Raw genomic sequence first — 72089 nt, 5'->3', positions numbered from 1 at the left:
AAGAGAAGTGGGTTTTAATTCCCATACACAACTTGTAACACAGAAATGGTGACTTATTGCGGCGCACCTGAAGTGACATCACCACGCTTCCGTCCAAGGAGTTAAATCACATGTCACGTGACTTCAAGGATAGCTATCTAATGAGTATACATATCAACCTTCTTTCCTGGGTGAAAGCTTAGCCCTAGCCCTCTACTGCCCTGTTGGCTAGTGATGCACCAATAGAGTACTGAAGGTGGCAGGGGTGCAGGGTCAGATTCTTGAAGTGGTTTTAGTGTCAAAATGTTTTTTACCTTAATGCATTCTCTGCATCAGCATAAAAAACACCCCACTACCTGATCTGCTTACCCCACCTAAAACACTTACCTTGCTACCATCATTGCTCCAGTGCTGTCTCGGCTGCAGCCCTGCTCCCTTCCACTTTCTGGTTTCACAGGAGAGACTGAGAGCAACGGGAGCCAATGGCTCCTGCTGCTGTCAGCCAAACTCCTGTGAAGAGGGAGTGAGGGTGCAGCTTATCAGCACTATGCTGTGTTTATGGATGCACACAGCATCCATAAACTTGGGAGTGTACTTTAACTATGCATGCTGATCTTTATTTAAGTACTACAGCACCTTGGGTTTTGGGGCACCCATCAAGCTTATAAATAAGATGTGCTTTAGGAAGTGGACCTAACATCAGATACATATTTTAGGCTAGTTAATGTGCATACTAAGAAATGTGTGAGCAGGGGCAGACTGACCATTTGGAAACTCGTGCACTGCCCGAGAGCCCGGGGTCAGTAGGGGGCCCCATGAGATGCCCCTGGTACCTTTTTTATAGGCTTTTTTGAGTTTGGGTAAGGACACAGGGGCCCCATGATCCCCTATTGCCTGGCGGCCCCATGAGTTGTCAGTCCGCCCCTGTGTGTAAGTATAACACTTTAGATATTTATTAGCCCTCACAGAGATCCTAGTGCTCTCACATAACTACAGTTGTGTTCAAAATAATAGCAGTGTGTTGAAAAAAGTGAATAAAGCTCAAAATCCTTCTAATAGCTTTTATTTCCATACACACAAATGCATTGGGAACACTACACATTCTATTCCAAATCAAAACATGAAGAAAAATATATCAAATTTTTGTTGTTCCTCTAACAAAATTAAAGAAAAGTGAATATTAGACTGTTCAAAAAAATAGCAGTGTTTGTATTCTTCTTTACAAACTCAAACATTCACTATATAAACTGAAAAATGTTTGAAGATTTTGCTTTCCTTTGAATCACTTAATGAATATTTCGTTGTATAAGCACTGTTTCTGAGAACTGCTGTACATCTGTGTTGCATGGAGTCAACCAACTTCTGGCACCTGTGAACAGGTATTCCAGCCCAGGATGATTGGACTACATTCCACAGTTTTTCTCTATTTCTTGGTTTTGCCTCAGAAACTGCATTTTTGATATCACCCAACAAGTTTTCTATTGGATTAAGATCCGGGGATTGGGCTGGCCACTCCATAACGTCAATCTTGCTGGTCTGGAACCAAGATGTTGCACGTTTACTGGTGTGTTTGGGGTCGTTGTCTTGTTGGAACACCCATTTCAAGGGCATTTCCTCTTCAGCATAAGGCAGCATGACTTCTTCAAGTATTCTGATGTATTCAAACTGATCCATGATCCCTGGTATGCGATAAATAGTCCCAACACTGTAGTATGAGAAACATCCCCATATCATGATGCTTGCGCAACCATACTTCACTGTCTTTACAGTGTACTGTGGCTTGAATTCAGTGTTTGGGGGTCGTCTGACAAACTGTCTCTGGCCAGTAGATCCAAAAAAAACAATCTTACTTTCATCAGTCCACACAATATTGCGCCATTTGTAGTGCCTTTTGGGGACTATTTATCGAAAACATAATTTCATCCCAACAGCAAACCAGCCTAGCCGTCTGTTAAGGGTTAACTATTCTTGGTTGGAATTCTAAAGACCTTCTAGTGAAATCACATGCACAATGAATAGAAGGGGCTTTTTCCAGAGACAATGGACTATTTGAATATCTACAGGTGGTATAAGACAGACAATCCTGAGAGCTTATGCTGGTGACTATAAGGCTAGCTAAAGTGTATATTGTCAATAAATGCTATTTGTCTATCGGACTTGAGGAGATTGCACCTACAAAAGTTAATTAGACAGTCAAATACAACGTTGGACTTCTAAACAGTGAGTCACCACACCGACCAAGTTAACAATACGTAAGACCATACTTGTAAGTCTGAGAAGTTTAAACAAAACCTTGGGGAGAGTGATAAGCCAACAGACTTTTTCAAATGAAGGCTACAAGGACAACCGGTTGTTTACCCTATTATCTTTGCAATAGATACGTAAACAACAGTTTCCTGTGTCATTCTTAAGACCAAAAAGTTGAAACTCAGAACTTATATTTTTACCCACAAAGACATTAAAAGAAAGACACATTATTAACACTCTTTCTCAAACAAAAATATATTCAGCAGAGTTGGGGATTGTATACCACTAAATTGAGTATGAAATGATGAAAAGTAAGATATATTGTGAATTGGTATCAGTTGTATATTTCTATCAGGAAGCAAATGTTTTCACACAAGTTTGAATCTCAGGGAAATGAAAAACTGAATGCACATATATCTTTCTATGATTCCTATCCGAAACATTATAGGTAGAATTAAATATATTTGGAAGATATATATTTAATACCTAAAATCACCTTGGGTTCCACCCGAGGTATGAGTCATCATAAATACTCAAATTGTTTTGTGATCCCTGACTGCCCCCTAGTGGAAAGGTGAGAGATAGCTTAGGTACATACACTTCTCGACCAGCCAATCAAAAAGCCTGTTGGGAGGGTCTTTTAGAACAATGGTTTAGATGGTATAAAAAGCCATGCACCTCATTTAAAAAAAAAAAAACAAGCTAAAAAAAAAACAAGCTGAAAAAAGACACAAAAAAAGAAACAAGCAACCAAAGGAGAACAGCAAGCTGAAGAAATCTGACGAGGCTGAAATCTATCCCTTCTGAAGAACCACTACTTAATCTTTTCAAACTTTTAAAAACTTTTACTAAACTTCTAAATCTCTGTACCTCTAACTTCCTACATTTTCCAACATCACTACCTATTGCACTATCTCTCACTTGCCCCTGTGGTCATCCCTGAAGGTGTTTCCATTGCCAGCTGAATCCACTGGGGAGGCATCATCATCCAGGTTTTGGGTGTGGTGAGACTGTTTAGATCTAATATTGTATTGCATATTTCCTCTGTTGCTTAGAGTAATAATAGTTACATTAGAGTGATAATAAGTGCCTTGGGTGTTTATATATATAGAGAGAGATCCATGTATTACTGCTAGAAATTGTTTGGTGTCATTTTAAAAAGTTTACACATTGCATAAATAATTAATTTTTATTGGTTAGAGTACAATTTATCAGGGAATATTTTCTCCCATTCCTATGGCCAAGTTTTGGGAGAAAATGACCTCTGAAGTACTCTAAAATTATCATTTATTACTAAATTTAATTTTTAATCATTATTATTAGAATTGTATTGTGTATAATATTGGTATAGTATATCTTTGATCGTGTGTACCAGTATCCATTCATCACCAGTCTTTTGCGTTTTGTGTTAATATATATATAATTTTTGTACATAAATAAATGTTTATATTTATTTATTATAAGACAATTTTTGTGTATATGGTACGAAATCATACTGGCTAAAAGGATTCAAGGTATAATAATAAGTGGTGATCAAATTATTAAGGTGTCCAAACTATTGGTTCATTAAATATTTGCCGTATTTTGACGGCTGGAGGCACTGTAATATTTTATTTAAGGGAAAGGGACACGCCCTTCATAAGTAGAATAAACCACCACACATTTCTCTTTAGGCTAGTCAATGTGAGCATTTGCGATCATTTTAGCTGAGCAACCTATCATTTTCTGGACTTCTTTATATGTTTTCCCCTCTCCAATCAACTTTTTAATCAAGGTACGCTGTTCTTCTGAACAATGTCTGGAACGACCCATTTTCCTCAGAATTTCATAGAGAAATGCACTGTAACCAGCATGTACAACATTTGCTGCCTTCCTTCCTTAAATAAGGGCAATAATTGCCACCTTTTTTTCAAAGAATGAATGACCTCACTAATAGAATTCCACACTGCTATTATTTTGAACATGCCCCTTTCAATTAGTGATTCAATTACACAGAATCAGCAGCTGTTGGGTCTGTTGGATTTCTATTACTCTACTACACCTGCTAGTAAATTATTTGCCATGTAGAAATATCATTTCTACCAAAAACAGTGATTGATCAGATTAGTGATGTCTGACTGCTATTATTTTGAACACAACTGTATATATGTATGAATGTGAGTTAGGGACCTTAGGTAGTACGCCCCTTGAGGGTTAGGGACTGATGTGAATATACTATATATATATATATATATATATATATATATATATATATATATATTGTGGGAACTCGCTTCAAAGTGGTAGAGCTTCTTCAAGCACACAGCAACTTGCTTCTTTTTAAGGGCCTTTTTGCCCAATTTTATTTACAAGAAAGTTCAAATAACAAAAATGCTTCCCACGCAGGGGTATCCACCATCAAGCAAAACAATTCAGCCTTCTGGCTCGTACACAGTTTTAAGTCTGCCTCCTGCAGACTCTTCCCAAAATATGGCACTAGCACACAGCTATTCTCAAACAGCTGCTTGCTGCTTTTGGCTTCCACCTCTCCTTGGTGGAGCCCTCCTGACTCCTATCTGCCGGGGTGGAGCCCTCCTGACTCCTATCTGCCGGGGTGGAGCCCTCCTGACTCCCATCTGTCGGGGTGGAGCCCTCCTGACTCCTATCTGCCGGGGTGGAGCTCAGAATCATGGCTGGCCTCCCCTAAAAGGCCTGCATACACCTGTGCAATCAGCGCACTGGCTGCTCCCAAAATATGGGCCCAGGATTGGAGATTTCATCCCTCCCAAATCTCTTAGAAATCTCCAGGCTACAGGTCCCAAAACAGGCTTTACAAACCAAAGAGAAAACTGATAAACCAGTTTCCTCTGCATTATGAGATCTGCCTGGAGCCCCTCAACCTGTATGGTTGAGAACCCTGGGTCTCCATCATGATTTCCACCGTGGCAGGATACCGTACTGCCACAATATATATACAGTATATAGATATATATATATATATATATATATGTAAAGCGCTGCGTAAATTGATGGAGCTATATAAGTACCTGAAATAAATAAATCAGCTTTTCTTTCCAGGAGAATGGATTTACAGTTCCAAGAAAAAGTATGTGAACCCCTTGGGATTACGTGGAGTTTTGCATGAATTGGGCATAAAATGTGCTCTGAACGTCATCTAAGTCACAACAATAGAAGAACACAGTCTGCTGAACATAATACTGCACAAACATTAGATGTTGCCATGGTTTAATTGCACATAACATGTAAACATTCACAGTGCAGGGAGGAAAAAGTATGTGAGGCCCTAGCTTAATGACTTCTCCCAGAGCTAATTGGAGCCAGGAGTGAGCCAACCTTGACTCCAATCAGTGTGATGATATTGGATGTGTTGTTGACAGCTGTCCTGCCCTTAAAAAACACACACCTGTTTTCGGTTTACTGGTTTCAAGAAGCACTTGACGATGTGAACCATGCCTCACAGAAAAGAGCTCTCAGAAGACCTACGATCAGGAATTGTTGACTTGCATGAAGCTGGAAAGGGTTACCAAAGTATCTCCAAAAGCCTTGATGTTCATGTGTCCACGGTAAGATAGACTGTCTACAAATGGAGAAAGTTTAGCACTGTTGCTACTCTCCCTAGGCGTTGTTGTCCTGTAAAAATTACTGCAAGAGCACAGCGCAGAATGCTGCATGAGGTAAAGAAGAATCCCAGAGTGTCAGCTAAAGACCTACAGAAATCTTTGGCGCATGCTAACATTTTTGTTGACACATCTACAAAAAGGAAAACATGGTTTAATTGCACATAACATGTAAACATTCACAGTGCAGGGAGGAAAAAGTATGTGAGGCCCTAGCTTAATGACTTCTCCCAGAGCTAATTAGAGCCAGGAGTGAGCCAACCTTGACTCCAATCAGTGTGATGATATTGGATGTGTTGCTGACAGCTGTCCTGCCCTTAAAAAACACACACCTGTTTTGGGTTTACTGGTTTCAAGAAGCACTGTCTGATGTAATGACTGCAAGAGCACAGCGCAGAATGCTGCATGAGGTAAAGAAGAATCCCAGAGTGTCAGCTAAAGACCTACAGAAATCTCTGGCACATGCTAACATTTTTGTTGACACCTCTACAAAAAGGAAAACATTAAACAAGAATGGAGTACATGGGAGGACACCACGGAGGAAGCCATTGCTGTCCAAAAAGAATATTGCAGCACCTTTGAAGTTTGCAAAAGAGCACCTGGATGTTCCACAGCACTACTGGAAAAATATACTGTGGATAGATGAAACCAAGATTGAATTGTTTGGGAAGAACACACAACACTATGTGTGGAGAAAAAAAGGGACAGCACACCAACATCAAAAGCTCATCCCCACTGTAAAACATGGCAGAGGGAGCATCATGGTTTGGGGCTGCTTTGCTGCCTCAGGGCCTGGACAGATTGTTGTCATTGATGGGAAAATGAATTCCAGAGTTTATCAAGACATTTTGCAGGAAAACGTACTACCATCTGTCCTCCAACTGAAGCTCCGCAGAGGATGGGTGATGCAACAGGACAATGACCCAAAGCATACAAGTAATTCAACAAAACAATGGCTGCAACAGCACAGAATACGCCTTCTGGAGTGGCCCAGTCCGAGTCCTGACCTCAACCCGATTGAAATGCTGTGGCATGACCTTAAGAGAGCAATTCACACCAGACATCCCAAGAATATTGCTACACCGAAACAGTTTTGTGAAGAGGAGTGGTCCAAAATTACTCCAGAACTTTGTGCAGGTCTGATCTGCAACTACAGGAAACATTTGGTTGAGGTTATTGCTGCCAAAGGAGGGTCAACCAGTTATTAAGTCCAAAGGTTCACATACTTTTTCCTCCCTGCACTGTGAATGTTTACATGTTATGTGCAATTAAACCATGGCAACATCTAATGTTTGTGTAGTATTATGTTCAGCAGACTGTGTTCTTCTATTGTTGTGACTTAGATGACGTTCAGAGCACATTTTATGCCCAATTCATGCAAAACTCCACGTAATCCCAAAGGGTTCACATACTTTTCTTGCAACTGTATCTTTGTTTAGGTATCACGCGGGGTCATCATTTACTCATGTAAATCCAGGTTCCTTAGAAGTTTGCAGCTGTGTTTACAAATGTCTGACACAGATCAACATTGCCTCTCACATTGTGTCTTCCTACAAAGCTATGATTTTGCTGCAGGATCACTCAGAGTAATGCAGGCCATAGATGGGGAGAAAAACGGCAGATTTTCGGCCGATTAACGAACTATCGGTCGGTCTAAAAAACTTACCTGACCACCAATTATTACGAAAATCGGCCGATTAATGAGTAACCTATAACGGGAAATGATGTCATTTTGTGACCTTTGTGATCCTTTTTCGGAAAACGATCGTTCGTTTTTGACCATCAATGAGGATAAAGTCGGGCGTTTTTCGAAAATTTTCCAACATCACCGATAATCTGAAAGTCCAAAATACACGAAAAACGGCCGACAAAATCGTCCACTAACGATAAGATAATCGGCCGGTTTTATTTTCGGACGAAAAATCGGCCGTTTTTCTCCCCATCTATGGCCTGCATTAGGGAACTGAGAAAATGCTTCCTCTCAGACTGATTAAATTATCTTGGTCTAGGAAAAATCACTTGCTAAGAACTCAAGATTTTTTTTTCTTACTGTAATGTTTCTGTATATTGTGACATGTCAATAATTTATATGTGCAGACTAGTAGTAGTACTGAAACATCCATTTCATAGCCCAACTGAACCACTATTTAAATCAGCTAATTGCACTCCAGGTACATCAAAACAAAAGGTGTTCAAATTTAGCAGATAAATTATGTAAAAAGCATCCACTGCCTGGGTAAAAAGGCTTGTCCCCTGTCAATGTGCCATAGAGAAGGAACCTTGATCTCTGTGTGAAAACAGTGGTCTCTCTGCAGAAGTCCTCCAGGCCCCCTGCTTATTTGGAACTAGATCTCTTCAATCAGCAGTGAATGTGAGCTTTGCTGGTTACAGAGCTATAGGTGTGACTCAGCATGAGGGTTGAATAAAAAGCAAAACTGAAGTGTCACATCATTGCAAAGAGGTCCAGATACAACTTTATTCCAATAAAAGTCAGTGGGACAATCCAAAGAGCATCCAATGCATTTTGAGGGTTTGAAAACATCCCCTTAATTGGGGCTTGATTCAAAATAATGTGAATAGAATAAAAGTGAACTAGACATTTAGGGGGTTATTCACTAAAACTGGACAGAGCATAATCTAGTGCAGCTCTACATAGAAACCAATCAACTTTCAGGTTTTATTGCCAAAGCTTATTTGAACAAGCTGAAGTTAGAAGCTGATTGGCTACCATTAGAGATGAGCGAATCGAAGTAGGCGAAGTGGAATTCGAGTCGAATATTGGAAAATTTTCGATTCGCGCCGAATCCGAAAAATAGCCTACTTCGGACGCGCGAATCAAAATTTTTCCTAAAATGGCGGCGGACATGTGCGGCGACGGAGCGGGGATGTCTGGGAAGGCGCGCAGACAAGGCGCGCTGACCCATAATGCATTCCTTAATGACATGTGATCGCATTAGCCAATCAGCAGCCAGCCAGCCAGCACTGTGTAATGGTCGAGCTATAAATAGCGGCCATTTTAGAATTCTTCATTTGCCTCCAGTCATTGAACAGAGGCAGACCGCTCTGTATTAGGGACAGAGTTAGGGCCACAGAAACGTTACTTGGGGACAGAGAAACGTTACTTAGGGACAGAGAAGCATTACTCAGGGACACAGAATTGTTAATGAGGGCCACAGAATCGTTACTTAGGGCCAAAGAAAAGCTAGTTAGGGCCACAGAATTGTTACTCAGGGACAGACAGAATTGTTACTGAGTGCCAGAGAATTGTTACTTAGGGCCACAGAAACGTTAGTTAGGGCCACAGAATTGTTACTCAGGGACAGACACAGAATTGTTACTGAGGGCCACAGAACTGTTACTTAGGGCCACAGAAACGTTAGTTAGGGCCACAGAATTGTTACTCAGGGACAGACACAGAATTGTTACTGAGGGCCACAGAACTGTTACTTAGGGCCACAGAAACGTTAGTTAGGGCCACAGAATTGTTACTCAGGGACACAGAATTGTTACTGAGGGCCACAGAACTGTTACTTAGGGCCACAGAAACGTTAGTTAGGGCCACAGAATTGTTACTCAGGGACAGACACAGAATTGTTACTGAGGGCCACAGAATTGTTACTTAGGGCCACAGAAACGTTACTCAGGGACACAGAATTGTTACTGAGGGCCACAGAACCGTTACTTAGGGCCACAGAATTGTTACTCAGGGACAGACACAGAATTGTTACTGAGGGCCACAGAACTGTTACTTAGGGCCACAGAAACGTTAGTTAGGGCCACAGAATTGTTACTCAGGGACACAGAATTGTTACTGAGGGCCACAGAACTGTTACTTAGGGCCACAGAAACGTTAGTTAGGGCCACAGAATTGTTACTCAGGGACAGACACAGAATTGTTACTGAGGGCCACAGAATTGTTACTTAGGGCCACAGAAACGTTACTCAGGGACACAGAATTGTTACTGAGGGCCACAGAACCGTTACTTAGGGCCACAGAATTGTTACTCAGAGACAGACACAGAATTGTTACTCAGGGACACAGAATTGTTACTGAGGGCCACAGAACCGTTACTTAGGGCCACAGAAACGTTACTCAGGGACACAGAATTGTTACTGAGGGCCACATAACCGTTACTTAGGGCCACAGAATTGTTACTCAGGGACAGACACAGAATTGTTACTGAGGGACACAGAATTGTTACTGAGGGCCACAGAACCGTTACTTAGGGCCACATAATTGTTACTCAGGGACACAGAATTGTTACTGAGGGCCACAGAACCGTTACTTAGGGCCACAGAATTGTTACACAGGGACACAGAATTGTTACTGAGGGCCACAGAACCTTTACTTAGGGCCACAGAATTGTTACTCAGGGACAGACACAGAATTGTTACTGAGGGACACAGAATTGTTACTGAGGGCCACAGAAACGTTAATCAGGGACACAGAATTGTTACTGAGGGCCACAGAACCGTTACTTAGGGCCACAGAATTGTTACTCAGGGACAGACACAGAATTGTTACTGAGGGACACAGAATTGTTACTGAGGGCCACAGAACCGTTACTTAGGGCCACAGAAACGTTAATCAGGGACACAGAATTGTTACTGAGGGCCACAGAACCATTTCTTAGGGCCACATAAACGTTAATCAGGGACACAGAATTGTTACTGAGGGCCACAGAACCGTTACTTAGGGCCACAGAATTGTTACTCACGGACAGACACAGAATTGTTTCTTGAGGGACACAGAATTGTTACTGAGGGCCACAGAACCGTTACTTAGGGCCACAGAACCGTTACTTAGGGCCACGTAAACGTTAATCAGGGACAGACACAGAATTGTTACTGAGGGACACAGAATTGTTACTGAGGGACACAGAATTGTTACTGAGGACCACAGAACCGTTACTTAGGGCCACAGAATTGTTACTTAGGGACACAGAATTGTTACTGAGGGTCACAGAACCGTTACTTAGGGCCACAGAATTGTTACTTAGGGACACAGAATTGTTACTGAGGGCCACAGAACTGTTACTTAGGGCCAGAGAATTGTTACTCGGAGAGACACAGAATTGTTACTCAGGGACACAGAATTGTTACTGAGGGCCACAGAACCGTTACTTAGGGCCACAGAATTGTTACTCAGGGACACAGAATTGTTACTGAGGGCCACAGAACTGTTACTTAGGGCCACAGAATTGTTACTCAGGGACACAGAATTGTTACTGAGGGCCACAGAACTGTTACTTAGGGCCACAGAATTGTTACTCGGACAGACACAGAATTGTTACTCAGGGACACAGAATTGTTACTGAGGGCCACAGAACCGTTACTTAGGGCCACAGAATTGTTACTCAGGGACACAGAATTGTTACTGAGGGCCACAGAACTGTTACTTAGGGCCACAGAATTGTTACTCAGGGACACAGAATTGTTACTGAGGGCCACAGAACTGTTACTTAGGGCCACAGAATTGTTACTTGGACAGACACAGAATTGTTACTCAGGGACACAGAATTGTTACCGAGGACCACAGAACCGTTACTTAGGGCCACAGAATTGTTACTCAGGGACACAGAATTGTTACTGAGGGCCACAGAACTGTTACTTAGGGCCACAGAATTGTTACTCGGACAGAAACAGAATTGTTACTCAGGGACACAGAATTGTTACTGAGGGCCACAGAACCGTTACTTAGGGCCACAGAATTGTTACTCAGGGACACAGAATTGTTACTGAGGGCCACAGAACTGTTACTTAGGGCCACAGAATTGTTACTCAGGGACACAGAATTGTTACTGAGGGCCACAGAACTGTTACTTAGGGCCACAGAATTGTTACTCGGACAGACACAGAATTGTTACTCAGGGACACAGAATTGTTACTGAGGGCCACAGAACCGTTACTTAGGGCCACATAAACGTTAATCAGGGACACAGAATTGTTACTGAGGGCCACAGAACCGTTACTTAGGGCCACATAATTGTTACTCAGGGACAGACACAGAATTGTTACTGAGGGCCACAGAATTGTTACTGAGGGCCACAGAACCGTTACTTAGGGCCACAGAAATTTTACTCAGGGACAGACACAGAATTGTTACTCAGGGACACAGAATTGTTACTCAGGGACACAGAATCGTTGAATTAAAGAGTATGTCAGACAACATGCCGAGGAGTGGCAGAGGAGGCAATGTTTTAGGAGCGAGCAGACGTGGCAGCAGAGGAAGGGGTCAAGGCAGCACTATTCGCAGCCAGAGGCCAGTGCTCCTGGTGTCATCCAGCGGTCGTGTCTCCACCGACAACCCTGCCGTCGTCGATTGGTTGGCTCGGTCGTCTTCCTCTTCCCAGGTCACCTCTGACACCTACAGCCAACGGTCGGTGGGTACGTCAGACACAACCGTTAGTTGGCATGGCCCGGGACCAAGCCCACTGAAATCACGTGTCCTCTACCTGCCCCTGTCCTTTGGTGTTCCCTCACCAAGCGAAGTATCGCATGCTGTGGGCTCAGCCCCACTGTACAGTGAGGAAGAGCTAACAGAGGGCGGTCAGGAACGGGGGGAGACATCCGCCTTTTCAGCAGCCAGGCGAAGAAGTAGTGGCGAGGAGAGTGGCTCGGTAGCCGGTCTAGAGACAGGTCTGTCTCCTGACCCAGACGCAGCCGAGGGGGCTAGTAGTGAGGCGGAGACCCTACTTGATGATGAGGAGGTTGATCGCACTTGGCAGCCTCGTCGTCATCAGGCAATTTCTTCCGCATCATCAGGAGAAGAGGGTGGCAGCTTGGCAGCGAGCGAAACAGTCGGTGGGTTGCCCAGGAGGCAGCAGGGTCGCAGCAGTGTCAGTGGAGCCAAACGGCCACGGAGTAGAGCACCAGCTCCACTGCAGCCTACCACCACGGCCAGTAGTGGTGCCGGTGTGCACGGAGGAAGCAGCAGTCAGCCAGTGAGGAGTATCGGGGGCAAAGTTTCCTACTCGGCGGTGTGGCAATTTTTCGTCAAGCCGCCCGAGGAAGTAAACGTAGCCGTATGTCGACTATGTGGCCAGAAAGTCAAGCGTGGCCAGGGGGCCCATGTTGGGACTACAGCGTTGCGGCAGCATATGCAGCGTCGCCATTTGGTGGCCTGGGAAAACCGTGATAAAGATACGGCGGTTCTGCCCGCCCCAGCCCCCGCTCCATCACCCGCTCCGTTACTTGCTCCGTCACCCGACGTCAATCGCCCTCCATCAGCCAGTCAAGGCTCCAACACCTCTGCTGAGGGGAGTTGTCGCTCGTTGGCATCTTCCGCTCGTTCAGATGCTCCTTCTCCTGCTACTCCTCTTCACGGATTCCGTCAGCAGTCTTTCTTGGAATCCGTTTCCAAGAGACAACAGTTTGCGAGCACGCACCCGACGGTGCAAAAGCTGAATATCCTCCTGTCCAAGTTGCTGGTGCTGCAGTCCCTCCCTTTCCAAGTGGTGGACTCAGCACCTTTCCGAGAAATGATGGCTTGTGCCGCGCCGCGGTGGAGAGTGCCAAGCCGTCATTTCTTCGCCAAAAAGGCAGTGCCAGCCCTGCATTCACATGTAGAAGACATGGTGGGCCAGTCTTTGAGCATGTCGGTCTCTGCCAAAGTGCACGGCAGCGCCGACGTGTGGAGCTGTAACTACGGTCAGGGACAGTACATGTCATTTACGGCCCACTGGGTGAACGTGGTGCCGTCACAGCCGCACCAGCAACTTGGACAGGTCACGCCGCTTTTGCCTCCACGTTTGCACGTCCTTGGTCCACAGAAGATGTCCGCCTCTACCACCTCTTCTTCCGCCGTGTCCTCAGCCGCCACCCCCGTGCCAAGTCCCATTACCCGACCGGCATATCACATGTGCAGGGCGCAACGGTGTCACGCTGTTCTGCACCTGGTATGCCTTGGCGAACGTAGTCACACAGGGGAGGAACTTCTGAGTGTAATGAACAGAGAAATCGACAGATGGCTGTCTCCGCGCAAACTGAAAATCGGAACCATGTTGACCGACAACGGAAAGAACATGGTGTCTGCTCTGCGTCAAGGAAGGTTGTGCCATGCACCATGCATGGCTCACGTGTTCAATCTGGTTGTCAAGCGGTTCCTAAAATCCACCATCCCACTGCAAGACATCCTTAAAATGTCACGTAAACTTTGCATGCATTTCAGCCATTCCTACACCGCAAAGCACACCCTCATTGAGCTGCAGCGGCAGAACGGAATTCCACATCATCGCCTGATCTGCGACATTGCAACAAGGTGGAATTCAACCCTACACATGTTAGACCGCCTTTACGAGCAGCGAAAGGCCATCACCGATTTCCTGATGTTACAAGCGGATAAAGGTACTCCCCTGTGTAACTTCAAGGTCTGCCATTGGCAGCTCATGCATGACACCTGCCGCTTGCTCAGGCCCTTTGAGGAGGCCACGCTATTCGTGAGTCGGCAGGACTATGGGATGAACGACGTCATTCCTCTGTTGCACGTCCTGGAACAAATGCTGTTAACAATGGCTGGTCAGGGTGCGGTAGACGTGGCGCACAGATCTCAACGCCACATGACCCCTGTGGGGGCAGGACAGGAAGAAGAGGAGGAGGTAGAGGAGGACATTTGTGCTCAGGAATTATTGAGTGAAATGGGTGGTTTTTCCACTCAGCGGACAGGAGTGGAGGAGCAGGAGCATCTGGTAGAGGAGGAGGAGGAGGAGACAGAGGACCCAGACGCACCGTGGCAGTATGCTGTGGAGATGGAGGCAGGGAGTCCCTCGCATTCCTTGGCACAAATGGCCCATAGCATGCTCGCTTGCTTGCGTAGCGACAGCCGAATAATAACCATCAGACAGAGGGATGACTTTTGGCTGCCCACCTTGTTGGACCCTCGCTACCGTTCAAAAATGGTGGCCTTTTTCACACCTGCTGAGAGGGAGGCCAAAATAACGTACTATAAAAACCACCTATGTAGTCAGTTGGTCTCTGCCTTTCTGCGCCAACGTCCATCCTCAGACACTGTGGGCCCTGTGCGCTCGCGTTCTGCTGCCATGGCAGCAGGGGAGGGGTGGGGTGGTAGGAGCAGTGGCAGCTCCACCAGCAGCGGCTGCCTCAGTCTGCAGTCGATGATGAGTAGCTTTCTTCACCAGCGCAGTGAGGAAGCTACTAACCAGCCGCAGCAGCAGCAGCAGCAGCATCAGGTGGACCTGGAGCAGGACCTCAAACAACAGGCTTGGGCCTACTTGGACAGCACCCTGCCAACCGAGGTAGACAATCCCCTTGACTACTGGGCAACGAAACTTGACCTTTGGCCCCAACTAGCTGAATTTGCCCTTGAAAGGCTGTCATGCCCGGCCAGTAGCGTGGCATCGGAGCACGTGTTTAGTGCGGCAGGAGGTATTGTAACTCCGCGGAGGACACGACTGTCCACCCAAAGTGTGGAGAGACTCACGTTTGTGAAAATGAATCAGGCGTGGATTAGTCTGGATTTCAAACCACCAGTTCCTGACACAACTGACTAAATCCGCCATGAATCATGCCTCAAACATGTGCCACTTTCAGGTCTCCTCACACACTGCTGGTGTGTTCCATTTTTTGTCATAGGGTGCTGGCAGATTACGGGCCTCCCATAGCTGCTGCCAGGCCCCTAATCTGCCATAGGCCCCTATATACCGCCTCCTCATGCTGCTGCCAGGTCCAGAGTGTCTCATGGGTCCCTGTACGGCCTCCCATTGCTGCTGTCTCCATCATCACACTCTGCCATGTGCCACTTTCAGGTCTCCTCACACTGCTGGTGTGTTGAATTTTTTGACATAGGGTGCTGGCAGATTACGGGCCTCCTATAGCTGCTGCCAAGCCCCTAATCTGCCATAGGCCCCTATATACCGCCTCCTCATGCTGCTGCCAAGTCCAGAGTCTCTCATGGGTCCCTGTACGGCCTCCCATTGCTGCTGTCTCCATCGCCACACTCTGCCATGTGCCACTTTCAGGTCTCCTCACACTGCTGGTGTGTTGAATTTTTTGACATAGGGTGCTGGCAGATTACGGGCCTCCTATAGCTGCTGCCAGGCCCCTAATCTGCCATAGGCCCCTATATACCGCCTCCTCATGCTGCTGCCAAGTCCAGAGTCTGTCATGGGTCCCTGTACGGCCTCCCATTGCTGCTGTCTCCATCGCCACACTCTGCCATGTGCCACTTTCAGGTCTCCTCACACTGCTGGTGTGTTGAATTTTTTGACATAGGGTGCTGGCAGATTACGGGCCTCCTATAGCTGCTGCCAGGCCCCTAATCTGCCATAGGCTCCTATATACCGCCTCCTCATGCTGCTGCCAGGTCCAGAGTCTGTCATGGGTCCCTGTACGGCCTCCCATTGCTGCTGTCTCCATCGCAACACTCTGCCATGTGCCACTTTCAGGTCTCCTCACACACTGCTGGTGTGTTCAATTTTTTGACATAGGGTGCTGGCAGATTACGGGCCTCCCATAGCTGCTGCCAGGCCCCTAATCTGCCATAGGCCCCTATATACCGCCTCCTCATGCTGCTGCCAGGTCCAGAGTCTGTCATGGGTCCCTGTACGGCCTCCCATTGCTGCTGTCTCCATCGCCACACTCTGCCATGTGCCACTTTCAGGTCTCCTCACACACTGCTGGTGTGTTGAATTTTTTGACATAGGGTGCTGGCAGATTACGGGCCTCCCATAGCTGCTGCCAGGCCCCTAATCTGCCATAGGCCCCTATATACCGCCTCCTCATGCTGCTGCCAAGTCCAGAGTCTCTCATGGGTCCCTGTACGGCCTCCCATTGCTGCTGTCTCCATCGCCACACTCTGCCATGTGCCACTTTCAGGTCTCCTCACACTGCTGGTGTGTTGAATTTTTTGACATTGGGTGCTGGCAGATTACGGGCCTCCCATAGCTGCTGCCAGGCCCCTAATCTGCCATGGGCCCCTGTACCGCCTCCTCATGCTGCTGCCAGGTCCACAGTGTCTCATGCCATGTGCCACTTTCAGGTCTCCTCACACTGCTGGTGTGTTGAATTTTTTGACATAGGGTGCTGGCAGATTACGGGCCTCCTATAGCTGCTGCCAGGCCCCTAATCTGCCATAGGCCCCTATATACCGCCTCCTCATGCTGCTGCCAGGTCCAGAGTCTCTCATGGGTCCCTGTACGGCCTCCCATTGCTGCTGTCTCCATCGCCACACTCTGCCATGTGCCACTTTCAGGTCTCCTCACACACTGCTGGTGTGTTGAATTTTTTGACATAGGGTGCTGGCAGATTACGGGCCTCCCATAGCTGCTACCAGGCTCCTAATCTGCCATAGGCCCCTATATACCGCCTCCTCATGCTGCTGCCAAGTCCAGAGTCTCTCATGGGTCCCTGTACGGCCTCCCATTGCTGCTGTCTCCATCGCCACACTCTGCCATGTGCCACTTTCAGGTCTCCTCACACTGCTGGTGTGTTCAATTTTTTGACATAGGGTGCTGGCAGATTACGGGCCTCCTATAGCTGCTGCCAGGCCCCTAATCTGCCATAGGCCCCTATATACCGCCTCCTCATGCTGCTGCCAGGTCCAGGGTCTGTCATGGGTCCCTGTACGGCCTCCCATTGCTGCTGTCTCCATCGCCACACTCTGCCATATGCCACTTTCAGGTCTCCTCACACTGCTGGTGTGTTGAATTTTTTGACATAGGGTGCTGGCAGATTACGGGCCTCCTATAGCTGCTGCCAGGCCCCTAATCTGCCATAGGCCCCTATATACCGCCTCCTCATGCTGCTGCCAAGTCAAGAGTCTGTCATGGGTCCCTGTACGGCCTCCCATTGCTGCTGTCTCCATCGCCACACTCTGCCATGTGCCACTTTCAGGTCTCCTCACACTGCTGGTGTGTTGAATTTTTTGACATTGGGTGCTGGCAGATTACGGGCCTCCCATAGCTGCTGCCAGGCCCCTAATCTGCCATGGGCCCCTGTACCGCCTCCTCATGCTGCTGCCAGGTCCACAGTGTCTCATGCCATGTGCCACTTTCAGGTCTCCTCACACTGCTGGTGTGTTCAATTTTTTGACATAGGGTGCTGGCAGATTACGGGCCTCCTATAGCTGCTGCCAGGCCCCTAATCTTCCATGGGCCCCTATACCGCCTCCTCATGCTGCTGCCAGGTCCAGAGTCTCTCATGCCATGTGCCACTTTCAGGTCTCCTCACACTGCTGGTGTGTTCAATTTTTTGACATAGGGTGCTGGCAGATTACGGGCCTCCTATAGCTGCTGCCAGGCCCCTAATCTGCCATAGGCCCCTATATACCGCCTCCTCATGCTGCTGCCAGGTCCGGAGTCTCTCATGGGTCCCTGTACGGCCTCCCATTGCTGCTGTCTCCATCGCCACACTCTGCCATGTGCCACTTTCAGGTCTCCTCACACACTGCTGGTGTGTTGAATTTTTTGACATAGGGTGCTGGCAGATTACGGGCCTCCCATAGCTGCTGCCAGGCCCCTAATCTGCCATAGGCCCCTATATACCGCCTTCTCATGCTGCTGCCAAGTCCAGAGTCTCTCATGGGTCCCTGTACGGCTTCCCATTGCTGCTGTCTCCATCGCCACACTCTGCCATGTGCCACTTTCAGGTCTCCTCACACTGCTGGTGTGTTGAATTTTTTGACATAGGGTGCTGGCAGATTACGGGCCTCCTATAGCTGCTGCCAGGCCCCTAATCTGCCATAGGCCCCTATATACCGCCTCCTCATGCTGCTGCCAGGTCCAGAGTCTGTCATGGGTCCCTGTACGGCCTCCCATTGCTGCTGTCTCCATCGCCACACTCTGCCATATGCCACTTTCAGGTCTCCTCACACTGCTGGTGTGTTGATTTTTTTGACATAGGGTGCTGGCAGATTACTGGCCTCCAATAGCTGCTGCCAGGCCCCTAATCTGCCATAGGCCCCTATATACCGCCTCCTCATGCTGCTGCCAAGTCAAGAGTCTGTCATGGGTCCCTGTACGGCCTCCCATTGCTGCTGTCTCCATCGCCACACTCTGCCATGTGCCACTTTCAGGTCTCTTCACACTGCTGGTGTGTTGAATTTTTTGACATAGGGTGCTGGCAGATTACGGGCCTCCTATAGCTGCTGCCAGGCCCCTAATCTGCCATAGGCCCCTATATACCGCCTCCTCATGTTGCTGCCAGGTCCAGAGTCTGTCATGGGTCCCTGTACGGCCTCCCATTGCTGCTGTCTCCATCAACCACAATCTGCCATGTGCCTTAGTGCGGCAGGAGGTATTGCAACTCCGCGGAGGACACGACTGTCCACCCAAAGTGTGGAGAGACTCACGTTTGTGAAAATGAATCAGGCGTGGATTAGTCTGGATTTCAAACCACCAGTTCCTGACACAACTGACTAAATCCGCCATGAATCATGCCCCAAACATGTGCCACTTTCAGGTCTCCTCACACTGCTGGTGTGTTCAATTTTTTGTCATAGGGTGCTGGCAGATTACGGGCCTCCCATAGCTGCTGCCAGGCCCCTAATCTGCCATGGGCCCCTATACCGCCTCCTCATGCTGCTGCCAAGTCCAGAGTCTGTCATGGGTCCCTGTACGGCCTCCCATTGCTGCTGTCTCCATCGCCACACTCTGCCATGTGCCACTTTCAGGTCTCCTCACACTGCTGGTGTGTTGAATTTTTTGACATAGGGTGCTGGCAGATTACGGGCCTCCCATTGCTGCTGCCAGGCCTGTAATCTGCCATGGGCCTCCGTACCGCCTGGTCACGCTGCTGCTGGGTCCACAGTGTGACATGGGTCTCTGTACCGCCTCCCATTGCTCCCACTCTGCCATGTGCCACTTTGAGGTCTCCTCACACTCCTGCTGGTTTCCATTTTGTCATAGGTTGCTGTATGGCCTCCCATTGCTGCTGCCTCCACCGCCACACTGTGGCTCCAAACACTGGTTTTGGCCCCGTGACTGCCCAAATGAGTGAAGTGTGCGGTGATTCTAAGATCGACGGCACTCATCTGCATGTCATACTGACTGACAGTATTATTTCTCTTCCCCAGCAGACTCCAAGGGCATTTAAATTAAAGGTACAGTGTTCTGCACTAATATTAAGTCTCTCTGAAGCCTAGAAACACCCTTTTTTAAGTTAAATTCACAGCGAATATATTCGACTCGAATCGAATATTGTCCACGAATTCGCCGAATCAGTCGAATCGAATTTTTGAATACTTCGCTCATCTCTAGCTACCATGCACAGCTGCACCAGATTCTAAGTGCTCCAGTTTTAGTAAATCTCCCCCTTAATGTTATTCTTTGAGGTCTTAGCGGCAGTTGGTTTCACATTTTTTTCAATCTTGCTCTGATGAAAGAGGTATTTTTGTACTCCCAAAATGCATTGGAATTGTCCCCTGACTTTTGTTGGAACAAAGTTGTTTCTGGACCTCTTAGAAGTGGTATGGTGCTTCATTTTTATTTATGTTACGTTACACTAAAAACCAAGGAGACGGTGGTAATCCACTGGGGTGGAGAAGCCATCTGCACAGGAAGGGTCTTTTTCTACAATATACTGGTCAGGGAAAGACTTTTCTACTCAGGCTGTGGATGCTTTCTAAAAAAAAAAACTGAAATTAACTTTGAACACGTTTTTGTTCTAATGCACCTAATTAATTATTTGATTTAAAGTTCAACTGAAGGCTTTTGTATAACAGTGTAATCAGGTACCAACTCCAGTCACTATGTGATACACAAGCTTCATAAAGTAAACAAAAGAACTACCTTTTCTTTCCCTGACCTGAAGTCAAATCCTCCTTCACTGGGTACTCATATGCTTCCCCTCTCAGACACTGCAGCTCACAGTGGGAAAGTTTAAGCAACAGAGGCAGTACTGTCAATCCAAAGGGTGGGCTACAGGCTCTTGAATCAGCAGTGACAATGCTGATAGCCATGCTCTCTGCAACATTATTTGATCCCACTGTAGTGCAGTCAGGAACATCCTACATGGAAGTGGTGATATTGCTACAAATTCAGGAGCAGTGCAGCATTGTTGCCACACCATCACAGGAAGCTGCATTAGGTGGACTTCACTGACATGATCTACATGTGTCCCTGATGAAGTTATGTGATGCGTGATGCAACGCGTCGGACAGAAGCATGGTGACATAATTTCCAGCTACGGTGATGATCGCCAACATCTTTGTTTACAAAGTATCTGTGCTGTTTGAGGGCATTTTAGCCCCTTTACTCTTGTGAGTGCATTCTTTGTTTTTATGAAGTTTTAATAAATCACCTTTACTGCATTTTCAGGGGCCCTTTTCTCTTATTTACCCATACATGATATCCTATTGGTTCTGGTGAAGTGGAGCTCTCAGTGACCAGGACACACAGAGGAAAGGAGGATTCGGAGTATTGCCCTATTTGACCTATGTGATGTGGGTCAATTGGTGGAGGTGAGCGTGCATGCCTGGTGGTGGTTGATATCACACGTGTATATTAAAGGAGAAGATTCACAGAATTACACTTTTGTTATTCAATTTTATATGGACTGTCACTTTGTATTTGTTTTTACATCATTTATATGGTTATATATACCTTTTGTTCATTGTGTATATTATATGTTCAATAGTGGATCACTGATTACTGGTTGCATACCACATTATAGAAGGCTATTTGGACCTTATTTACACCAGTTGGTTAGTGTCACTAATATTTGTGTGGTATTACACTTAGTTTTTTTTTCTCTTTATTTAGAACAGTATTATCAATAATCACGCATTAAGTTGGATATATTATATATTGATTTATTTTTATTTTATATATATATACATATATATATTTGTTTGTGTGTAGGGGTTGTAGTTTTTAGCACAGCACTATATTCTCTTATAAGTGTTTGTGGGAGTTTACAGGGGGAAATACGTAAGAGTAAACTCTAAATGCAGATGCACTTATAATTAAATGCTGCAGCACTCATTTATTCTTTTCATAGGAGACCATAGTACTACTTTAAACTGAAAGTTTAATTGAACTGTAAGAGAACCATAGGTCAATTCTGTACTTTTCTATAAAAAGTGAAATATTAGTTTTGGTGAAATTCTACCTTAATCTGTCTTTTCATTTATTTATTTAATTAGTTATTGTTGCTTAATTCCAGTTTGTACTTTAGAAGAAGTAATCACTTGTGTAATAAACTGACAGTTAAGGGCCAAAAATGTCCCTTACACATATGTATTGACCATATGAGTAGTCAGCGTAAACAACATTTATCATATTTGTGAGTGTAAATTGTATTTCAGAATAGGTCCTCCTGGCACTGAAAAGGTTTATTGTGCAATAGATAACTGCTGCAACATTAGTCCATGTTTTCACATATAATCCTTGTTAAGCTTCTGATAATACATTTTTAGGATCAAAGATGAGTAAATCTTCTCCGTGTGCTGTAGGTTATACATTTTTAATTTCTTTTATATTAGATGGCAGATGTCACCATACTGTACAAGTCTGCTGCTATTGCTCATTATACATGCCAACATTGAATATTCCATCAGGATATTGAGAATATTATAAGTTCCAGGGAGCAATTTTTCATTTTTTATTAGCAAAATTAATCTAATTGCATATTAACCCAATTGTGTGCAGGGTTATTGATATTACATTGTCATTGCTCAGATGGATGGTCACCAAAGTAGAATTGAAGTGGGCTTACTATTATTTTTAGCTAAGTACAGAAAAATGTTATAGTATATTTAAAGAGTTATATTTTTCCATGAAATATATAACAGTTGTGTGAAACAAGTCTCAGAGAACATCCATTTACCAGATAATCACAAGGGAAATGTAAAGGTTAAATGTAGAAAATAAAAACATTGTAAAATGGGTTGAAGTGATCCAAACACAATTTTAAAAAGGTGCACAAATTTATAGTAAACTAAATCACTAAGATTTCATATAGGCTTTAACATATGGAAAGAAAAAGAAAGAAAGAAAGAAAGAAAGAGAGAGAGAAAGAAACAGAAAGAAAGAAAGAAAGAAAGAAAGAAAGAAAGAAAGAAAGAAAGAAAGAAAGAAAAAGATTTTGAATATGCATGGAATACATATACTGTGCGTTGTTTTATTTGCCTGGAGTGCCAATTTTATGGTAACACTTCTTTCCATTTTAACTGATTTTTCTTTAGCACTATGCCATGATTTAAATTTGAGACAGCACTAATGGAAAGTCTTGTCAAAGAAGAAAAATATATACTATGACTGTGTTCCTTTATAATGTTTATGTCTCTTTTCATTATGTTGATCTGCACCCTTTATTAAATCATTCCAAGATAACACTTTAAGCAGCCAAAGAAACCTATATCGAAAGCCCCTAATTGGCTGATCATCTCGCCATAATCACTTACAGAATATGGTCTCCTAAGGGTATCATGGAAGATAAATGAGAAACATATGTCATTTCTATCTATCTATCTATATATATCTATGTATGTAGGCAGCGCATTTTAATCATTGTTTCCTGCTGAGGTAGAGCATTTTTCAATCTTAAAACTACTGTGCTGCCATTTGATGATAATTAGCATATCTGTGCACATCTCTCTTTCTAATCAACAAAGCTGCTTTATGTAGGAAAAAATAACTTTTCAGGTAGGAAGTATTAGGCAATGTTAACAGGGTTCTAGAAAATGCACAGTTTTCAAAAATAAAAGTACAACATTAAAATCTCTTGATCTATTATTGACAGCACTATCATAAGGTGACTGTTTAAAGCTGCTTCAGAGTTCAGTGTCCACTGTGCAGCACCGTGCATTGTGAATGGTCCCGTAATATCCTGGGACCTGTCAATTGTCCCAGAAGACTGCAGGGGGAGGGGAAGGGAGGAGGACAACTTCCAAGTCTGATCGCCTAGGTGGTCAAACTAAGGTATCCACTCCCACTCACTCCCCAAAAGTTCCAGTTCCTAACGGGGAGCGGGGGACCAGTCCTTAAAATGGAACTTCCCCTTTTGGGTGGAGCTTCAATTTAATATCAATACTTAATCTTTAAGGTAATAGAAAAAAACCTCACTGTGTGCTTTGGAGCCACTACACACAATATTGTTGATTTCCTAAAGCACTAGAGAGAATGCTATAAATAAGGTGAGTGTATGTTCACTATGAATATCAAATCGTAAGTGACCCCCCCCAAAAAAGCAGGATTTTTGATAGCAGGTAAATGATTGATTGTGCCTTATTTTCCCTTTATCTCAGTGAATAAGTGATCAGCAGCTGCCAGCCAGTTTGCCGTAAGGGACTGAGTCTGAGAGGAACACTGAAAGGAGCAGAAGCTCAGCTGCTACACTGGCCCCAGACACCCGGCATCTTCTTCTGTCCTTTCTTTCTCCCCCTCTGCCACCCCTTCCCTCAGTTGAAAGATCATCCATGACGTGGCGGCATTCCACATGATCAAACAGCATCTGCTCCAATCACCTTGAGCATTGCCCTCCCCCCCCCCCGCTCCTCCTGTCTTCTCCATGACCCATCATCCTCCTAGGCTCACTTCACCTCTGATGGCTCCTTCCAGGGGGCAGAGTCTAGGCTACGGGTCTTAGTGAGGACAGGCAGCCTCCCAGCACTGCACTGCTTCCCTCTTCTTAACTCTGCCACCAGAGCACATCCCTGCCTATTGATTGGCTCCAGCTGTATAGAAAAAGGCAGAGCCAGCACTGGACATGCCCCATTTGGTCAGTAGCCGGCTCCCTGTTACAGCTGGAGACTCACGTGTGCCAGTCTGTCCAATCCTCCAATCGGAGAATGCTGACCAACCGGGTCCTGGGCTAATGTCATCACTTCCCATCCTAGGGGGAGCTGACACTTCACTGCTACATGGAATACTGTTTTATATATATACGTATATATATATACTAAATGGTCATGTGTGTGGACAGGCTGTGAGACAATTGTGCAGAGTAAACATGCCATCATTCCCTCATCATTCCTCGTGTATGAGAGAGGGACTCTGCAGGGAAAAAAAAGAATTCATACAAGAGGTCCATGGGCCACAAAAAGGGAGAGCTCTGCCCTGTGCTGCACCCAGGTGCCCCTTTCAGTTTAAGTCTTTACCTTCCAGTGCTGGGACAAGGTCATCCAGCTCCCAGGGCAATGATGCCAAATTTCACCCCCCCCCCCCACCTTTCATTATGTGTGAGCTTAGGGGAGTCTATGCCCAGCAGTCATCTCTTGTCAATCACTGCATAGCTCCAGATCTGTTAATCAGGTTTTGCATGGACTTGGAAGTGCGCAGTGATGTTGTGGGACCTTCCTGTTGTGTTCTCTGCCTCTGCTGTTCTCCTTGTGCCAAAGCCGAAACAGAAGACAGAGCGCCCATGCCAGTCACAGAAAGTATATAGTTGGAGAGATTGTGGAAAAGTAATGGGTTGCCTTATTTTCTACCAGGATGATTGACACCACCACGTGATGGTGTGTGTTGAAAAAAAGTACTGCATGCACATTAGAAACTTTCCTTAACCTAATATCTAATGTCTGCTTATTAACATTACTAACATATGTATGAATGTGTTGGATCTTAGTAGAATAGTTTAGTTGTTATATTTCTATTTGTTCTAGATTGGGAAAAGTAAGATAAACAGACTTTTACAGTCTATGTGAATATGTGAATACATACAGTATGTACTGTATGTGGATATATATCTTGTTTTTTTTCTCTATATTCCAGCAACATGTGGTAGTAATTGGCTAGCTAGCTTTCCTCACCCCCATCTCTGTGGGTAGGAGCTAAAGTTCCACTAATAAGAGGATTGTAAGAATATATTTCATACAAGTGAAGCATACAAGATTTAAACTGTAATATTTCTTGATTAGGATATTTATAATAAAATATAACTTTATTTTAAGAATACTTTTGGGAGATTATATATATATATATATATATATATATATATATTAGTAACACATCCCATCCCCCCTGACTGATGGAATGTCAGTGAAGTTCTGATTAGAGTTCCCAAAGATTACATTTCAGACTCTGGCCTAGGGAGGGGGGAGCAAGACTGAAGGTTTGTTCAATACATCTGTCACCAAATATCATTGTGGGACTATAAGAAACAGGAAAATTAGCCCACTTTTAGGAGAAGGTGGGGGCTGAATTGCTCCTTATAGAGCATAACAAAGACTTTTAGTAGGACATTTTCACGAAACTTGGAGGAGATTACAAGCTGGGCTAAGGAGCCCACGGACTCACACCATACATACAAAATTATACATACAATTATTATCTCAAGAACATAACTATATTTTTTGGACATTATCTAACATTCTGTATTCCAATATTTTATTTCTAATTTTATGTAATATTATTATTAAATCCATTTTTGAGTTTATGCAAGACCTGGAAGGACTTTCTGTTTTGGACTTTTTTCACCAATATAAATTAACCAAATATCAATACAAGTCAGTATTTTACAATGCACTACTTTTTTCAGCTTAGTGATGTGTGATGCAATCCTTATATTGTGCTGTGGTCAACAGAACTTAATGAACTGTCACTGCTTTACAGCTGAATAAAGCTTATTTTAAAAAAGCAAGCAGTGTGATGTACTGCAATTGGTGCATTAGTACTGCTGTCATTTTACTGCACACCAGCTGCTGTGTTCTTATGCAGTCACTGGTGTGAATGTACCCTAAAGATTGTATACATTTTTTTAGATTTTTACTTTTTTTTTTATAATTCCTTTTTTTTCTTTTACATTTATGAACAGATCTGTGTTTGTAAACAAATCCATTCATAGTTCTGATCTCTGAGTTACCATTGTTCTCACTTTGGCTTTCTGCGTTCATATGTATGACTTTATTTACCTTCATAACTCATTCATACATAATCAAAGCTATTTATACCCTCAGAGACTGCTGTGAGGTCAATATTGCAGGGTTTGCTCGCCCACCCCAACCCCACAATTTCTTCTGCCAGTGTGTGGAGGAGGTGGCTAGAAGGTGCAATATGTGGGTGGAGGGTGGGTAAGAAAACCCTGCATAGTCCTGATCTGACAGCGCTCCTGTATTCAGAAGCTGACAGCTGTGTGTACAGGAATATAGGAGCACTGCTCTGACAGGAAGAAGGAGCTGGAGAGGGTGACAGAACTCTAACCCTGCCTCCTTCCAGTTCTCTCCTCCTCTCCAGCCCTCCTCCAGAATTCGGCTGTGTAGGCTGTGCTCTCCCTCCCAGTCCTCCCTCTTTCCAATGCAGCTCTCCTGTGTTCCTGTGAACATCACTGCTGGCTTGTTAATACAGGAGCGCTGCACTGGCAGAAAGGAGGAGGGGAGAGAGAACACACCCTGCACCTACTCCTGGCTCTCTCTGGGCTGGCAGTAGTGCTACTGCTGTCATTGTCATTACTCCTGTCAGCCTTATAGAAGGAACTTGCGGCGCCCCCATCCCTACAATACCCTGCTGCGCCTTGGGCAGCCATCCCTGCTGCGCCTTGGGCAGCCATCCCTGCTGCACACCCCTTCTCCTGGCCCTGCTACTTCCTCAGTAAATTCAATACATATTGATCATATACTGTAGAGAGCATACCTAAAGCTGGCCATACACTAGCAGATTTTCTTACAGACATTTGTACGAAAATTCTCATCAGTACATTCAATGACGTGACGAATGTAATTTAAAAGTACTTCGATAAGCATTTAACAATTGATTTTGGGGTGAATGGCCTTTCCCAAATGAAAACCACCTTCAATGCTGTTATAAACAAATGTCGATTAGACCCCACTAACCATCCAAAAATGTAATGAATATTCTTAAAACACAAATTTTTAAACTACGTTTTACTAGTGTATGGTCAGCTTACGTTCTTGTGATTGGAAGCTAAAAAATCATCTCTGAGCATTTTCAGCTTACATTAAATGAGTATCAAGAAGGCATATTTCTGACAAAAACTCGAGGAATTCAAAATTTTAAAATGTATAGGAAAATGTTACTTTCAGTGACAATTGCAAATCAAAACAGTTATTAGATAGTGGTTGCTAACATTACATGCAAATCTTGTGGGTTTTTTTTTAAATTAGGGTTTTGCCTCCCAATCCTTCTTATTGGTTAGTTAGGTTGTCTGTCACAATAAAGAACAGAAATCAGGCTCAGTAAGAGCAAGACCAAGTTTGACTTCTAAAGGAATAGTCTAAAAACAACTTTAGCTTCCCATTTCTCTAGATGTATTGATTGTTTTGAAATGTGATTTTCACTTAATGTAACTTGCTTTAAGGGTGAAGTTGATATAAGAAATCAGCAGCATAAAGTCTCCTACAAAAATTGTTAGAGCCTTTACTATATAATGTGAGACAAACTGAGAAAAAAATATTTAGATAATCCCTCACCCCCGTTCAGAATAATTGGATAGATGCTCAAGACATGCTAGAGGATATCTATATATATTTCTAAAGCTGAAATAGGATTTTCACGAAGCAACTATTTTTTTTTTAAAAGATGAAGGTGAGCAGACAGGCCATCTACTAGCATCAACTGCTAGAGCACACAAATTGAATACCTATATTAAAGCCTTACTGTCTCAAAACAGTCCTAAGCAACACTGGAGATGTGATGTTTGTATTATAATACTTTTCTTTGGGTCTTGGTAAATCAAAAGCACACGTTTTACAAGACTGCCCTGGCAGTATCACATTCTTCCGAATATAAAAACAAGACAAACATTTTTGGCTGCCCACAGTCCGAAAACATTTTTGTCAGATCCCATGAACATTCCAAAGGATAAGAGAAAACTAGTGGCAGTGGGCAAAATATGTTTATCAGTGTATTTTCCAAGCTAGATACAACTGAGCTGCCAAAACTGTAATTGTTTGCATGGTAGCTCAAAAGTGTATGTATATATATATATATATATATATATATATATATATATATATATATATATACACAAACGTATATATATATTACACAGAGTGAGCCATGGATGATGGCATTTAATTTTATTGATTTATTTTTCATTTTAATTTATTTATTATGTTTTTACTTTAAAGTGTTACTAAACACACAACAGTAAAATCAGTCTTTATATGCAGTAAAGCATGCTTGTTATACTCACTGTGGAACCTAATAGGTTAATCCTCTGCATTGTGTAAAAAGGCTGTTTGATCCTTTCTTTTCTGTTCCTCCCCTTTTTCAAGCAACCACCACTTATCTCTAGACTGAACCGTAGGCATGCACAGTTTGGTGTATATTGCTAGAGAGTTTTTTTTTTCTTGGGAGAGTGCATGTGATCAGCACAGGGCCAATCAGCACTGTCCAGACAGAGGTCATGGGATTGCCATCCTCCTAGAGCAGAAAGAAAACTCATTCAGCACGTTTTAGCTACTGCTGGACACAGATAGAAGCCACAAGACTGCTCTAACTGCTGATGAGAAAAGATATTTAGCAGTTTATGTTTACTAAAATAATTGCACTTTCATGTTCTTTGTACTGTGGGAGACCAGATATAGTGGATGCAGGGTCCTGGGTTTAGTAACACTTTAAAAGCATTGAAAATGATATGGCCGAAATAGGCATAAAGTAATAATTGGGTCATGTTTGGTGTCTTAGGTGCAATGCTCCTAGAACCTGTCCCTGACACTGTGACACTGTTTAGTATCTTAGGTGCTTAAAATGTCCTATGTCAATGTTGCAACCAGCCTGGATCCTGCCCCCGACACTGTGACTCACAGTAACGCACACTATCTATAAATGCTTGTGGGATAGACTGCTCCATATCATCCACTGTATGAAGCTTCCTCTCAAAAACGTATCCCTTACTATGCTACCAAATAGAAATCCATAGGTGTCAGGTCATGAGAACATTACAGCCATTCAATGCAGCCAAGTCGCTCTATCCAATGATGTGGCAAGGTGTTGTCTGTTTATAAATGATTTTATTAAGAAATCAAAAACACAAATAGAGCATTAGGGTTACACATCAATTTATTTATCCAGAAGAAGATATATTGAATGTTGCCAGCACAATACAAAACATTTCATTCCAGCACAAGTGTAAAAGTGGATGAAGATAGAGAACCCATTATAAATTTTAGTATCCATAACAAACAACAAAAAGAAAAAATGTCAATCACGATCATGACAATTGCAAGGTTGGTGCAGTATATAATAGCGATAACATACATGCAATGTTGAGATACAAAAAGGATTCCCAATAAGAGAAAAAAAATCTGTAAAGGCCCAAATTAGTATAAAGACTCGCAATCCCACTTCCTTTAAAAAACAGGGATAGTGTGGAAGATGGGGGTGATAGATTCTCTCCATAATTTTGATTGATTCCATGTGGAGGAGCAATTGAGACCATGGAACAAAGTTGAATCTCTTGTTAAGGGCAATTACCCATTGGATAGCACTATATAGAGTATGCACTAACTTTTAGCAGAGGTGGGGGACCCATCCAGGATGAGTGCATACAGCAAACACATGCAAAGTAAGAGTGATGTGTTTGCCAGCAATTTGTGCTGTCTTATTGAACACCTGTTGCCATAATGTACATAGCTTAGGGCAGCTCCAAATCATATGCAAGAGAGTTCCTCTATCTTTCTGCCCTATGAGGAGCGGGGGAGATTGAAGTAGATATATCCACAGGGAGGAAGCTGAAATTACCCTGGAATGCTTGCGTTGCTGGTTTAAGCAGAGAGAGGGTAATTGTACTGAATCCTACTAGAGCGTGGAATCAGTAAATTGAGCACATTATCACAGATTGTGTAATTTGCTGTGGATTTATTTCGCGAGTGGAAGGTCACTGATTGTTCACTTATAATTTGATGCATTAAGTATTTAGTGTGGTATTCATGCTCATTTAGATTCACAGAGTGCTGTGTGTGTTTTGATTCACTATATATATATATATATATATATATATATATATATATATATGTGTATATATATAATGTATTTAAAATATATAATTTAAAACATTTTTTTTTTTTTCTCTCACGAGTGGTTTGCATGAAATCAATATTTTTCTGATTAAGGGTAATGCACTATATGTAGTTTTTTATTTTTATTTTTGAGGTATCCTGGATTTTCCCACGATATTTGGAAGATTGAATAATAATTTTTGTGGACACTTTGGATTATATTTGTTGTAGGCACTTTGGACTTACTTTGGACATTTACAAAAAGATTAATAGGGTATTGCATACAGGTTTTGTAGAAAAGGTTTTCGATGTTTGCACTTTCAAGGGTGAAAGGTTGGCTTTTCTTTGGGTGATTATACTTAGAGTTTTGTTTATTGATGAAATATACATGCAATGTTGAGATACAAAAAGGATTCCCAATAAGAAAAAAAGAATCTGTAAAGGCCCGAGTTAGTATAAACACTCACCATCCCACTTCCTTTAGAAAACAGGGATAGTGTGGAAGATGGGGGTGATAGATTCTCTCCATAATTTTGATTGATTCCATGTGGAGGAGCACTTGAGACCATGGAACAGAGTTGGATCTCTAGTTAAGGACAATTACCCATTGGATGGCACTATATAGAGTATGCACTAACTTTTAGCAGAGGTGGGGGACACATCCAGGATGAGCGCATACAGCAAACACATGCAAAGTAAGAGTGATGTGTTTGCCAGCAATTTGTGCTGTCTTGTTGAACACCTGTTGCCATAATGTACATAGCTTAGAGCAGCTCCAAATCATATGCAAGAGAGTTCCGCTATCTAGGCAGCCCCTAAAGCAAGAAGCAGGAATGGTAGGATAGATCTTATGTAGTTATACTGGCATCATATACCATCTGGTATGAAGCTTAATAGCTGTTTCCCTAACGTTTAAAGAGTGGGTACTCTTAAATAGGTTTGATAGCATATCTAACCATTCATATGTGGAGAAATCTAGTTCCACTTCTGTCTCCCATTGGGCCATAAGGGCAAACTTATCTGGAATTTGGGTACCATTAAAGTAAACATAAAATACGGAGTTCATACCTTTATCCCTAGGGAATGCGACATTTCTGTTCAAATATGGAAAATTATTTCTTAAGAGATAAGGAGTAATAGGAACTATAGAAGTGTTGGAATTGCTAATATTTCTAATATTCAAATGCAGGGAAGTCATACGTTTGCTGCAAATGAATAAAAGAGATAAAGCTTGACAGCACCATGAGTAAATGTAAAATAATCAAGTTATGTGCAACCCAACTAGAGAAGTAAGATTTGAGTGAGTATGCTTCTGGGAATGTAGCATTACCAAGGAAGGAAGCTAAGGGAGTGGACTTAGATGTAAGGCCAAATGATTGACTAACGATCACAATGAGGAAGCTAGATCTCTAGAGCAGACCATAATAGTCCTGGAAAGTAGAATGGAAAAATAGCCTGTGATTCAAAACATATCCAGGGGATATCTGCAGAGATAACATGGATCAATCTCACTGAAAGATAATAGAGCCACAATTTAGGTGAATCTAGTCTACCCTGAGGCTGAGCTCTGTAAAGCGGGAAGGTGTTGTCAAAACAAAGCCGGACATGGATAAATTGAAATTAATCCGATTCAGCAGGGATTGGCCAAATTCTTATTAGTATGTGGCCATCCTGCCACCTAATTATTGATTACTGCTGCAACCATTTATCAGTGTATACCGACAGCATCAGTCTCATCTATGGCAAGCTTTACCCTGTACCGATGATGCAAGGTGCTCCAAGTGAGCAACTCTCACCTGCTCACAGGGATGCTATCATGCCGCATCAACATAGCGGAATGTTTCATCCTGTCACCTTAATAGATATTTGACATCCCTTCACAGGCATGCTGCTATTCAAAGATCAACCAAGGAAGGCTGCTGGGCTTGTGAAGCTCCACCCATGCCTTCTAAGCCAGTGCGGAAAGCCTACTTCAAAGAAGCTTCTCTGAGAAGGGCTATAAAAAATTAAAATATTAAACCATACTGTATATCAAGGAGGTGGTTGATAGCATAAAGGAATTTGTTTCTACTACTACAACATGTGAAAGATCACAGGCTCAAAATTATTCCCAGGAGGGAATGTCACCCAAGCTAGGCGGCTCGGCTGACATTTGAGCTTCTGATCTACCTTTGCTTTTTTCACTGATCCAGAGGTCTACAAACCGGGTCAAAATTGTGACCCAGCCCTATGCTCCAGGGGATGCATGCGGTTCCCCTGTACCCCTGGATAGGATGGGGCGGCATATAGAGAAGCCGATCCACTCTATTTTCATCCTGCAGCTACTGAAAGTCTGCAGGAGTGAAGTGGAGGGGATTGGTTCCACTCCATGCTGCCCCGCCACACCTCCTATCAACCTCCTGCTGTGAATGGGTTCCTGTGTGATGCCCTGGCTCCCCCTCATCCCCTGCATCTCTCCTGGGTTTCCCGCTCCCCCCTCCCACTGGCAGAGAAGGGGCTGGTAAAATATGTAATTATCAGATCTTTTTTTCTGAATGGTACTGATCACTGACTCTGTTCATTCATAACTGAGGCATACAATGCTTCAGTTTGTTTTGTGAATGAATGGGTAGCTGTGTACAGAGCTATTCCTGTCCATTGTTTCTGTGCTGCTGAGGCTGCAGAGAAGTAGATTAAGATGTCCTCAATCTCCTTTCACTCTCTCAAAGGTGAAACATCAGAAGCCTTTTTAGAGCCCTGATATTTCACCAAACCCCTCCCCCCCCCCCAACAGATCTCCTAAAAAATGTTTAAAATAATAAAACAAAATTGTAAAAAGTAAATAAATAAATAAAATGGTAAAAAAAACTAAAAAAAATAAGAATAAAAAAACTACTGACACCAATGGACTACCACAGTTGTAATGGTTGCATTTGCAACCGGACCTTGGCATTCCTCCACCAAGGGGAGGCCCCAAGATGGCAGGAAGGAGGCCCACTGCAGAACATGTGAAAGGGTACTACTGCAGAACCAAAATAAAGGGCCCGTGAAGGGAGTAAAGGGCCCAGGGATCAGTGGGAAGGGAACCAGCCGAGGGTCAGGGGGCCCTTTGTGGTTTCTTGCACTGGTGCCCTGAAGGTTCTACTTATGCCTCTGCAATGATCCCTCCATTTGTGTCTCCCTCAATATTTTGCTGGAAGGTGAACATGGAAAAAAGCCAGATGCTTCGGTCTCAAAGATACAAATATGTGGACATGACTTTCACAACTATCTGTCACAAGATTTTTCTAAAGAAGATTGTGTAGAACCGGCCACAGGCCAGAATGGTCATTACCTCAACCTCACTGTCAGCTCATCAATGGATGGACACTGATGGTTGCAATCCCAGCAGTACCTTGGGCAGATTAGCACATAAAGAGGAACTAGTTCTGCTTCTTAAGTCAGTGAGATTGATATTCCCTTCTCAACCCCATCAGGATTCTGCACTCTATTAGGCAGGACCTCTGAGTTCCAATCTCTTTCCCAGCTGTCCCATGAGCCCTAGAGGCTGGCTCATTGTTACTACAGATGCTAGTTTTCAGGGTTGGGGCAAACTGTCTTAACCTGAGGACCCAGGTGTCCTGTTCCGACCTGGTAGAACTGAAAGTGGCAAAAACGCATTGAAGGAGTTTCAGCTGACCATTCACCAGCTTAGTAAATGAGCAGAAGCTCTGCTAATTTCCATTATCCAACCAGGTGAAAGCCAAACTGCAGGTTTTTTTTTGCATTTCCTTGCTCGTGATTGGGTATTCTTTGCTAAGTGGAGCTTTACCTCATTTACTAATGTCTGGAACATGATGATGTATTTTGTTACCTCCAGAATTTTGATGACTAGTTAGTACCATTATATGCTGACATGATGCAGAACCAAAAAAAACCCCAGAAAATTGTTTTATATACTTACTGCAATTTTCCTTTCCTGGCTCTGCATCATGTCAGCATGGATCCTCCCTATTTTATCATGAGTCTAGTCATGGAACTCTTCTACAAGAAAGTATCTTTAATCTATCATCTAGTGAGGGGTTGAGGGGAGGAGCTAATAAACGCTGCAGGAGGTAGCATACCCCTACAGCTAGTACATTATATTTTGTTATATATCAACTTATTTAAGCAAACGCTCATCTGGAGAAAAAGAAAGAGACTCATTTTTATTTAGTTCAGTATTTTTGTTTTTTGTAGGTTTTCCCTATATAGAGATAAACATACAGTATTAACGCTGCATATACATAAAACTATATCCACTTTATTCTGCAATGATATAGGAGTCATTAAGAGCACAAAGCCCTATCAGTTATTCAATTTTTCATGTTTTGTGGATGTTTAAACAAACGCAACCTTAGTGATCTGCATATATTGTGTGATGTATACATTTATATAGAGAGTAATAAATAGAGTAATATATAGAGTAATATTTAGAGTAATTTATCCACTACCGTATAACCTTGTGGGATGCTGGTATTACAAGAAAATCAAAAGAGCATACCACAATGACAAAATCATGACATTCAAATAATGTAAATAACTATTATTCAAAGTTGTAAAATTGTTTATGATTCAGATTGTTTGTGCTGGTGACATAGCTGATTTTGCACAGATAGTATTGTGACTCAATAGCCTTTCTTTACTGTCTGCAATAGTTCACATGGATAAAGTCTTTCATCAAAATCAGTTTGCCCAATATATTCCAGTTTATAAGTCATGTTGTGGTTATTTTGCTAATATATAGCAATGTTTTGCTTCACTATCTTCTATAAGTATAGAAAAATCTTTTGTTCTAGATAAAGTAAGGAATGTTTAATCTTTTCATGACCAGATGTGTTGTAAAGTCATACTTTGGTCACAAAGGGATTAAAACATTTGCCAGGTGTTTTGTTTTTCCTGTCTGAGCTCTCTTGGAAAGATTTTCTGCCATATCTTGTCCTGGAGACACAAAAGGAAGCGATAGGAAATCTATCTAATGTCAGGGGAAATACCCTCTTAGATGCTATCACTGGAACAGGTGTTTCCATTTCCCCTTGATGCTTGATCTAGTTAAAAACTCTGTATTTTCCATTATGTTTTGTTTCTCAAACAGTGGTCATCAGAACAAATAGAGAGAGTGAGTCTCCCTAGAGGAGGCACAGACAACCATAACAAACCTGGCCTGGTTATAGCACTTCTTTATGCTATTCAAAAAAGTTTCAAAATAGTTTCATGAATCCTGAATGATCAATTAATTTTTCCAGGCCCTATATGAAGTATTGAGAATCTACTTTTAAACTAACATTTTGGTTGAATTAATGCCAGTTTGGTGTAATCACAACTTCTCTTGCATATCAGCTGGCTGGTCATAAAGAAGAGATCATTACAACTACCCTGTTATGTTGCATAGGGACACAAAGAACTATGACAATCAAGGACGAAAGGAGGTATACAGTATTTTATATTTTAAATCAACATTTTTTATATCATCACACTATAGTGTGCAAGCAACTACTAGTGGAACGTATCTACTTATGACCTCCAATTATTAAGAAGAAAGCTCAAGCATATTGTTAAGCTGGCCATAGACAATGCAATTTTTTTTCCTGCAACCACGGGTTGTAGGAAGGAAAATCACTTGATCCCTCCATCAAAACAGTCAGTGTTATTGAGGGAATTCCTCTCGAGGAGCTATTGAGTGGGCAGCCACCCCTGCTTGGAGAACAAACTGATTATTGCTAGCAGTTACCTGTATAGCTGCTTGCAATTATTGCATGAAAAATTCGACATGCTGGTTGTACCCAAGTCGTACACCGATCGAATTGGGAACAACCTGTCTATAGATGGTTCGACTCTCATCTGGTCCCTGCTGGACCAGCTGAGATTCAAACCATTTATGGCCAGCTTTAGAAAGTATTCTTTTACTGAAAGTTAATGTTTGGAACAGATCTCCAGCTGAGGTATCAAGTCAATAGATAGTTAGTGAATGCAAACATGCTTAGGATAAGCAATGCTCTATCATCATATACAAATGAAAAAAGAAAATTGAGACTGGATGGACCACTTGATTTTTTTTTTGCTTTCAGTCTTTTATGTTTCGATTTTATCTATTTATAGATGTCTTGTTACAAGCTTGTTTTAGCCCTGGTGAAGTGGTATATCCATGAAATGTATTGGTTTACAACAAACATCCTCTTGTTATTGATTAAGTGAAGTAGTCCTTGGAATCTTTAAGCAACATCACAGGGTGGTTTACTGCATCAGTACCATCAGTGCGAAATCCTCTAGACAACAATAATTTTGCTTTCAAAGAACTGCCTGTTCCCATCAGTCATCTGATTGGGAAATATACAAGTTCAGTATACTTAGACTACTTTAGCATGTTTCCCAGAATGACTATACGGGGAGTGGTTTTAATTGCAGGATCCTACATCATATACACCATTTATGTCTTATTCTACACTCAGGAGCCTCCTCTTTCATTGCATAGTATATTTAGATATTATTTATTGGCCCTGTACATGGGACCTGTACATGATGGGCCGTTCCTCCAATCTAGTTGATCAGCATGCGCTATAAACAGTCTCTAACTATATTAATGCATATGTCCACATCAGAGACCCTTCACCCTACCTTCAGTCCCTGATGGCTAAGTTTTAGCCCTAGAGAGTTTAGCATGTGGCCCAGGTCCGTCTTTAGGGACAATGAGGATGCCATGCAAGCACAGCAGCCATGGCAGCCGACACAGACAAGCCCATGTGTAGGAACACCGGGGATGCCATGCAAACAGAGCAGCTGCGGCAGCCTACCTTGACAAGCCAGGCAAATGCACAGCTGGAGGGTTGCGGAGGCTGCCATGTTTGCAATAGTACCAGTAGCAGGGAATGCAGGGGCATCAGGAAAGTAAATTCTGCATGGTCAGATCTAGGGAGGTGCTGAGGTGGGTTGCACCCCACCAAATTTCTAGTGCTAGGCTACATTCACACCAGTGATTAGGGCTGGTGCTAATTGTAGCAGTAGGTCCTCCTGCGGCTCTCAGCGGCAGGTGTAGCTGCTAGCCCCGTTCACTATAATGACAGTTCGCCGACAGCCACACCTATTTGCGGCTCTCTACACAGCCAGGATTACCTTTGATGATCACTGCTGGAACATTTTGCATGCGTCCAGCAGCGATCACCAAATAATGTGGCTGTGTAGAGAGCCACGAATAGGTGCTGCTGCCAATGAGCTGTCAATATAATGAACGGGCTCAGTGGCCACACCTACCCGCTGTGAGCTACAGGAGGAACTGCTCATCAGCTATCCTTTTTTTCACTGTATTTTATGTGTGGCCCAAGACAATTACTCTTTTTTACAACGTGGCCCAGGAAGGTCAAAAGGTTGGACACCCCTGTTCTAAGGCTTCTCTACAGGATCATATAAAGCTTAGGCACATTGGGGTAGGTTTACTAAAACTGATGCAGTCAGGATCTGGTGCAGCTATGCATGGTAGCCAATCAGCTTCTAACTTCAGCTTGTTTAATTAAGCTTTGGCAATAAAACCTGTAAGCTGATTGGTTTCTCTGCAAAGTTGCACCCAATGTTGCATTCTCCAGTTTTAGCAAATAAACTCTATTGATTAAACAACATTTAGTTCAATCTCAAATTGGAAAGTGTTATTCCTACAATTAAATACGTTGGAAAAAAAGGAATTTGTTGTTTCTACTACTTATTTCCCAGAAAAGATTTACACATAGTGGGGGGATTTACTAAAACTGGTGCACACCGAATCTGGTGCAGCTGTGCAAAGTACTCAATCAACATTTAGGACATTACTGTGTACAGGTGTACCAGATTCTGTATGCACCAATTTCAGAAAATCTCCCCCAGTATGTTTCTTAAAACCACTTTAAAAAAAATGCTTTGGAGTAGTTCTTCTTTTCAAACAATGCTCAAAAAAGTGAAAGAAACACTTTTTAATCAGAGTATAGCATCAAGTCATTGAAACTCCTGGGATATTGATCTGGTCAACTAAGTAGCAAAGTGGTGTTTTAATCAGGTTCAGCTGCTTTTGTGTTAATGAAATTAACAATATGTGCACTAGATGGGCAACAATGAGACGACCCCCAAAACAGGAATGATTTTACTGTTGGAGACCACTGACATATTTTGCCCTACTCATCTTTTCTGACTGTTTTTCACTAGTTTTGCATTTGGCTAGGGTCAGTGTCACTACTGGTAGCATGAGACAATACCTGGACCCCACAGAAGTTGCACAGGCAGTCCAACTCCTCCAGGATGTCACATCAATAAGTGCCATTGCTAGAAGGTTTTCTAGGCCTCCCAGCAGTCTCAAGAGCATGGAGGAGATTCCAGGAGACAGGCAGTTACTCTAGAAGAGCTGGACAGGCCCATAGAAGGTCCTTAACCATTTATAATATCTATATTTGACATGTGAACTATACTATGCCAAACAATAGAACCATGGTAGAACCAAAGCAAATAAGTAAATTCCATTTGGAGGGGAGCAATGATAAGTAATATGCCTAGGGGATATCCTAAACCTGATCGTAAAGAAGAACATTTGCACAATGTATACAATCTACTACAGAAAAACTGACATTCACATTGTCACAACAATGCAGTTTAAATTGCTGGTAAATGACAGCTTTGGGCACTTTATTCTGTTTGTAAAAAAAAAGCAGATGGTGTTACTTTACAACCACTTTAAACCATATCTAAGCACAATTAAAAAATGACAGCTTACAAGGCCTTATATATGGTGGCTGCATTCATTATTTCAGGCTTTTCCTCCTTTTTAATTGCTGATCTTGCCAGTAACACACTTCCTGTCCTAGCAACAATGTTCTCTGTATATATGAAGGAGTAATGCTGTCATCCCATGCTACTCTCCTGATTTGGACTACAAGCAGTCTCTCATTTCTCAATTCTGGAAGCACACTTGGAAGGCTGAAAACATTGTTTCAGATCTTAGTTCAGTGCAGTAGCTTTGAAAATGTTAATTAACTTATGCAGCCCACATAAACTAATGACTGGTAGGGTGCAAAATATAAATTTTTTTTCTTGAAGTTATAGATAATTTAACCATGGCAACCATTTTTTCTTCTCATTCATTATTTTATTATTTAGTGTGTACTTTGATAGGCTGCTTTTTCTGCTCTTCTCAATAATACTTTGATCCTCAGCTATTTCAGCTAGAATGTAACATTATTGTTGCAAAATACAATAAATTTAACTAAGTTCTTTGTTAAAACCCTTTATATTGTAAATGTGCTGGCCATGTACCTCCAAATGTAAAGGGCTTGTGGTCTGCTAGGATGCATATTCGGATAAGACCCTGGTCACATCGGGTGCGACTTGGCATGCAATTTGCATGCCAGGTGACTTGCAAATCGTATGCCAATTCACACCCTATTGTCCACTATTAGTGCATTCTCTACTTTCGTTGAGATTTGCAGACATCTGTGTCAGATGTCTTGCAAATCTCAATGAAATCGGCAGGTCACATGATTTCAAAAGCGGCTTTGATGTGACCGGGGTAAGGTCTGCTGTGGAATTTTGAGGGACCTCATGCTTTTTTTCTTTTGTTTTTTTTTGTGTGACATTTCCCCTTAAAATTCATGTCCCCCTTGATATCCATACCAGACCCTCATCAAGGATAAGGGTATGGTATGTATTTTAGGTGACATTCCATGCCTTCCTTTCATTGTGTCCCCCATTAACATCTATACCAGATCCTCACCTAGGATAATGATGTCTGCAAAGGATGTGTCTGGTGCCATGGACACCTCATAGTTTCTGATACAGCATCAGGTCTCAGCATACAGAAGAATACAGTGATATGATGGTGTTACAAAGAAGTAAACATGTGTGAACTTGCAGAACAAGTGCAGGTATCAATCTTTGAAAATTGATCACACCGGACTGCCTATCTAATTCTTGAGGCCCTAACATGCCAGGACAGTACAAATACCTCTCAAATGCCCCCTTTTTGGAAAGTAGACAATCCAAGGTATTTAGCAAGAGGCATGGAGAGTTTTTTGAAGTTGTAATTTGTTTCCACAATTGTTTGGAAAATGAATAAATAGATAACAAACATGCCATGGTTTAAAATTGCGCACGCTTGTGAAATGGCACCAAAATTCAGTAATTAAAATTCTTCATAGACAATATTTTATAAGCCTTTACAGGTTACCAGTTTAAAGATACAGAGGAGGTCTGGTGCTAGGATTATTGCTCTTGCTCTGACGTTCGCTGCAATACCTTACATGTGTGGTGCGTTCGCCGTTTACTTATGTGTACGGGGGGGCAGGGGTGCTTTACATTTTTCTATTTATTTGTATGTGGGACTGGTACACTGAAAGATGTTTTTGTGCATTTGTACATTGTGACAGATGTTGATTGCCCACCGACAGACACCGACAGATGTTGATGTTGCAATTGGAACACTGTTGCAATTGTTTTGTTCACTGGTACACTGTGGCATATGTTGATGTGACACTGGTGTACTGTGACAGATGTTTTGTGCACTAGTACAGATGTTTATGTGACACTGGCACAGATGTTGATGTGACACTTGAACAGGGACAGACAATAAAACTTCATGTACTGTGTGCGGGGTGGCAGCAATCTGTGTGTTCTTTGCTTAACTGAACACTAAAATCATCAGTTATGCAAAGAGCTGTTATAGGCTTGCAGCATCCCCCTCTGCCCCCGCACTGAGCTCTCGGCGGGGAAAGCAAACACAGAGACACGCGTCTCTGTTTACACTGAATGATGGCTGTGATTGGACACAGCCATCATGTGATCCGGAGGGCCAATCACAGAGCCCATATCCTGAACTGTGATGTGCTGTCCGACACAGCCATCACAGGAGCGCACCACTGCGCACCCCTGAGGGCTGCGTGAGGCGCATGTTCTGAGAGGACGTTCAGCAACGGGAAAGCTCCCACCCAGCCATTTATGTACAGTTGCTGGGTGGGAAGCAGTTAAAAAAAAAAAAGATGTGATATCTGCAGTGGCACACTCTCTGATCTTTCTATCCCCTTCTGGTGCCTTAGGCTCCTCCTGGGTGCCTAAGGCTGGGTGAAAATGGTGGGCTTGTATGTCGATCTGGAAGTCAGAGGGCCTGCTGAGTGTAATATTTTACATACAAACCTACCACTTTCACTCAACAGTTCAGAGTGTGGCCTACCTGCCCCCACCTTATGTGCACATGCAGATGGCAGCAGGAGAGATAGAAGAGACAGACAGCCATCATACAGCTACCATATCTTGGCATGCGGTGGGAGTATCTTGGCACATGGTGGAAGGTAGTGGGGGGCCCCAGGTAAACTTTTGCATTGAGGCCCACAAGCTTCAAGCTACGCCTCTTCCTTCATAGCAAGTGGCTTGCTCTAGGAACACTCAGAAGAGAGGAGGAGCCTAAGGCACCAGCAGGGGACCCCAGAAAATGAACCATTGGACAGAGCAGGTAAGAATAGCATGTTTATTATATCAATTAAAATTAATAAAGCTGTGCAGTCAGTTTAAGTATTTATTAATGTGAAAATATACAGCTTTGTGAATTGAACTTCATGTAAATTGTAGCAGTCTGAGTCTTAAAGTGGAATTCAAGTAAGAAAACATTCTATATCTAAGCAGTTAATGTATGATACACAACACTCTGACCTACTACAGAAACAAGTATGTCCTACCTTGATTTCAAAGCTATACAGTTTTGTAAATGTTTAGCAAATCAAGCAATTTATTGAACAGATACAATGTAATTAGCGCTTGTCGTTTACATGCACTTGATTGAATTGATTAGTGTATGCCCAATTAAGGTGATGAATGAATGGTGAAATTAACATCTACTGAGGCAGTAATTGTCAGATAATGAAAGCTGGTCACAGTGTTCAGGCTGATACAAACATCATTTGTTCCATTTTAATATAGCTAAATTTGTATGTTTATGAAATAGATGTATGTTCATAAAATAGATAGATTTGACATTAAAAGGATTTGAATTTTTGCCAGCCTTAGTAGTATATACATAGTACATGTTCGAGAAAATATGTCTCAGTATTGTATTCATGTCATTTCATTGGTGTAGTGGGGGTCAGTTATAGCTGTGAAGAAAAATTGCCCCAGTTGTATTTGAGCTAATGAGGGGAATAATAAGATGTAATTGTGCAGTTGCAGTGTGATTATACTTAGGCCAGTCATGCTCAATATAATTTACAGCTTTTTAAAATTAACCTGTTGGTACAGGTGGACATTTAAAGGAAACCAGAGCTCAACAAATATGGAGGCTGCCATTGCTGACTTTCCCCTTTGAAAATGCTAGTTTCCTGGCTGTCATGCTGATCCAATAGTTTACATAATTCCTGCTTGACTGAGTTTGAACAAGCATGCACATCAAGGGTTCTAACATCACAGAATGAATGCTGGGTCCAGGTCAATGGTTTAGAAGGATTATAGGCCAATACCAGCATGCAATTAACATGCTTTAAAGCAAGTGCTTGAGAAAACGAATGTACAGTATGTTAATGTAAGAATTATCACCAAAGTTAACTGCAGTAGGGATAGTGGATGATGGATATGATGGTCAACCTTAATTTTCCAATATTTATTTATTTATTTATTTATTTATTTATTTAGGCCTGGGAGGCAGAATTTATAGGTCAGTTTTCCATGGTCACAATGTTCAGTATTTTTTCTCTAATTTAGTATACAAGTGGGTGCAGAGGAAGCTGTGGAGGGAGCCAATTTCATTCCATTGGAAGGAAATCTTCAGACTGTGGGTTGGCATCATTAGGAAGCGGGACGTGAAGCTAAGATGTGCAAAGCTAAGGGTTCTGTTGTCTTCTGCTTTCACAGCAGCATCACCAGTATCAGACACAGCGTGTACGTTTCTCTTGTCAAATGTCAGAAAATGATGCTGATCTCTGCAGCACTGATGGGTCTCAGCAGGGTTCAGTGCTTTGATAACAAGCTGACAGTGACAGTTGCAGTCAAATACTAAGCCCAGAAGCTGGATTTATCTGCTTTTGGGTATATGGTCCTCCTGCAGAGTGCTCAAATAGAGATCCCCATGGTAGCAGAGTAGTGCAATGTTTTAGCATTGTGTTTAAAGAAGTAGTGCTATGACATTTTCTGTGACATCACTGACAGTTCTTGTAGTTCCAGCATGTATGTTTTGACAATGCAGAGCTTTGATCCTGTGATCCTTTACTTGCTGATAACAGTGAACAATAGATTTCTATTATACATTTGCTATCAATATGACTGCAGACCAGTATATTCTATCTTAGTATTATCCCCAGAAGGGATAAATGGAGTGATCTGGCCTGACATTGAAGTGAAATTTTGCCATGAAGTTAACAGCTTCCCCAAATCAACATCTAATTTCATTGTAATAAACTGCTTGGAGGAAATTTGATGTAAAAATATCTACCTTTAAGTAAACTTTCCCATACATGTTACAAATGGGCAATCATTACAAAACTTGGGTGAAAAATAGGACAGTACATGCCGTGAGCAACAGATAGGCAATTGTTACAATATGTGGATGACAAATGGACAATTGTGACAATAAAAGGGCAACAAAATGGCAATTTTGACAATACATGGGCAAAAATAGGCAATCATTGCAATGCATGGGCAACACATGGGCAAACATGGCAATATGTGGACAACATATGCACAATTGTTACAATAGGTTTGCAGCAGGTAGACAACTGAGAAAATATGTGGACAACAAATGGGCAATTGTAATATGCAGTCAAGAAACAGGAAATTTTGACAAATGGTCAATTGTACATGCACATGCACAACAAATAGGAAATCCTGACAATACATGGGCAGCAATTCAGCAGTCATAACAAAACACAGGCAACAACTGAGCAACCATAACAATGCACAGACAAGAAGAGGGCATTTGTGATAATATTCAGGCAACGCATTGATATTTGTGACAATTTATGAGCCACAATCAGAAAATTGTTACAATACCCAAAAATTACTGAGCAAACTTTACAATAATCAGGCAACAAACATTGCAATTGTTACAACACAGAGAAAACAAACTGATAGAATATGGTGGCAGCAAACTGTTAGAATACAGGAACAGCAAATGGACATATGTTAGAATAAACCATGAGTATTAAAATAGCTAATGTTATGTTCCCAGTTAATGAGGGGTATTCTGACTCCAATTATAGTAATACTGAATATCCCTTCCTGAAACCTCTATGCCTGGCCCGAGTATAGCAGGAACAATCTTCGTCAGATAGCTGAACTCACTAAACACTTGAAATCCACAAACATATTTATTGAATGCAGAATTCAGAGGAAATACAACAGGATGCATTAGACTTGATATAGAAGTGTTTCAGTGTATCATGCAATACAAAAACTGTTCAGAAGGTGTCAGCATAATAAAAAACAGTTAACCAGAAAACAGCAAGCCTATACACTTACAAGCCACGTTATTAGGTACACCTCTTCAATTGCTTAGTAACACAAATTGCTAATCAGCTAATCAGCCATTCACATGGCAGCAATTCAATGCATTTAGGCATCTAGACGTGGTGGGTGAAGACGACTTGCTGAAGTTCAACCTGAGCATCAGAATGGGGAGGAAAGTGTATTTAAGTGACTTTGAATGTTGCATAGTTGTTGGTTCCAGACGGGCTGGTCCGGGTATTTAAAAAACTGCTGATCGGGGCTCATGCGCGGCCGGCTCGGTGATGGACGTGCAGTAGTGACAGCTCCGTCCACCCGCCAGCGATAAATCGGCACTCACCGACTTCGGGGGAAACGAACGGCACACACTGATAGCCGCAGTGTGCCCGCAGCCCACTAGACATGCCCCGCAGGAAACAGAGCCCGGGGCAACCAGGGAAGTTAACTAACTTCTTCCCGGCCGTCATTCCGGGAATCCAAGATGGCGCCCGCATCACAGGAGTGCAGGGAGGCAGCAGCCCATCTGAGGAGGACTACAGAGCCCAGTGTGCGGATCCTAGGCTGCAGCAACAGCTTTACCCAGGGGACCCTGGTGAGTTGTCACCTCCCTTATCTCCCACAACCAGCAGCCCGGCCAAATCCAGGCCACGACTGGACTGTGACGACAATACTATATTGCAGGCCCCAAAACTCCCACATCAGCTACCGCACATGGCTATGCCTACCATAGATGCATTCCCTGCGTCGGATCAACCACTCACAGAGATAAGCATGAAAAATATGCTTGCGTCTCTGCGGCAAACATTACACAACGACATATCTGCTCCACTTACTCAGCTCACCACCCTAGTGCAACGGCAGGAATGTAGAATTCGCCACATTGAAACCAACATGGGAGACATAGTCGCAGCACATAATGATTTGATTGATGCCCATGCAGATCATGTGTCCGACATCGAACAAATTCAACTAAAATTAGCCGACTTGGAAGATAGATCACGCTGTAATAATATAAAAATTAGAGGGATCCCTGAAACAATTACCAATGAGGCACTGCTGCCATATTTACAACACTTCCTCAAGTTGCTGATACCAACACTCTCCGAAGTAGAGGTCGTGATCGATCGAGCACATCGACTTCCTAAGCCCTCATTTTTACAGGCCTCTATCCCTAGAGACGTGCTTATCCGCATTCATTTCTATCATATCAAAGAGAAAATTATGTTAGCGGCTAGAAACCCGCCATCGCTCCCACAGTCCCATGCGAATCTACGCTTATATGCTGACCTATCCAAAGCCACACTTTCAAACAGGAAAAGAATGATATCAATCACTAAAGCTTTGAGAAATCATGGCATTGCCTATCAATGGGGCTTCCCCACTAAGCTATTAGTACGGAACCAAGGTAGAACCTATACTATCCGGAATCTAGAGGCCGGCCTAGATCTCCTTAAAGCTTGGAGCATTTTGCCCGCTGACTCAAGGGAAAATACGTCTAGTTCCATCCAAAATATGGAGGCGACCTGAAGGGCGCGAAGGCACACACCGCACCTATACTCCACTATACCTTCCCCCGGAGGTAATATACAGATTCTACAACCTCTGGCGATCGGCCTACATTCAAGGTTGTCTGTTTTTCAAGTTTGCTACAGACATGACCCCCCTGGAGGTCAGAACTTGTTCATACCCCTCCTTTTTGACGTAGCAATCATAGCTACATTGGTTACTTGCGTTACATGCAAGTGTTTTTTTACTGTCGTTTCTCCCTTTCCCATCCTCCCTCTCACTTGGCACCACCGACTCAACAGTAGTATCATAAGATTTGACATACAGGACTATAGATGGAATACGCTACCTACAGTTCATATCGAGACTTACCTGTTCTTTAGTCTTTTTTCCACTATTCTCCCTGGAATGAAACCACACACGCTTAATTATAATCAAACAACAACCCAACTAGATATATACTCGGGAAATATTTTCAATGATTACTATCACTTCTCTTAATGCTAGAGGCCTCAACTCCCCCTTCAAAAGATCGATGCTCTCCAGAGAAATCCGGAAATCCAGAACTGACTTATTCTTCATACAAGAATCCCACTTCACTACGGAAAAAACCCCTAAACTATATGTTAACCGCTTCTCTCAATTATTTATGGCGACTAATGCTAAGAAGAAAAACGGAGTAATTATTGCCGTTAATGACTCTCTAACGTTTAAACACACCTCTTCCATAGTCGACCCGCAAGGGCGATATATTATATTGATATGCCAAATTAACGACATTGCCTATACCTTGGTGAATGTATACGGTCCAAACAGCAAACAACTAAAATTTTTTCGCAAACTCTTCAATCTCATCTCTAAGCACAAACAAGGTAGACTCATTATTGGGGGAGATCTTAATGTTCTCAATAACTCATATATGGATTCATCTTCCAACAAAAAAGCTGCCAACTTTGACCTCAACCGCGTTCTACATGATCATGACCTATACGACATCTGGAGATGCCAGCATGGCTCTGAAAGAGACTACACCTATTTTTCACCACCGCATCTTTCGTACTCAAGAATTGATATGTTCCTCACGGACAAATGGACACTGTAACATGTTTCATCTTCTAGTATTGGTACCATAACCTGGTCTGACCATGCCCCGATCAGCATATCCCTGGATGACAGCCAAAAGTCGGCAATCCCACCCATATGGAGACTTAATTCTGCACTCCTGAAACTGCCGGATAACCAGAAGTATATAATGGACGCTCATAATCTCTTTTTTGAAACTAATGCCACACCAGATATCTCTATCACTACACTCTGGCTGACATACAAAGCATACATGAGAGGTATCCTCATACAACTAAACTCCCGTATTAAAAAGCAGAGATCTCAGCAAACAGACCAACTATTGACCTCTATACATATAAACGAAGAAATTAATAAACAGAATCCGAACCCTTCCACATCCGCGGCCCTAAATAGAGATAGAAATAAATTACGTGCTATTTTACTACACACCTATGACACGAACCTCCTAAGAACAAAAACACAATACTATGCACTTGGTAATAAAACAGGTTCTCTTCTCGCCAAAACCATTAAACAAAAAAGACTTAAAAACAAAATCTCCACAGTCCAACACCCACACTCGCGGACCCCATTATCGAACCCACAAGACATAGCTAATGCATTTGCATGCTATTACCAAACTCTATACAACATAAAAGATGATCCGGATACAGCACAACCAACGATTCCCTCCATTGAAAACTTCCTAAGCCGCACGGCTCTTCCTCGACTCACCTCTTCCCAACTTGACTCCCTCTCTGTGCCGATTTCACCCGCAGAGATTGAGAAAACTATTAACAGTTTACCCGTGAACAAATCACCAGGTAATGATGGTTTCACTAACGAATATTACAAATCGTTTGCACCCAACCTTAAGTCACATCTCTCCGCCCTTTATAATCACGTTGTTTCAAAGGGGGAATTTCCCTCTGATATGCTACAATCAATAATTACCACTATCCCAAAACCAGGTAAAGACACTCAACTAGTCCAAAACTACAGGCCGATCTCATTACTTAATACAGACTTAAAAATATACGCCAAGATAATAGCTCAACGACTGCTCCCATACCTTCCTACATTAATTCACCCTGATCAAGTGGGATTCATCCCTGGGAGACAGGCCCCGGACGCGACCCGACCCGACGAATTATATCACTACTGCACCACCTTGAATCTGATAACCAACCCTCACTCCTTCTTTCACTTGACGCGAAAAAAGCATTTGACCGAATCCATTGGAAATTTATGACACTTACACTCCAGAAATACGGAATAACAGACTGGATGCTGTCAGCGATTCTCTCCCTATACTCCAAACCTTCTGCTAGGGTACTTATGAACGGCACGCTCTCACAACCTTTCCCAATATCCAATGGTACTAGACAAGGATGCCCTCTTTTGCCCATAATTTTTGCGTTACTTATCGAACCGCTAGCGTCCAATCTCAGACATGATCCAAATTTCACAGGAATTAATTTTCTTAAGAGCGAACATAAAATTAGTCTCTTTGCGGATGACATTATCCTAATGATTACAAACCCTAACAAATCGCTTACAACAATTCGCACCCATATCTATGCCTACACAGCGGTATCGTACTACAAACTCAATGAATCCAAGTCTTCCATCCTAAACCTCTATACACCCCTTGCAACCCAGAAACTACTTACTCAACGGTTCCCTTTCAAATGGGAAAAACATAACATACCCTATTTGGGGATCAAACTGACTGCCAAAACAGGCCAACTCTATACAGCTAACTTCAAACCATTACTTGACACAATCCCACAAGAGCTCAGAAGCTTCCGCACAAAGACCCTTTCAACACTAGGCAGAACAGCAACTATAAAAATGTGCATATTGCCCAAAATACTTTATATTTTCCGCACGCTTCCTATTCCAGCCCCCTCCACCTTTTTCTCCAAACTTCAAAAAATACTAAACAATTTCTTATGGAATTCCAAACGCCCTAGATGTACTACAAACCTCTTAATACGTCCGCCTGCCAGAGGGGGAGCAGGTCTCCCGCATATAAAATCGTACTATCAAGCCGTTCTATTAGACCAGCTCTTCTTCTGGTGGCACCCGTCCCCGGATAAAACTTGGACAGTCATGGAGGCATCCATGCACACACCAAGTTCACTAACAGATGCCTTATTTGTGCCTTGTGCGGCCTGGAATAAACCTGTACATACACACCCATGCGTGCAAGCTTCCCTGACGGCTTGGCATGACTTCTTAACTTATACTTGCTCCAATAAGGATAATCTTCGAATTCTTACACCGCTTTCATCCTTACATTTTGTCCCCGCATCTGAACCTGGCCTCATGGAAAGTGCTTGGAATATATCATATCCAAGACCTTTTTAGCACCCACAACCCAGATACATTTCTGACTCTCCAGAAGAAATTTAGTCTTCCTGATAAAGACCAATTCACCTATATGCAAATAATCCATTCACTTCACAAAACAAACATGCCACTTAAAATAGAAATACCAGCTACTGCACATCACTTCTTGAATAGGACCATATATCCGAAGAAAGGAATATCTACTTTTTATACACTTCTGACCGTAGCGCAATTCACAACTTCTACTTCATCCTTGACTAATTGGGAAAAGACCTTAACACTCTCGACAAGCCCACATCCCTGGGAAACAACGTTCAACATTACTTATAAAGCGTCGAAATGTAGTGCCCATTGGGAATCATACCTGAAAATCCTCCACCAATGTTATCTTACCCCCACTAAACTATCTCTCTATTACCCTCAACAGTCCCAGGCGTGCTGGAGACATTGTGGAGAAACTGGCTCCCTCTTCCATGTGCTTTGGTCATGCAAATCTCTCAAATCTTACTGGAATAAAGTCTTCCAATTGATCTCTTCAATCACAGACACACCTGTAGCTCCAGATCCTGCCCTGGCCCTCCATCATATAACTATAGATACATTCCCCTCAAACTCACGCATCATTATCTTACACATCCTAGCGGCGGCAAAGATCAACATCACCAAACTCTGGCGATCCACATCATCTCCTCTGCTTTCACGTCTGGTGAATGACCTCAACCTGCAGTGTGAGATGGAGCGAAGAACGGCCATTCGAAACTCTATGTACCACAAATTTACGTTACACTGGTCTCGATGGCTAAATCATCCCAACTGTTCAATTAACTGATTACTAATTTCAATTTTTTTTCATAGGATACTTACTTCTAAGATAAAGATAACGGTGCCTCATCCCCCTCCTCCCCCCTTTCCCTATTTCTTTCCAATCCCTGTTTAAATTTCTATTCCAATCTATATCCACCTTTAAGATCCTGTTACCCCAACATGGTTCACATATTAATGAGCATAACTCTCATGTACATATGACTACGATATTCCGTTCCCCGGCCGCATGGTGGGGACTTGCTACATCTTCATCCTCTTTACATGTTCTCAATTTACATATGTGTACCTTTCTACTCTAATGGTTATATATTTGTTCTGATGTTAAAAATCTTTTCAATAAAAATATTTGAAAATAAAAAACTGCTGATCTACTGGGATTTTCACAAACCATCTCTAGGGTTTATAGAGAATGGTCTGAAAAAGAAAACATCCAGTGAGTGGCAGTTGTGTGGATAAAAATGCCTTGTCAGAGGTCAGAAGAGAATGGGCAGACTGGTTCGAGATGATAGAAACGTAACAGTAACTCATGTCAATATGGACCAAAATCTCTCTGAGGAATGTTTCCAACATCTTATTGAATCTATGCCACTAACAATTAAGGAGGTTCTGAAGGTAAAAGCTGCCAGTGACAGTTGATACCAAACCAGAATTCATCTATGGTGGTATTTGATTTAACAACTACAAGAAACATTTTGGCCTAGGTTTACACTTGTGCAGGTCAACACTTGCAAAAACACACATGTTCCTCGCTTGCAGGTAGAGCATGATATTTTATAGCAGAAGCCTAGGGGTGCCAATAATTCCTAATGGCACCTTCATGCATGAAATTGTGGTGCATTTTGCAGTGTACAAAACCGCATGGTGCTATGACAGGTATTATGTAGGCATTTTTTTTTTAAATGGTTGGGTGACTTCTTTCGGTTTCTCATGGCCCATTCATTTGTACCCGTGACATACTGTGAACCTAAGCTAAGGGCCTTCACACTCGTGCATTACGGCAACACATCATGCTTTCTTGCAGTACATGGTAATGCACATGCTCTGTGTGTGCTGTAGTGCCATTCATTGTGAGTGGCATCCCAGTGCATTGCATAGCACATACTACATAGTACAATGCATCACAGTGTACCACAACACACATACTGTGTATTGTGTGCTGTATAGCCACAAAAGGGTCATGTACAATTTTTCATCCATTGTAGTGCGTTGGCAGAATATGTATAAAACAGCAATGGAACACTTTGAATGGACCCTAAACATTTCCCAGCTAATGCATCTCAAGCTGGGATAACCAGTTAATGACTCTGAAGAAGCAATTACATTTTTACACCTATGATTGCACATTTATACAGTTTAATTATCCATGCCAAAATTGCATGCAAACCATGCTAGTGTAATTTCTTTCTCTTTCTGGCACGATTCATATTCAATTGGAAAATATCCATGATGATCAGATATGATCAGATTTGATGTCAGAAAGCTTAAGAGAGACCCTGGATAGATAGATAGCTGCAGCTCTCCAGCTGTTGTGGAACTACATTTCCCATGAGGCATTGCAAAGACCAGTTACAGCTATGACTTGCAGAGGCATGATGGAACTTGTAGTAGTCCTGCAACAGCTGGAGAGCCGCAGTTTGCCCACCCCTGTATTAAGGGATATTGAACTTGGGTGGGGTTGAGGGGTGTATGAGATGCCCAAGGAAGTGTAGAAACTTGAGGACAATTTTCTTAGCAACTTTGCACAGATGTGGATAAAGTGAGTGAAAGTCTCTCCTTTGAAGAGCTCTCCAGCCCTTCTGGTGTACCACCTCAGACTCCAGATGAACCCTCCTCTTCACACAGCTGCTTGAGGGAATCCCTGGGTAAGGGGACCCAGAAGCTTCCAATTTAGTAAAGCAGCCCCAGACGAGGAGCTAGTTGGGTTTTCCACCTGACTGCCCTCTCCCCTTATCTGGCCCAGGGGGTGTAGAACTACTTATTCAATCCTCTCCTGTAAACATATGGGTTGGTGGCTGCCTTCAGGCCTTATGCTGGGCTGGCTCCTTCCCTGTTTCCCAGGCTGTCTTCTCTCAGAGAACGGTTGGAGCCAAGAGATCCTCTCCCCAGCTCCTGCCTGCAGGTAGACCCCTCATAGGCTCCACTCTCCAGCCTCCTCACATCATCTTCCACCAGACACTGACCACTTCCTGATCAGGCTCTCCCATACTTAAGCTTTGCCCTTACCCAATGCCAAGCTTCCTGCTTGGGGATTGGTCAGAGTCCCTTGTGTATACAGATCAGCCCCTCCTCACCCCACTCACTGCCTTCTAGAAACATCTCAAACCTCTAGAGCAGGGGGAATTCTCAGGGAACTGACCTGCAGAGCCCTCAGCTCTGACCTAAAGTTACCTGGCTGACTCATCCCAAGCTGACTCATACAAGGTTGCTATCCAACCTCTAACTAAAAAAAACCTTGCTTGCTCCCCCTGGTGATACACATGCACAGCACGGAAACACATAGTGTGCAACAGCTAGCTTACAGCAGTCAGTAACCCCTAATGCTTTTCCACAGTGAGGCCTTCTACTTGCATTAAGCAAGTATAACATGGAAACCATTTTCACATAGTTTTAGTGCTGAAATTTATTGTTTTGTTTGCAAAAGGAATTTTAAGAGTCACAGTATAAAATAAAAAAAAAAATCAGTAGGGCTTGTTCACGCTATCCACATACTTGCGCCTTGTTTGTTATATGTCTTGGCGTTGAGCCTATATTGATCTATGCAGATCAGCGTAGCTCAATGGAGATAGTGTGAACAAGCCCTTAATGTATTTATCCATAACCAATTTTTGGAGCTACAAGATCTATAGCATTAGTTACAGAAATCTCTCAACATGATGAAAAGTTTCTGCTGTGCAAGAGTAACATCAATGCAGTGTCAAATGTCTTTATGTCTATGCACATACTGAAGTATAACTAAGCTGATTGCTTTCAGCTACACCAACTCAATTGAGCGTGGGCATTACAAGAACCAAATCCTTACATAACGTCTCTTTGTCTGCAATAGAGTGTGCTAAGTTTTCAAAGCCCCTTTCAGAGCAAAGGGCTTAGGAAACCTCTGTGCTTTGTTTTTACTGTGTTGCAGGGAGTGATAGATTATTACAGTTTGAGCATTTTAGGCTTTCTGTATGTAATAAATTCCCACAGTGTGAAGTCATGCAGCCAAAGACCCATGAGTGAAATGATCACTTCTAACCCTTCCAGTGAATCATGCTCATTTTCCTGCCCAGCGAAATGAGAAATCCTAGGTAGCGAGAAGAGGATTTCTGTAGTCTGACATTTCCCACCTCTGCTTTATGAAATATCTGAGCCAACTGCCCTCTCTCTCTTAAAAAAACTCTTCTTCTTTCTCTTTTTTGTAAATGGAGGATTTTACTCAACAAGGGCTATATGCTTAAAGACAGTCATTTTTCTTGTACCATTCAATTGTTGCATGAAAAATTGTTGCAATAAATGCAATATTTACCATGTATTCAAAGCCAAATTGCTTAAATGGAATTTGTAGTTTTGGAGCAAATGGAGTGCTAGAAATAAGGAAGACATGGATAACAGGCACATTATTATTATTGTTAGTAGTAGTAATAGTAGTAGTAGTTTTATTATCATTCTCATCATTAAGTAAGACTTTTGTGCATTTTAGTAGGGCTGATTAACCTTCTATTCTCTCCACACCAAATTCCAATTTAGCCCAGCAAATGCTACAGCAAAAAGTGTGCTCTTTCTTTAAACAGTACATTCTGTAAAAAAAATAAATAATAATAATTAGTGAGATTATGTTTTAACACATTATCGCCACAATTTGTTTTGTCAGATCATTCAGGATGTGGGTAGAGAATGCGTCTCAGTCCAGGTAAGTTATTGAGGGTGGACAGAAAGTGTTCTTTATTGTTATAAACTCAATATTTATAAACCAGTTCATATACTGTGTATGTGTATGTATATATATATATATATATATATATATATATATATATATATATATATATACATATATAATATATATATATAATAAATTATTGCATATACTGTAAATATAAATTATTATAGTGCAGTGCACATTCCCTCCATATATTTTGAAAATACATTATGTTTTACTTCCAAATATTTCAGTATTTTGTTATTAACTATTAACTTTGTAAGTTGTGCAATGGTTATTTACAATCTCCATATAAGGTACGCCATTACACTCAATGTAAGCAGGTGCAGTCTACATTCTCCACTGCAGGTGGCACTCGTTCAGAATGGCAATGCAGCAGGTAGAGGAAGACAAGAGAAACTAGATTTCTCTATAAATCCCTTGGTCCCCTGGGGCAGCGTTCCGATTGGCTATGCTGGATCAAGGTAAACTGGCGGTCATCTTCGGTTATACAGAGTCTTTTTAAGTCCCTGCCCCCAGGTTTGGTGCACATTGGCAAAGTGTCTAGTGTAGGGATAGCACACCTGTCTGCCAGTGACAGCACTAGTGACAGGAAGAGGTTCCAGAGGAGTAGGGAAAGCTTAAGGCCTGCTTCGTCATCTTCAGAATGCACCCCTATGGGTTGGACCAGCCAGGCCATATTCCACCCTCCTTGATAGGCGCTGTCTTCAGTTCGGGCCTACTCATTGCTGACTGTCCACTTCAATTGTTCTAAGTCTCTTGATGGGCTGTTGTACTGTTTACTAGTTCTGTAATACATTAGTTCTTGCATCTTGGGCCTCTCTGTGTTCACTGCCACTGCACCACGCTGCACCTACCCAACATCTATATTAACCTGTTTGCGACAAGAGGTCAGTAAAACTGAGATTCTTAGACTAATTTTAGCAGCATCAGCATGCATCAATTACCTTGACTATACAACTATGATTCGATTTGTCTGCTCATCCAACAAACTTGCTAGACATTTTTCTTTGGTGACCTGAATCAAAGAGGGCCACTGGAGCACAAACTGGAAGTGATGTACTTCCATAACTGGAAGTAACGGCTGGAACGCAAGGTGATGCCGCACTTCCGGTTTACCTGAACGATGTGCATTCCACGGCATCCTATAGGGGAACAGCAACCATCTTGATTGCTTTTATATGGAGAGATAACTTTTAAAGGGGTCTTTTCTTTTTGTAAGGAGAGCCGAAGCCTTTACATTGAGTCCGCAGGTACTAGTGCCAAACCAAAATAATACATAGATAAGGTAGGTTACTGTTTCCCATTTTGACATGCATTATGTATGTATGTATAATAGGATTAATAATTACTATCGGAAATGTTTTAAATGTTTTAAAAGTTTTTTAAAATACGTGAGTTTTTACACTTGCCATGCTTTAATTGTTGCTTTGATTGTTGTTGGGTATCATGTCTAATGTTTTATTGCACACCCCCCAGATATTAGATCCACCTACTGGCAAATGGGATGAGCCCATTTACAGGAACTGGGGCCAGAGTCAAATGATGATATATAAGGGGTGACTGTGTAACATTTCGCATAGGCTCTGAGGAAGAGGGGATTCCACCCTCAAAACACGTCAACAATTTTCAGCATCCTCTTGCTTGCTTATTCCAGACCATGGGCCAATGTCGGTTATGACATGCCTGTGTATATTTGGCATTTGTGAGTATATCTGCTACATTTTATGATTACATTTTTTATTGAGGTAAGACTTGTGTGCCCCTTTTCTTTCTTATTTTATAGTGCCATACTGGGCTACCCCAGCCCTTAGGGGGTCACACAGAACTGCCTTACTGGATTGATTGCCATGGTGTATGAAGATCCTTCCACACATGCCAGATCCATTCTTTTGAGTGCAGGAGGTTTTTTTCTTCTTTCTGGTCACATAAAGCAATTGAATTGCAGTGCACTTGAAGTGCATTCATTTTTTCATAAAACTCCTACATGTAGCTAAACACAATTTCTGATAAACCACAGCACCCCCACTGTATTGTGGCTGATGCACAGAGCTATACCACCACTTCACATAAATAGCATTCATTCCTTTTTTCCCCAAAGTATTTTCATATATACTCTAAGGTTGCCAACTGGTATTTTACTGGTGTTATTGGTATAAAATGTCCCAGTTCCATCTTCTTCACATGTATAGGTTAGAAATAGAAGAGATAAAATGTATAGTGCATAGATACTTGCCAATACTACACTCACAGGCCACTTTAATAGGGCCACCTATTCAATTGCATGGTAACATAAATTGCTAATCAGCCGATCACATGGCAGCAACTCAATGCATTTAGGCATACAGACGTGATGAAGATGACTTGCTGAAGTTCAAACCAACCAGCGGAATGGGGAAGAAATGGTATTTAAGTGACTTTGAATGTGGCATGGTTGTTGATGCCAGATGGGCTGGTCTCAGTATTTCAAAAACTGCTGATCTACTGGGATTTTCACGCACAACCATCTCTAGGGTCTACAGAGAATGGTCTGAAAAACAGAAAATATCCAGTGAGCGGCAGCTGTGCGGACGAAAATGCCTTGTTGATGTCGGAGGTCAGAGGAGAATGGGCAGACTGGTTGCTGTGACATTCAGATGGTAGGGTCAGAATTTGGCGTAAAAAGGCATGAAAGCATAGATCCATCCTACCTTGTATCATCGGATCAGCTTGGTAGTGGTGGTGTAATGTGGGGGATATTTTCTTGGCATTAGAAAGGTGTACCTAATAAAGTAGCTACACTTTATTAAACTACACTCTTGTCTGAAGTTAGACTGAAGTCCAGGTAGATAAAAAAGGCACAAATGGATGCAGCTCTATAGTCATTTACACATCACTGAATGCATTTTTAAATGAAGCAGTGAGAGTACCTGAATATGACTTGGTTTTCTGTCTCTAATACAGCCTGTACAGCAGAGCTCAAAAAGCGGGATGGATACACAGCACAAAAATCTAATTGAGTGTGCTGCAGTACAAGCAGCATGCTTGTAGGAGTGGAGAGCAGAGGGACAGAGATGAACTCATTAGTGCACAACTTCCATTCACTGTTTTGTCACAGGGAACGTGTAAGTGAAAGTGAAACTGCAGGAGAGAAAAAGAAGATCCTCCTCTCCCCTTGTAGACAGAGCTGTGCTATGAGAACGGACTAGAAATTCCAGGAATGGATGTACAGAAATGCAAACCCTTTGGCAGATAAAACAACTGTTATAAATGCATTTCATATGTACATTTTGCTGTTTGCCTGGAGTTCAGCTTTAATAAACACTGGAGAAAGTATAGGACAAAAGGTGTTGCTGATTCAAGGGATTCATAAAGTTTCATATTTTTTCATCTGGGATAATTAAATAAGAAATCTAATTGGTGACTAGGAGCAACAACTATGCATTTGTTCTTGTTATCTGTTGACTGTAATCACAGATCAGCAGATGGCATTGGTCTGTAATAGCTGCTCTTCTCCATTGTAATGAGGTTATTTTCTTGTCTTTACACAGCTGTTTGCTTCCTCCGTATTGAAATCTATTCTGTTTAATAAATGCTCTGGAAGCAACCTTGCTCTACTACTATACAGCAATTTCCTGTTTAATTTTTTTCTGGTTTCTACAGGAAGGTATTTGTAATAGAAAGCAAACTTAAAGCAGCATTAAACCAAAAAGAGAACATTTATTATATTGCAGCTTGCTTTACGAAATCTTAGATGTGGTGGCTGCATTTTTTTCTTTTTTAGACTTTTTTCCCTTTTTTACACCCTGTGATCTGGCCAGTAAGTCTGTTCAACAGGACAAGCTATCCTGCAGATGTAGCAGTTAGGGCTCATGTACACTGCAGCTGATAACCTCACGTTCAGGAGCTTTTCTGGGGGGTTTTCAGCAGCCCCTGAACTCTCCCTAATGTTTTCCTATGTGTCCATGTACACATAATCTTTTACAGTTGTTTACAGGCAGTTGTGTTTGCAGTCGTTTTATTTTGAACGCACCAAACTTGTGTTCAGGAGTAGATTTTACTGGCAATTCAAACGCTCGTAAACGCGGTTAACTGCATTTATAAGTTGTGACGGAAGCGTAGGCAGGACAGAACACACAAAGAAGATGGTAAACACACAAAGCTTTATTGAACTATGGAAGGCACTCAATCAGGACAGGAAGGTAGCGTCCAGGTACCCAAAAAGGGGAAGAGAGGGGAGGAGCCCAAAATAATTGTAATCCGGCCCACGATAGGGTGCTTTGGGTAGCGATGGCCCAAGCACTCAGGGGGGCAGTCCAGGTAGCTATAATCCGGGCACGCAATGGGGCAGTTCAGGTAAGGGTAATCCGAGCACACAATAAGGACAGTTCAGGCAAGGGTAATCTGGGCATACAATAGGGGCAGTCCAGGGCACTCCACAACATACGGCTTCTAGGGACACTCACAGTAAGCGGCTTGCAAACACTCAGCAGCAGGTGGCTTCTAGGGACACTCATGGTAAGCGGCTTGCAGACACTCAGCAGCAGGTGGCTTCTAGGGACACTCACGGTAGCAGGCTCACGGGGACTCAGCGGAGCCCTGGCTGTAGGGTCTGACCTCAGCACAGCCCTCACACAGCTCTGTAGGGACAACAGCAGGCTCACGGGGACTCAGCGGGATCTTGGCTTTGGGGACTGACCTCAGCACAGCCCTCACACAGCTCTCTAGGGACAACAGCAAGCTCACAGGGACTCAGCAGGGTCTTGGCTGTGGGGTCTGACCTCAGCACAGCCCCCACACAGCTCCCTAGGGACAACAGCAGGCTCACGAACAGTCCAGGCAGGGAAAAGTAAGGGGGGGGAGTCCACGGACAGTCCAGGCAGGGGTTATATGGGCACATACTAAGGCAGTCCGGGCAAGGGCAATAGGGTGCACAATAGGGACAGTTCCACACTCCGCTGCATGCGGCTTGTAGGGGCACTCATGGCTGGTAGTTTTGAGGGGCAACCAGCAGACAATGTGCAGGAACACTCACGGTTTCAGGGACGGCAGCAGTCAGTAGACAGGGACCCTCACAGCGGTCAGCTTTCCAAGAACAGCAGTGATCAGCAGACAGGGATCCTCACAGTGGTCAACTTTCCAGGGACAGCAGCGGTCAGCGGACAGGGACCCTCACAGTGGTCAGCTTTCCGGGGACATCAGCGATCAGCAGATAGGGACCCTCACAGCAGTCAGCTTTCCAGGGACAGCAGCAGTCCGCGGACAGGGACCCTCACAGCGGTAAGCTTTCCAGGGATAGCAGCAATCAGCAGACAGGGATCCTCACAGCAGTCAGCTTTCCAGGGACAACAGCGGTCAGCAGGCAGGGACCCTCACAGCAGTCAGCTTTCCAGGGACAACCAGCAGGCCTACAGGGACACAGCGGGGGTCCTGGCTGTGGGGTCTGGCCTCAGCTCAGATCCCACACAGCGATTCTCTCAAGAGCAGGGGACCAACAGGGTGGTCAGTTTGCCAGGGACACAGCAGGCTCGCAGGGACTCAGCAGGGTCTCGGCTGTGGGGTCTGACCTCAGCACAGACCCCACACAGCACCCTGTCCCAAGCAGGGAACGAGCACGCACACCCACCTGGGTCCCGCGCCGGCCTTCTTAAGCCGGCGCAGGACACTTCCCAGTTGCCCCGGCAACGGCCGGCCCAGTGTCGGGTTGCCGGGGCAACGAGGCACGCCCCCTGACTCTGGCCGTACTTTCGGGAGCGCGACCTTTGTCTCCGGCAGGCGCAAAACGCGGGAAGCCTCGTGCCCGCGCTGCACCCTCCGGGGAGCGCGCAGAGACAGGTTGGTTGCACAATGCCGGAACCCCCTTCCTGCGAAGCCTTTCTTCAAAGGCTGCATCAGGATGTGAGGAGGTGACAAGAGGCAGGGGGGGAGAGGTGCCACTTCTCATCCTGTGCAGCCTAACTTCAAAGGCTGCGACAGGATGAGAAGAGGGTGAGGGGACACAGGGGAGACACAGGCACCGGGGGGGAGGGTGGCAGAAGAGGAGCAGGCACTCTGTGACAACTCCTCTCCCTTTCATTTTACAAGTGTCGGCAAGGGGACCTCAATGGGTCTCCTTGGAGACACTTGTGTGGTGTTACTGCTCTCCATCATCTTCTTCTGCATTCTGGTCCTCCACCGCTGTGTTTGCGTTTAGAAGTGTTTGCGTTTAGAAGCGTTTTTTAACTGTTTAACTGTTAAATGTACAGATGCTGTCCAGAGCCTTTTTTTCATCATCAGAAATGCATGCAAAGCGTTTTCCATGTTTTCAAATGGACCTAGTACACCAGTGCAGTTAGTTCCAGGTTTCACGTGAAGGAAAAAATGGTAGAACGTGCTGCATTATGCTCATGATTGGATCCATAGTGAATACAACCAGAAAAGATAGGTAATCTCAACACATACTGATCTCTCTGCTTCTGCTCTATATTCCTCTCAAAATGTCTGAAATAGTTAAATTTTTGCTATTTTTCAGTGCATTCTGGGCATTCAGGAAGGTCTCCTGAGGTTATCTTTTAAAAACGCTTCTAAACGCAAACGCGCATTAACGTGCATAAACGTGGTATGCAAATGCGGCTAAACTGACTTTTTTTAACCTACGTTTTCCAGCAGTCAGTTTCCATCGCTCAGAAGAGTTTTCCAAACGCCTCGTGTACATGAGCCCTTAGACTTGTTTCCCTTTTTTTACACCCGGTGATCTGGCCAGTCTGTTCAACAGGACAAGCTATCCTGCAGATGTAGCAGTTACAGAGTTGAGACAAATGAGACAAACCACTTACCCCTTGGAGGGCTGTTTGCAATGATCAGCTTTTATTTATATTTCTAAAAACTGTATCCCAAAAAAGTGCTGTAGCTGCTGATAAAGTGTTGGCTCGAGTTTGCCTTTAGTTTGTTAGTGTATCTAAAACTGATATTACATCTAACACTCTCCTTCCCCAAGACTGACAATGCTGCTGTCCAAAGATGCTTCTGTGCTCCTTCATCCAGAATGGAGGCACTCTAATACACTAGATGTGTTACTGCTCAGATCACCAGGTAAAAAGAGAGAGCAAAATCCTAAAAAAGTACACTAATGCAGCCATCACATCTAATGATTGTTGAGCTGCAAAATATTAGATTTTTAGTTTTGGGCTTAATACCACTTTAATCAATAAAGATGTCAGATGCAGTACACAGCTATAGTGGAGTTTTCATTTTTGCTGACTCATTTTCTTTTTAATTAATTTATTCTGATGACAATCAAGTACTCGACACTTCAATATATGTTGTAGCTTCTAATAAGCAATTTCAGTTATGCATTTTAAATGATAAATTAACATACATGACCTCTGAATGCATTGTTTCAGTCTAGGCAGCTGTCACAAAATTTCTAATGTGGGCACAACTAAGGGTGATGTCAACCACACCGGAATTTGACTTATTAAAGGAATAGAGCCTGTGCACTTTGTAAAATGCATGTTCACTTTGCAGAGTGATGCATCACCTAGTTTAGTGAATGAGGTAAAGCTGTTTTCACTTTATTCATCTATTCAAGTACAATTTTGGTATTAAAAGTGAACACAACATCATCTAATTCAATAAGCTGTGAACATGAACATTCTCTTAATAAGTGGACAGCCGCTACTGCTTTAGTGAATCAACCCTAAAGAGAGGGGCTTAGAGAAAAAAGGCAAAGGAAATGGGTAAAGGGCCATGCGAGATGGGGGAAGGGGGGGGTGGGGGGGTAAGAAAAGAAAACAAAGCAATAAGGTCACATTACCTTATGGAGATGGTCTGAGGGAGGACAGTTCCTGGGTACCTTAGCCACAGGTAGGGGCAGGGGTGGGTCATTTTGTCATTTTGAGACCTGACCAGCATCCAGAGAACTTCCAACGCACCCTGTAGTCCTGATGATGTGGTCTGTTAAATGTGTGTCTGATCATGTGTTGCAGGGGTTGAGGGGACGTTTTAAAGTGTTTATGTGTGTAAAGAGGACAGAGGACTCATCTAAGGTACGGCACTGCACAGTGTCATGTGGTTCTGGTGTTGGCAGTCTGGGACCAGGGTATAGTTGTCCAGTGGGTCCTGTTATCATCCCCAAGACAATGAGGTGCAGTTGAGGGCATATAAGGTAACAGTATGGGCCAAAGAGGCGATGTGGTTAGTGATGTGATTGTTGGTGATGTGATTGCACCTTTTGCGCTCCTGAGGATTTACCCCCCTTCCTGACCAGGCCATTTTTTTGTGTTACGGCGCTGTGTTACTTTAACTGACAATTATGTGCTTTTTTTACAAATAGAGCTTTCTTTCGGTGGTATTTGCTCACGTGTATTTTTCATTTTTTGCCCTATAAATAAAAAAAGACCGACAATTTTGGGAAAAAAAACAATATTTTTGACTTTACTATTAAACATGTCCAGTAAAAAAAATTTTAAAGACCAAATTTTGTCATAAACTTAAGCCAAAATGTATTCTGCTACATGTCTTTGCTGAAAAAGATCCCAATACGTGTAAATTAATTGGTTTACGTTTACAAATGGCGGTATAAATACCAGAATTTTTTTAGTTTTTTTACTAGTAATTGTGGCGATCAGCGACTTATAGCGGGACTGCGGGACTATGACGGGCATTCTGACACTGGGGGGAACTGACTTGGTGTCACTGACATCCCAGTGACACCAATACAGTGATCAGTGCTAATAAAAAGCACGAACACTGTACTAATGTCAATTTTATATTGAAATTACAAACTAAATTAGGTCTTGGTAGGAGGATTTTGTGATTGAATTCCTCTACTGTTTTAGCCATCAAACAAGATTTATAAATAGATTGAACTGCAAAGTAGAAGTAACTGAGAAAAAAGAGGCTAAATAACAGCTTTAAATCTTATGTGGATCACTAAATCTTTAAACACTCAGATATATAACCTAAAAAGTAGTTTCCCTACAAGCATAATGAAAAATATATCATGAACAGACATTCATGTAAAAAAAATAGAGGAATGCACTGGTGTATTATGGCAAGGGATAGTAAATCACACATGGCACCCAAACACTGGTCCAGTAGTGGGCATTGATGCACCACATCATACATGCTGTGCATTGCAGTACACTGCCTTATTAAAAAATATTTAGGTATGTGTTTTGTACATTAATGTGCACTGCTAGCTGGTTCAAATTGAATGGACTGCCATAACGTAGCATGGTTTAATGCATATTACATTACTGCACGTGCATTAACACAACACATAATCTGAATGGACACTAAAAGAATTTTCAGATTTGCTGCAGAGAGCGATATGAATCCATAATCAGCTTGTAATTATAAGGAACTCAAATAGGCAGCGATACTTCTTTTAAAGTGAATGCATAGTGGTTTTATACATAATTTTTTTATTAACTACAGTCAGGTTTAAAAAAAAAAAGACTTTTTTTTACAATAAAATATTGTAAATTAAAAGAGAAGCATGGAATAAAAAAAACATACATACTTACCTCTATGCTGCAGAATCTATGTGACACTGCAGCTGTCCCATGCCAGCTCTAAAACTGAGAACTGAGCAATCACATGACTAGGGTAAAGCAGATGTCAACCCCCCCAACACTATAACCACAGCTATGCCCCCATAACCCCTGTTACCAAATGTTCTAAAATAATTAGACCAAAACAATTTTTAGTGAAAATTGGCTGTAGAAGTCATTTATTAACAAATAGCCAATACAAAAACATTCCTTTAGCTATAAACATATTAATACCAATGATAATCAATAATCACCGTGAACTGAAATTTTGCAAAGGACACCAAACCATAGATGGGCCCCTAACATGCAATATCACAGTTAATTTAGAACCTCTTCAAAGATCCCAACCGCCACAGCACACAGATGTAAAACCATACAACTGTAAGTGCCATAAAAACCTCAGTGCCCATTTAAGATGCACGCCATCGTCCCTCAAGTTCTGCCAAGTATCCAATTCAAGATTCTGGTTCCTAACTATTTAACCTCTGCACCACAATATCCGATGACCTCTTTATTAACTCTAATGTAAGCCTTGTTTGACAACTGGCTTGACCAACCGCCAAGAAGTATGGCTAACAATAACTCAGACCAAACTACATGCATATTTGGAAAAGCCATGCAGAGCTTGAGGACATCAAATTTAATGCCACAAATAAGTGGCACATGGACCTAATGCCTAAGTCGTTACCACCAACATGAAACACCAAAATATCTGGTGCCATGTCCAAATGTGCATAGCGTTGGACCTCGGAAACCACCCTGCTTTACAAAATACCAGGACACCTATCCACCTCACAGTGGCTACCTACCGAAGAATCCCTAACTGATGGCCATTGGGCCTAAATCTGCCTATTTTGCCCTCTAAAAGACAAAGGATGGCACCATCTGAAAAATCAGCAGACACAGAACAAGTAGAGAAACAACTGAACTCTTTGCAACACAAAGGTAAAAAAATAAGCAAAGAATCCATCACACCTAGTGAGAATAGCCCTCCTGCACCAAATGTGGATATATGTAAATCTTGAACCTGTCGGACTGCCAGTGACCAATACATTTCAGTACTGAGTCCTCCAGTCCCCACTGGGCAGGCTCTGTGGCTGACTGATGCGTAAGGAGTGTGATGAGTAACCCCAGGTTACTGAAATATGGACAGAGCCGAACCAGCCTGATGAATCAAAAAGGAACCCTCACTCATTGGAAGTATGCTAAAATATTCTTCCACCACGGACATCAAACACATGGCAGAACCGTGGATGCAGTATAACTTGATATACATACCTCCCCTCCTCTGATCCATTTTGGAATACCGAAGAAACAGAGCCACCGAATCACCTGTGCAGAAAACCTCACCCGCTAACAGACCCCCATGAGCAGATTTAGCAGGACTAACTAATTCACTTACGCTGAGGGCACCGTAAAAAGCCCACACCAGCGCAGCCCTGAACAAACGTACCTCATAACCCGAAGTGCAAACAGAATTCGCCTGTAGAGACAAAGTCTAGTTATGAAAAGCCACATCCCTTCTACCCTCACCGGCGTCCCCCCTTTTCACCACAGCATTTCTGGAAAGTCCTTTTCCCTGTTTGATACAGTGAGATAGCAAGTGAGATCCTCCACAACTGGAGCACTCGTGTTTGAAGGGGCAACTGCTTTCAAATCTGCAGGCTCCCTCATTAAATTGCCAAAAATACCCCTTCTGCTTAGCAATAAGTTGCCCAAGAGTATTTTAACTCTTGGCCCCATCTGGAAAAAATTGGACCCACGCTGACATCATCAGCTTCATCCATAAACTGATATCCTTGTGATCCCAACGCAACCATGGCCGAATGGCTGTTGATGAAATTGTTCATCATAGCAAAGCCACCCCATACCACTGGAAACTCTGTGAGCCTTGTAATGGCATCCAGATAACAGAAAAGCACTGAGCAGTTCTCGGGATGCTTTTCATTAATAACGCTTGCCGTGATAGTGAACACCTAAAGCCAATTTCCAAAAATACGAGAGATGAGTCATTACTGACGCTTCTCCTCATCCTGTTTTCTTAGACTCCTCCAGTTTAATCTGCTCGAGGTTAAATTTCTCCAGAGGCAAAAGAGCAAATATTTCAATGTACTCAACTTTCCAAATCTTCACCTCAGATTTGAGATGAGCCCCCAAAAGACCTTCAAAGCAAACATACACCTCGCATTTGTGCTAGTCAGCCAAGCGAATGGTGTAATTATCTTTTACCACCACCTTCGTTGTCTTTAACTTGGCCATGCCAGTCAAAGAACAGGAGTCCTCAACATTGACACCTCTGCAGCCTCCAGCTAGGTAGCAGGTCCAGGCCGGGAAGCAGGCCTAACAGTCTCCTTCATAATCTCTCCAGTGGTCTGACTTGGGACCAAGCTGAAATAGGGGTAACATCCAATGCCGAACTGACATCAATCCTATTCCCGCAACCGCTGGCCAACTGCCTGGTATTCTTCCATCCTATACATCTCCTGATGGCTCATGAATCCCCGCCGTAAACTCCGCTTTCCACTGCCATCACACGCATGGACCAGGAAGAAGGGCCAACGGCAGCTCCACTCAACTAGCTGACGCCCACAGCAGCTATAGTTCCTCACCAGGCCACCTCCCTGCAAGGAACATCACTAGGAGAGGCAGCCATGCACTCCCATCTCCCTTAATGCACAAGTGGGACAGGGGGCACAGACTGGCTGGTGCACACAACAGCTACACTCCTTCGCTGAGACGCTTCCCTGACAGGAGCATCAGCAGGAGAGGCAGCCATGCGCTCCCATCTCCCCCAATGCACAGGATGGACTGGGGACACAGAGACACATTGGTCCCAACCTGAATGGCTCTACCTCTGTTTGGGATTCCTCCTAGGGCATGCACCGAGCAGGAAGCAGGAACAGGAGCAACGGAGCAGGAAGAAGCAGCTCCGTTGAGCCTGGATTGCTCCCTGTGTGGTGCTGAGCCCTAGGGATAATTGTGGGCCTGGACCTGTCGGCACCCCTGAATCAGCACTGTTTCCCTGTAGGAGAGAGGAGACCTGCTGTTGCAGCTATGCTGTGCTCCTAGAGCCAGGAACAGACAACAATTGTCCCAGGATCAAATCCAACTCGCTCACAGGACTATCACAGAGCTAGAACCCAGACTGTCCTTAGAGGGTCTCCAGCCAGGACTTCATGAAGTTTCTTCTTCATCCATTGGGTTCTAACTGCTTGGAGTTCTCCTTTATCCCACCTAGACAATGTAGAAGCCCCTCCTAAACCTTCAAACCCACCAATCTTATTATGTAACCTCCTGATTATGCTATTATCTCCCTATCTACTTGTTTCCCTTTTTACCTAGTCATGCATGCCTTTCACCTATTTTTTTTTTTTTTGCATCTGACCTATTTTTTGCCAGTCACTTGTTTCCACCTTGCATCTCTAGCACTGGAGCACCAGGTTGGGGAGGGTAAGAGCATGACTGTCTCTGATTCTTAGCCATGAGTTTAAAAGCAAAGTCATCTGTCAACTAGGCAGCCAGGTGGACAATATTGAGTCAGCAATATTGTCAGGATCTTTCCCAAGCCTGGCGCAGGTCTACCCAATCAGCAGGAAGTGGGCAATAGCCCAGTATCAGCTGACTGTGGGCAACAGTAAAACAAAAGTAAATGTACTCCTATGATCCTAAAGAAAAGTACAATCAAAAAAGTTATGGTAACACAAAATGACCTAAAGCAGGTGTGGTCTTGGCATGGTGGCATGAGGACTCTCCTACGCCAGTAGCATGTCACCTAACTGCATACCATCGGTACCAACCAACACCTCAGGACTACAGGCACCCAGGTGCACTCCTCATGGACCACTTCCTTAAGCCGCTCCAGCCCGCGGCCTCCCCACCTGCACTCTCCAAGATGGCGCCGCATGACCATGAGACCTGCATAGCCGCGGACCTTGCTACTGTCCCGGCCCATACCTTGCAGCTGATGGATGAACACACCATGCCGCCTTTCTCCCCACTCAGCAACCTCTGCCCATGCCTGCCCAGGTCCCTGGCAGCCTCTGCAGATACAAATGATGACCTACACAACCGGGAACTCTCAGCACTACATGATGGCCTATGCTTTAGTATCTGTGTCTCCACCACCACGGGACACTGTGAGTATGCCTCCATCCACCCCCTCCTGCCAGGGGCTCCCATTTGGCACCCAGTCAGAACAACGGCTTTGAACAGGAGTGGAGATCCGTTACCCAGTCTGTACACACCCTCCAATCTTCTACCACTGACCTCCAAGAACAGGTCATTCCACTACAATTGCTCCTTGACGATTTGGAGACCCGTAGTGTCAGGGCTCCCAGGTGTGACCAGAGGTGTGTGGCTGACGCAGGGAAACGCAGACCTCAGATATGTTATAAACAATATAATTTATTAACACTAACAATACAAACATAAACGCAGTGCAATACTAAACATAATACAGTGCAAACAAACCAACCACCCACAGATAACAGTACATACAAGCAAGCGTCGTCAGGCAGGCCGGGTCAATATCAATAGGGCAGGTAGGTACAGGGGGAGCAAGCAGAGATTGGTCGGGGTCACAGGCCAGGTTCAGCAGGTAGCTAGCAGCGTAGTACAGAGGGTCAGGCAGAGGGATGGTCAGGGTCAAAAGCCAGGGATCAGAACAGGTAGCAGGCAGCGTAGTACAGAGGGTCAGGCAGAGGGATGGTCAGACAAGCCAGGGATCAGAACAGGTAGCAGAGAATCAGACAGGAACAGAGAGCAGGAACAGGATACAGGGCCCAAGAGAAACACAACACCAAGGCAGAGTCTGCAAGTCTGGCCATCCCTTAAATACCCCAGTATAATCAGTTCCAGGTGTTAGCTGGCTGCAAAGTTGAGTCTCTGATTGCTGGGAGCATCCGCTGGCCAGCCCTGGTACTGCAGATCAAAAAGGCAGGTGAGTCCCACCATTGCTGGCTAGTCCATTCCTGACACGTAGTCACAGGCAGAACATTTGTCTGAGAGGTGTCCCTGAATCAGTACCACAATCTGAGCTGCGCTCCTATGTAACTAAAATCTTTAGTCGCTACCTTGACCGCTCACCAACCACCGACATAACTATTGACAGGGTACACAGGACTTTAGGCCCACAAACCTCCTCGCCTGACAGGCCTAGAGATGTTCTCTGTTGCCCACACGATTTCAACCTTAAACAGGAAATCCTACAATGAGCCCGGTATGTGGGCATCCTAGAATTCAATGGGAAACCTCCTATCAAATATCTCCAGAAGAACCCTGATGATGTTCCCGGGCACACAAATCACTCCTAGACGAGCTCGGCGAGAAATTCCTCACATACAAGTGGGGACATCTCTTTCACCTTATCACTTGTAAAGGATCCGACATTTTCCCTCTCCGGCACCCATCAGAGCTTTCAAGCCTATTCACCTTTGCTGAATTAGACCCAATCCCTGTACCCAACTGGCTCATTTTGGCTGCCTCCCAGGCACATGTCGCCGGGCCCCCCAGGGCAAGCCGCAACACATCAGGTCTAACCATCACGCACAGCGAGGTACATCGCAGGCCCAACTGTTTTTGCCACTCAGCTCTCCTATTTTTGGGATCCCTACCCAAACCTAAACTTTTCCACCGAAAGCTTCACTCATTTGAAGAACTTTGTTTAAGAGAGGGCTTGAACCGTGGATCACTCTATTTCTCATAAAACACTGCTGGGTTTCCATGCTGCAACGGACCCACTCTATATTACAAAGACGGTGCCAGGGCTTGTATACCATGTCAATGGAAACAACAGTCTGCACCTACAGTGGCCCAATGCTTGCAAGAGTGGATGGTATTCAGCAGATGGAGAACCTGACCGCGGAGCTCCAGGATAAATTGGAGGACCATAAGAAAAGATGGTTCTACTGGGACCTCTTCCGCTTCTCTGACAAATTCCTCCAATACACATAGATTCACCTGTACATATATGAGTGGTGCTGCCTGTTCTGTCTTTGTGTTTCCTTCTCCCTGAGAGAATTTTTTCTTTTCTCCTCTCCCCACTTTCACCATGTCCCCCTCCCCCCCCCACAACACCACTCTCCTCCCTTATCCAATTCCCCTACCCCCCCCCCTTTTTTTTCTCTTTCTACTTTTGTCTCTCTTCATTCCCCCTTTCCCTCCCATATTTTCCTTTTCTCCTTTTCATATCCTTTTCTTTTTATAATATCCACGAAAACTCAGTATGCAGAGATGGTGATAGATTACATCTCCTTATCTTCACCTCAGCTGACAATGGCCCTTTGTAACCATTAATGAGACCCGTCCTTTCCTGTTGTAGTCATTGGGACATGCTGTAAGAGGCCCTTGATGGCAGTAGCCTTGCTTAATGGACTATGATCCATTTAACACCTAAACCTTGGTCAGTTATTTTGGGCGGTCCTATTTAGAGAGCATTGTACCTACTCTTGGATGCTGTACCTGATGCCTATTGTTGTCTGTCAGTTTTGTGAAGTTACTGTTTTTATTGTACCTGTGTCATACCACAAAATAAAGAATTAAAAAAAAAAAGAGACCTAAAGTGTATCTAAACCTAAGAATAAAAATGTTGCAGCTTAGCAGTCCTTGGATGTGGTAGCTTCATTCATTTTCTTTATTTAAGTTTTTTTTTATCCTTGATTTTCACCTGGTGATCCTGCTATTACCATGCTCCCTGTCCAAGGGTGCTCTGTATTTATGAAGGGACAGCCTTGCCATCCTAAGACAGGAAGTAGTATTACTGCAAAACACTTTCACCAATAACATAGGAATGAGATATCATGCGGTTCATGGAGAAGAACTGGACAGGACTAATATTGCTTTAAGCTAAAATGTATACACAAATAGTGCCATGCAGGTATATAAATTAAATATAAATAAAGGTTTTAAAAAAAAATGATAAATTATTTTTATTTTAAATAGCTTAAATGCTAGAAATTTTATATCATACAACTTCCATATGTGCAATCATAATAAATAATGTTACAATTAATTAATGCCAAAATATCCATAGTGTATAACAGTGACAATTAAATGTTCACAGCGTGTAACAGTCCCCAAAATACACTCATCAAAAGTGCCAATGAATGATTCCAGTATTGTGAATTCCACATGTTCCACCACCAGTCACCTTATGCTTTCACCTGAAAGCATTGACCTATATAGAATAATAATAGAATAATGCTGTGCCTTCCCCTTTAGAGGGCATGCACCTCCTCAGTGCCACCAGGCCTTCTGGTCTGGGATTCTATAGCTAGTTTTAGCTCAGGGTTCAGTAACCAGCATAGACTAAAGCCAGGTTAGGCATACGACAGCCACTATTAGTAGTTAGAGATCCATTTGCATGACAAATTAGAAACTACTAGGGACTAAGACACAGAGTGGATAGGCTGACTTTGAGTTCTAGTGACACACCACGGTTTCTGCTTGTGAGAATCTGTGTTCTAGGCTGGTTGGACAATGGTTGGAGGATCTCCCCAGTACCACTGATCTTGTTCTCAGGTTTCTGACACCAAGAATGGCACTGCATTTTGATCATCTTCATGGGCAAATGAATTTTGCTGCAACATTCATCTGGAGGTATTGTATCTTTAATAATAACTATATATACCTGAAAATATGTGCACAATTCCACCAGGACTCCTTTTGGGCCCTTTGCTGATATTACCTGTTTGTACATAGGATATTAGTACTAGTAATCTTTTATTATTTCCATACTCGTGTGCGTCTGTATTCTTATGGTTAATGTTATACTGTATGTGGGCTGCAGT

The sequence above is a fragment of the Staurois parvus genome, unplaced genomic scaffold, assembly GCF_062004578.1.
Source record: "Staurois parvus isolate SC_StPar_1 unplaced genomic scaffold, SC_StPar_1.0 ptg000402l, whole genome shotgun sequence".
In the NCBI taxonomy this organism is placed as follows: domain Eukaryota; kingdom Metazoa; phylum Chordata; class Amphibia; order Anura; family Ranidae; genus Staurois; species Staurois parvus.
Note: the sequence above shows the minus strand (reverse complement) of the source record.